This window comes from Sorex araneus, chromosome 2 (assembly GCF_027595985.1).
Source record: "Sorex araneus isolate mSorAra2 chromosome 2, mSorAra2.pri, whole genome shotgun sequence".
NCBI classification, from domain to species: Eukaryota; Metazoa; Chordata; class Mammalia; order Eulipotyphla; family Soricidae; genus Sorex; species Sorex araneus.
Window position 1 is genome coordinate 64,501,518 of NC_073303.1, and position 72,089 is coordinate 64,573,606.

The window sequence follows — 72,089 nt, forward strand, 5'->3', positions numbered from 1 at the left end:
TAGTTTAATAGAGGTTTTTTAAAAATTTTTTAAATTTTTTAAATTTTTTTAAATTTATTTTTAATTCGTGAATCACTGTGAGGGTACAGTTACAGATTTATGCATTTTTGTGCTCATGTTTCCCTCATACAAAGTTTGAGAACCCATCCCTTCACCAGTGCCCATTCTCCACCACCAGTAAACCCAGCATCCCTCTTACCCTCCCCAATCCCATCTCCCCCCACCCCACCCTCCTACTGTGGCAGGGCATTCCCTTCTGTTCTCTCTCTCTAATTAGGTGTTGAATACCACTTATTTCTTATACTACAATCACTGGACAAAATTTGTTTAATTTCCAGCATTATTAAAAGCATAAAGAATGTGGTTACATATGAGGACAATGTACAAATCATATCATCATCATCATCATCATCATCATCATCATCATCATCATCATCATTCCATTGATAGTCGATTTTCTCAAGCTGTCTCAGTAAGGTCTCCATTCGTTCCAGCCCTGAGGTTTTTAGAAGCCTCTTTTTACTTGTCCTTCCCAATGGTGCCTCATTGGAGACTCTTTCAGGGTCAGGGGAATGAGACCCTCATTGTTACTGGTTTTGGCATATGAATACACCATGGGGAGCTTGTCAGGCTCTCCCATGTGGGCAGGAAACTCTCGGTAGCTTGCCAGGTTCTTTGAGAGGGAGAACTAGGCTATAAGATGTACCTTCTGGGAGCTTGGTTTTATAGTCTCTGGATGTTGGCCATTGATAATATTTTATTCTTTTTTAGGGATGCAAAATAGGTTTTATTGAAAGAAATGTAAAGAGATGTGAGGAGAGAGATATACAGATAGATTCAAGGGAGAACACACACGGTTTTCTCTTCAGAGTGAGAAGGTTCTATTTTCAATTTCTAAAAGAAGTTTCATTATAAGGGACTTGTCATATAATATTGGAGGGGAATTGTTTTCACTGATAATCCATAATCATCAATAGCAAAAATATTCTTAGATGAGTACTATGCCGGGCTATTGTAACTATGTATAGACTATACTAACTATGTATAGGTTGATACATTATGTTTGCACTTTTATTGATGTAAGTTTACAGAGAAATTAAATATATTAAGTAAGTTAACACCCGTAAAGTTACTGGGAGTAATATCTCCTATGCGTGAGCAAACCAGAGCTTCGAGAAGTGAAGTATTTGCTTAAGACACAGAGTTGGCTAGTGGCAGAGCCAAACACACGTCGTCTCTGTCCTTGTCTCATGTGCAGTATATTGGTGCTGGTGGAACAGGTATACGACATAGTTTCTGCTCTTAAGGAGTGGCGGTTTCTCTGAGGAAATGAATGACTCCATGAAAACAATTTGAATCCGGGATAGATGGAGGCCGGTGCTGCAACTGGGCAGCCTTGGCAGCTCATAGCATCCTGCTTGTCGGAAGGCAAATGCAAGGCCACATGTGAAGCAGAGAATTTTTGAAATTTTCATTTCATTAAAGAACCGTAATCTATAAGGTTCCAGATAGTTGATTTTTAGACATGTAACGTTCTAGCACATGCCACACCACAGTGTCAACTTCCCTTCACCAGTGTTCCCGAGTCCTCTCCCCCATCCCTTCCCACCCCACCTCCAGTCTAACACCTTGACAGGCACTTTGACGCTTGGTGGTTGCCGTTTAGATCTTATGTTTTCACTGCTGTTGAGTCTATGGTTGGGACATGCATCTCTCCCCCCCTGCACGTTGCCAGTGTAGCTGAAGCCCCTGACCCCTGCTCCCTTAGAACTCCCCTTTCTCATCTTTTTCCTCCCCATCTAAGTTTCTTCCTAGAGCAACAATTTTTGAAGAAAGATACTGCTGTGATAGACGAGCACTGTCTATGGATCTCTGAGAAAACTGGAAACAGTCTAACTCTCCTTTAGCCTAGATCTACCACCAAATACTCTCTTCTATTTCACCAACAGCCATACAGCACAGGGGAAGCCCAGTTATATCTTTGAAACTCTCTTACGTGTGGGATATAGAGAAACATAATAAGAGAATAACAAATAGCCAAAGACAATGGAACCTGAGTTGATCTCTAGAACTAAGTTTACCAAGGCAGGGGGTTCAGGGGATGGATAGGAGGTGACCTAGGGACTCTGGTAGAAGAAAGCAGACATTCTGGCGGTAGGTGTGACATTGTCATCTTGGATGCATGAAACCCTATCATTAACAGTGTTGAAAAAAAAATCACAGTGCCTCAACAAAAATTGAAAGAAAAAAATGTTTTCATTTTTCATTCTAACTAGGTCCTGGGAAGGAGCATTAGCATGAAATGTCTCAGTACACTGATTGGAAAGGCTGTTCCAGGTGACCTCAGACTCGTTAGTGGTTAATATTCAGCTGGGCTGTGACGTACAGCACAAAAGTGGGGACCGAGTTTGATCTAGATGTTAATGTTTTCTTAAAATCTTGTTAAGTAAGAGCTAAATTCATTCATAATGGGATTAATATAAATTAGGCTCTGTAATTAGCTGTCTGAGAGTGTACCTTTGTAAAAGGTTATCTTTAATGTCTCTCTCTCTATCTCTTTTCTATTAATGTCATTATGTGTTTGGGGATAATTATAGCCAAGGGGGGAAATTTCCAATGGTATAAGTACTGTTGCTCAGTCAAACAGAAATGAATGTGCTCCAAATGAGCCACCATGCAGCTAATTAGAAGAGAATTGGGGGTAGACCAGTTTTTGTTGTTTTTGTTTTTTTCAGCGAAGAGACAGCTTAAGGACAATTGTTAGTATCTTGCTCTTTCTGAAGATCATGTATATAGAACAGACACAGAATTTGGCACATAGTATTGAAAAATCGTGCTATTCTGTATCCATGGTAACCAGAGAAGGTAACTCCTTACCCACCGGTTGGCTAGAGCTGTTTTCCTCCAGGAACGGTCATGCTTCAGCAGTGTCCTTCTCTTATCAGGCTTTGGTCATCTGTTCTGTCCTAGTCCTCAGACTGGTCACTTTCCGAAGTCCAAGACTATGTGCTATTCACCTTTCTCCTCCTGAAAACGACAACACCAATGATCAGCTATTAGTCACTGTGTGTGTATTCGTCGAATATGCCTCCACGTTCAGCCTCTCTCTGTTCATTTTTTTGCCTTGACTGCCTGGTTCCAGCTAACCATGTCGAGTCGGCATGCAGCTTCTGCAGACAAGAACAATTTGTTATCCCTACAGCCTCGCTGCAGATCTTCCTGCCTTTCTCCAGCTTTCCTCAGCCTCAGTATCTCATTCCTTATCATTAGTTCAATCCTAATGTTGCTGTCAGCAGGCCTTTATAAAATAAACTGCTATTATATAAAGCTTTGTTAAAAAATTTTCAGGGTTTTAATCTGTCCTCTGGATGAAACACATAAACTTTTCTTCATGCAATGCAAGGCCTCTCCAAGAGAGATGCTTGCCATGTGTTAAATCTCCATCTCTCTTACATCTTCCAGTTTTCTCAAACATCCTATTCCTCTCTGCAACTTCTTCCCCCCCACCCAGCACACATCCACAGAGCTTTTTCATTCAGCAAACTCTTTAGACTTACTCCATTTGCAGCCCCCAGGTTATCTCTTCTGAATCTTCCTGCAGATTTTACCACTGGTTTAGTCTTCTTTGTAATTGCTGCCTTAGCATTCTCCTGCAGGCTTATGCTTCATCTTTATGAAACCGGTGTCTTGTTGCTTTTGAATTGTGGGTTGCATATCTCTGTTCCCTCGAGACCACAGTATCCCTGAGAACAGGCATGAAATAGCAACTCAATCACATCTGTTGCATAGAAAAAATTGGATAAATAGATGAATTTGGTAGCTGGGATTATAAAGTTGTCCTCTGATTTTCAAAAAGAAAAACAATTCTTGAAATCTAGAGATTTGTTCACATGACTAATACTTTAGGTCTCAGTGGAAAAAAATTGCAACGGAAAAAACAAGAAGTCGGAAGGATTCCGTTCCCATTTCCTACAGACACAGGTACCATATGCCCTAATTGCTAATTGTTTTATGAGAGAAACAAGGCTGCACAATCCATAGGAAATTTTTCATGGTGTTAAAGAACGCCGTGAAAGCTGGTGTACGGCTGGCATGATGAATGAAAATAAACTCAGTAATCTAATATAAACTGTCACTTTCTCCCACAGAGAAGAAATATTGTGCAAGCGTTCCATTCCCTGAAAATGCATAGCCTGACGCCGGTGGGGATGGGTGCAGGAACACGACTGGCCTCAAGCATTAATACTGATGCTATCAGAGATCAGGATTCCACAATCACATAAAGGGAATGGTGGGGTCTGGCCGACTCCGTGTGGTTTCTGAAGCTGGGTCTACCTCTGGTTCTCATACTTTCTTGGTAGTGCCTGTCACAGGCTGCATATGCAATGATGTTTGTTCAGTGCACAAGGAACAAATTAAAGGAGCTGTCACTGTGCAGAGTTTAGACAAATAATTTAAAGAGTTGTGGCTATTGTCCTGATCTCTGGATTACTGTATTTAAATGATATAAAATGCTGGGCAGGGACCTTTTCCCTGAAAGATACGTGAAGTGGTCAAGGAAAATGAAAGGGTAACATCAGCCAATGCCATGGGCCCGAGAGGGCAAACTGAGTCTACAAAGACGCTATTGTTTTCGCTCCGGCTAAAGGTATTTTGCAAACGAGCCTTGTGCGATGAGAGCAGCCATCTGCTCTGCCAAGTCTTGCTAACTCTGGCCCAAGACAATGGAACTTTGGACAGAGCCACAGGAATTTCTGAAGTTTCTATCTGGCAGATTCTACCAAGACCCTATCAACTCAAGCAAGGGGGGCTTCTCTTTTATTTTTTTCCACGTAAGTATCCACTGCCCTTTGCGAATTTCCTTTCTTTTGGCAGGGAGTTGGGTGGCATCCAGCTGTACCCAGGGGTTACGTCCAGCTCCAGGCTCTGGCATGCTCTTGGGGGCAGGGTGGTGTCTGAGGGACTCTGCCATGCCGGGATTGATGGCCAGGCATGCACTCAGCTATTGAGATATCTTTCTGTTCTCCTTTTCACGGAAGTCTGTTGTTACTGATTTAATTCATTCAGCAAATACCAGACTCCTACTCTTGCTGGACCGTGTTCTGGAATCTGCTGGGGACGCGCAGCAGGGTTGCTCGTTGAGTTTGATCTCAAGGACTGTGCAGTTAAGTCAGCAAGACCAGTGACGGACAATGAGTCTCTGCTGTGCCTGGGGGAGGAGCACTCTGAGAAGAGCAAGGGGTGTGTGCGTGGGGGGGCGGGGCTGGAGGAAGGAAAGCTCTTTAGACTGGACTGGAAGGAAAGGTGTCTCAGGAGGGGTCCGGTTTCCCCTCATGCCATCCTTGTCTCTTCCATCCACTTGGCTGTCATGGGTCCAGCTCAGGCGACGCTGATGCTGATAGCAGCAGTCCTGGACTGGGATCTCCCGTGTGACTCTGTTTTTCTTATCTCTCTGGGCCTGCTGTGTACCCCGTGCATTTCTACAGAAAAATCAGTTCTTGTGCCAGGCCTTCACAACTTTATGAAACTGCAAAGATGATAAAAGTAGCCACTGTCCCTAGATCAAGGACCCTAGTAAACATCACACATTTGCACACTCACACTCACACACACTCTCTCACACACGCACACGCATAACACACACACTCACTCACATACATGTTGCTGCATCTCTACTTTTTTAAATGCTCCCATTCAGACATGAGATTCTCTAAGTCTTTTCTGGGTGCAGAGCTATGGTAGGTATTTTGGGGGAAAGCAGGAGAGAATTAGAGATAAAAGCTTCCCTCTTTCTTTACTTACAAGACAACATAATTCAGCCACATAGACAGAACACTTCAATTTATAGAGCAGTCTAATCAGAAGCATAAACCAACACATTAATAAAATAAATAGAAACTCCTTAAAAAGTGGTGATTTAAGCCATGACTTGTAGCCTCTCTCATCGTTTCAATATAAATAACCTTGATTACGAGAAAGGAGCACAAAATCTGGAGAGAAGAGTAGGGTTTCATTGTGTCATTGCCACCTTAAATGGGGGAAGACCCTGCATACCAGGAGGGGGAAACACTAGAAAAATTTCTTGTTGATTCAAGGTAACTCTAAACTACTTGCCACATAGCTTCACTGTCTGGGCTTTTCTCTTTTGCATTTTCATCTGGAGGCAAAAAAAAAGAGCCTTTATGATTCACATGTGTGATCTATGGGAACTATGATCTAGAGCAATGTTCCGCCGAGTGGGGCCGAGTCATCCAGCAAGAGCCACTTTCTGTTTTCTCCCTAAAAGAAGTTAGAAGAGGGGGCCCGAGATATAGTGGAGCAAGTAGGGTGTTTGCCTTGCATGCTCCTGACCTGGGTTCGAGTCCCTGCACCTGCCAACAATAATTCCTGAGCACAGAGCCAGGAGTAACCCCTGGGTGTGGCCCAAAAGCAAAAAAGAAAAGAAGACATAGTAGCCAGAGTGAGATGTGGGGACTTTCTTTCTTTCTTTCTTTCTTTCTTTCTTTCTTTCTTTCTTTCTTTCTTTCTTTCTTTCTTTCTTTCTTTCTTTCTTTCTTTCTTTCTTCCTTCCTTCCTTCCTTCCTTCCTTCCTTCCTTCCTTCCTTCCTTCCTTCCTTCCTTCCTTCCTTCCTTCCTTTCTTTCTTTCTTTCTTTCTTTCTTTCTTTCTTTCTTTCTTTCTTTCACTCTTTCTTTCTTTCTTTCTCTCTTTCGCTCTTTCTTTCTCTCTGTCTCTCCTTTTCTCTTTCTTTCTTTCTTTCTTTCTTTCTTTCTTTCTTTCTTTCTTTCTTTCTTTCTTTCTTTCTTTCTTTCTTTCTTTCTTTCTTTCTTTCTTTCTTTCTTTCTTTCTTTCTTTCTTTTTCTTTCTTTCTTCCTTCCTTCCTGAAAAGGAGGTGCTAAGTCAAATAACCTTGGAAACCTCTGGTCTGCAACTTTCAACACATTAGTGAGAAATGGTGCTATGCACCCAGCACAATGGTTGAATCAAACAGTTCTGCCCCAGAAAATCTGCCAATGAGTTTCTGAAATTGGCTATCCTAGAAATCATATTCTTGCTATTCTAGAAATCACAGTTCTCCAAATAAGCCACTATTTTCTTATGACTACTGTGTCTCCATCTCGTGTCTGGGAAGCAGGCCCTGGCTAGCGCTTCGGGCTCAGATGTTCCTGCAGCTGCAGCCAGTGGCTGAAGGGAACAAGCAGGGGCTGACACCTGTCCTCTAGCAGGCCCTGGACTCTCAGAATTCCCCCGATGGCCTTTCCAGCTGGCCTCCACTGGGCGTCTTTTTCGGCTGTCCTCCAAGAAGAGTAGCACTGCTTGCCAGAGGAGTCATGGCTCTGACACATGTGTTTTAGCTCCCCAGGGGAAGCCGACCTAGGCCGAGTCTCAGAAGCATGCAGTGCCACCTGTGCTTCATTCTAATTCTTGTAGGCACCCCACAAGCATGAGATGCTAGAGGAACATTTCAATGTCTCTCTTGGAAAATTGCAACCAGCGGGGAGAGAGATAGTACAGGGAGCAGCACACCTGTGTTGCACACAGCTCACCCAAGTTTGATCCTTAATACCCTGCATGGTTCCCTGAGCTTCACCAGGAGTGATCCCTGAGCACAGAGTGGGAGTAAGCCTTGGCACTGAGGGGGGTGGACCAAGACAGAAGAAAGGAAGAAAGAAAGAAAGAAAGAAGGAAATTAAGAAAGAAAGAAAGAATGAAAGAAAGAAAGAAAGAAAGAAAGAAAGAAAGAAAGAAAGAAAGAGAGAAAGAAAGAGAGAAAGAAATAAAGACAGAGAGAAAGAGAGAGAGAAAGAGAGAGAAAGAAAGAAAGAAAGAAGGAGGGAAGGAAGGAAGGAAGGAAAGAAAGAAAAGAAAAGAAGAAAAGAAAAAAAAGAAAAGAAAAGAAAAGAAAAGAAAAGAAAAGAAAAGAAAAGAAAAGAATTACAACTAACCACAGACCACTAATTCTAGGTAAAATGGCAGATCTAGTGTTGATCTTCCCAACTTTCTTATGGAATGAATATGTGGTATCTAGTATTTTCAGTGAGACAATAGAAATAAAAAGTCAACAGAGATTAAATATCAACTCTACTAAGTACTAAAAAGATAAAGCTTGTTTCAAATGCCTTTAAAAATATTAAGATAAATGAACCATGAGCCATTGATGTTTTTAGCAAAGTTAAAATACTTTTCTTTTTGTGCTGTCATAATTAATGTCTGATAAAAAAATAGTGATTCCAGAACTCTATAATAACTTCACCACTTCAAACACTAACAGTGACACCTAAAGAAAAAAAGACAAAGATGATTCTGATAAGTTTTATCCTGCTGCCTCAGAGTAGCAAACTCACAACTATTTTATCTTAGACTTTCAGGAGAAATGTGAGAAAACTGTGTGTGCACCATGTTACGTCTTAGAATCCTGAAACTGGGACATGGGTCCCAGTTTTGAACTTCCTACTATAAGATAAGAGTTTCCCTCCCTGCCTGAGCAGAGAGCCGGCAACCGAAAACCTCCAGAACCCAGCCACAGTTAAGATCCAGGCCACATTCCACACACTCAGACGAGCTTCACCCATGAAGGAACCCTGAACACAACAGGGACAAATGGAGTCGTTACTGGCGTCTGCTCAAGCAAATCGATGAGCAATGGGATGACAGTGATACAGTGATACTATGAGTTGGCACTGGTTAATGGATTGCAATGGAAATAATGAATTCTTGGATTATAAATAAATATGAACTAAATTTTTGTAATGTATAATTCCATCAGTTCAAAATTTATAATCAATATTCATTTATTTTAATTCTATGTAAATTTTTGATATCCCTTATTCTCACTCCAGTAATGTATTCAGATGAGCTGAAAGCATTGCTATTATATATATCTTTTTAAAGGACAGTGACTATTATATTTCTGATCTTGACTTTTGAGGCACCAATATTTACCACTTATTTGATTCCATTATAATGTTGAACATGAGCACTCCTGTGAATTCACCCACTCCTGTGGTACATGATTCCGCTTCAAGTTCTTGCAGGCCCTAATTTGCTTCACTACAATTATGATAATTGAATCTCAACTTTTCAAATCATGTTTCTATTATAGTAAAAATATGAGTGTGTGCACGCGCACATGTGTGTGTGTGTGTGTGTGTGTGTGTGTGTGTGTGTGGTGAGCATTCACACACCTGCCCAGGTTGAATAGAGGAAAATATCTCCAGTGGGTTTGCAAGTCTGTAGAAAAGGTTGCCTTTGTATTTTGTTCTGCATTCTGAATTTTTAGCCCTTTTGATCTGCATCTTCAGAAACACATTTCTGACACAGCCAGAGAAAAGATACACTCTAAATGAATGGAAGAAAGTGGTTAAGACTTGTGAGATAAATACCTTATGAAAACTGCAAACACTACTGCATGCAGTATGATGGTCTCCAGAGACCCTAGGTTATTCGCTTTGGAAGCAAATAACCAGAGCAATAACCCCTCTGGGACAAAGCACATATCAGAACTAGCTCTCCAAACCAGGACTGTACAGCCAATTAGCAGAACACTTCACCCCTCTCCCACCCTCTTATGAAGAGAAAGTATGTGTGTGCGTAGAGGGGCAGGGGAAGAGTTTTCCCAAGTGCCTCTGATAGTGTTTGCAGAGAAATCAACTTTGAGTGTTTGCAGTTCTTAGCACAGATGGTTTGTGGGAATTTTTTTCCTGAAGCCAATACATTTCCTGAAGCCAGACATTTTCCGTTTCCAAAGTGACAATCCTAACGGCAGTGCTGTCCTCATTCTACAGATTTAAACTAAACTGTAAGTGTGAGAGAGATAGTACAAGGGTTAACATGCTTGTCTTGCTGACCCAGGTTGATCCCTGGCATAGCATGTGCCATGTGCCACCTCCCCACCCGCTCCCCGGCACTGCCTGGAGTGAGCCCCGATGCTGCCCACAAACACAACCATAACCAAAATAAATTTCATTGTAGATGGAATTTATATTCCAGACTATTATATTTTTTTCCGGATCCGTCTACAGTTACAGTTAGCATAGCACAGCCATCTACTCTTTCCTTACAGGTAGTAGTAGGACAAGGGCAAGTGAACCTGGACAGTTCATTTTGCAGGCAGGGCAGTGCACTGGGCATCAGTGGTCCAGGGCCATGCAAGCATCTGGGTTAGACACTGATGCCACTGCCTTCAAGTTCAATTTAAGAACTGTATGTATCAACTTCCACCCATTCATTAGTTAGAATTCATCGCTCTCAGTGGTCCACTTCCTCGGAGCACCTCAATCTTCATGTACCGGGAAAAATACTGGGTTTTTTGGTAACGGCTGTTTAAACCTCAAATGCATTCAACATAAGCCAGCCGGAAAAGCGGAAGAATGTCAATTTTATCTTTTGTGGCCAGATCCCTTTGGTGTTGATGTAGGATGGAAGTGAGAAGAGTTAAGGGGCTGGCATCTGGGTGAATAATGGGAAGTGATGTAAAGGATGATGCCATTGAACTTCAGACTCTTCAATCACACAGACAGTCAGGATGTTTGCACATACATTTCCAGGGAGAACATTGGAAATTAGAACACTCAGTCAAAGAAGCATCTAAAATCCGGTGACTCATTTTCTCTTTCATTTAAATAAAAGTTCTGAACACAAATATGTGGTTTCTGTACATCTAAATATGGCACTGGGAGAAGAAAATAGATTATCAAATTACATAATGAAAAAATAAGTGAGTGATAACTAGCAGCTTGTCAAAGATTTCCATGTCTGAAAAAAAAAAAAACTGTTGATTTAGAATAACCTTTCAGGTCTGGGCTCAGTAGGCAAATTGCTGTATCACTGAAAAGCAACTTGCCTGGAGGCAGTTTATTTCATTTGTTTTGTTTGTTTTTTGAGCCACACTCAACCCTGCTTCAGGCTTACTCCTGGCTATCGGTTCAGGGATCACTCCTGGTGGGGCTCCTTGGGCCAATTCTGGAAACACAGATGGAACCCAAGTTGATTGACTGGTTTCAAGGCAAGAGATTTACTTGCTGTACTCTCTCTCTCTGACCCCTAGTTCACTTAATTTTTGTTTGCTTACTTTCTTCATCTGTAAAATGGGAATACTGACAGCATATTTCTTCTTGGAGGATATTTCTGCTGAAGAGTGGAATAAATGCATGTTTATTTTTGTTGTTATTTTTTTTTTTTTGCTTTTTGGGTCACACCCAGCAATGCTCAGGGGTTACTCCTGGCTTTGCACTCAGGAATTACTCCTGGCAGTGCTTGGGGGACCATATGGGATGCCGGGGATCAAACCTGGGTCGGCCACATGCAAGGCAAATGCCCTACCTGCTGTGCTATCGGTCTGGCCCCCATAAATGCATGTTTGTAATGTCTCTTTTAAAAGTGCCCCAATCATGGAGACAGATCAATAGGTGCTAAGAATTGTGAAGATGCAATAGGTAAGTATTATTCAGAAAACTAAATTTGCAGGATCCTAGTATCTGCAATCCTGTAAGTTTCCAAATTTTGTGATGATTATTTTCATTGTGCAAATGAGGAAGTTAAGGGATAGGGCAGCCAAGTAACTGATCATAGGTCACATAGTCAAAAGTGGCAGAACTGGATTTGAATCCAGAGAGCTTGGCTCAGAAGCCTGATGTCTTTGCCTTCGCGTTAAGGGGCTGATTCAAAACATTCCATTTGTATGTTGAATTTAATGTTCTTGTAACTTTTAGACAGATTTATATAGGCAGGTTTTATTTTTTGAATCAACCATGCTATTGGGTAGTTATATTAAAATCAGTCAAAAGATTAACCATACGTGAAAGCTCCAGGCAATTGTATAAGGTCATGGCGAGAAAATTAATCCTGTAATGCTCCTGAATACTGATCAGGCATATTAAAGTCATGCAGAGGAAATAAAAAATAGGAACACCTTTCGAGTCTTGGATCCAGGAGCCTTATTTATCGAAAACCAATATGATCACACTTACATCTTCCTTGGAAATATTTTTCATCTGTTTTTCTTCTTCACCAGACGCTTTGGCTAAACTACCCTTTAGCCTCTTTGGCTAAACACCATGTTTATCACCTTATGGACAGATAACTGTAATCATCTGTTTATTTTTCTTTCATAACTCTGATCTCATTTAAACTTTTCTTTTAGAAAGCTTCAGAAGCAATTTGCAAAAGCTTTTTAAAAGCAAGTCTTATATTTTATTCTTCCATCATTAAGACTTTCCATTAATTCTTGCATTAAATTGAAGATGCACTGTCTGATTATCAAGGTTGTAAAAGAAATTTTCTTTCTTTGAAGGTAATATTAATATGGTTGATTTTAACATTTAAAGAGTTATATATTGTAAAATTGTGATAAGTAACTATCAGCGTAAAATAATTTAAATTAAATTCTACAGTAAATCTTATAGGATTTAACAAGGTAGTTGGTTTTTTTTTTTTTTTGCTTTTGCTGTTTGGGTCACACCGGCGATGCACAGGGGTTGTTCCTAGCTCTGTGCTCAGGAATTACTCCTGGCAGTGCTCAGGGGACCATATGGGATGCTGGGAATTGAACCCAGGTCAGCCACATGCAAAGAAAATGCCCTACCTGCTATGCTCCAGCCCCTTAACAGGCTAGTTTAAAAATTCATCTGGAAACTAGAAGACACAAGAACAATAGTTATTTTTAATATAATGGGAGATGTCTCCCATGAATTAAGCAAACCTCTAATCATAGATTTTAAAACTGCTTGATGTTTCTGAAAAACTGGCATACATCTATTGAACCAAACATTTTTTTCAGAGCTGCAATACATACATTAAAGTTTGGTCAATGAAAATGGTCATATTTTGCATCTGAATGGAATGTGTTCACTTAGCAAATGATATTGTGCCAGACTGTTCATTGGGAAAAATGAACTATTTTAATTGAAGTAGATACAAAACTACATGTTAGCTGAGTTAATGAATCAGAGGAAAATTTTAAATATTGAGTCAAAGAAATAATACAGGCGATAAGGTACTTGTTTTGCATTCAGGTGACCCCCTGAGCTTAATCCAGTCCCCACTCCCTGCAGCAAATGTCACCAGGAGCTCAGGAGTGATATCTGAGGACAGAGCCGAAACTAAGGCCTGAGCACTACTAGGTATGACTCTCAAATTGAAAAATAATTTAATTTTCTTTGCGGGGGTGTGGGGATGGGGCTGGGCCGTATCCTGCTGTGACTTGGGTTTACTTCTGGCTCTACGCTCAGTGATTATTCCTGGCAGGCTTGGGGGACCTTATGGGGTGCCAGAGATCAAACCTGCCAGAGATCAAACATCTTACCTGCTGTACTATCTCTCCAGCTCCTTAATTATGAGGAGATGCATTTATAAATTGGCAAAGATACAAATTTCCTATAGAAAAAAGTCATACTGTCACAGGTGGCTTATGTGACGTGGGAAAGAGGGAGGACTTCTCCACCTGGTGACCCAGAAAGTGACAGGGAAATCTAGGACTCCTGGGGGTCCACAGGGAGTCCCCAAACAGTCGAGTCCTCCTGTCTCCCCAGCCCAGGAGCCAGCTGTCAAGCTGCCCCTGACGTTGACTTATTCTGCAGGGCCTAGTTGACTTACTCTGCAGGTCCCCTTATTCAGGGGACCATGGTTGCAGGCTGGAGCTCAGCGTTGCTCTTGGTCGGAAAGGAAAGACTCTCCTAAATCGGCCCATTGCCTTGACTTCACAGAAAAGAATTTCAGGGCGAGACCAATAGTGAAGTAAGACAATTTTATTTCGAGGTTATGAGGAAGGGGAGAGAGAGAGGGAGAGAAACACAGAGAGAGAGAGAGAGAGAGAGAGAGAGAGAGAGACAGAGACAGAGACAGAGACAGAGACAGAGACAGAGACAGGGAGAGACCGAGACAGAGAGAGAGAGGGAGGGAGGGAGACAGAGAGACAGAGACAGAGACAGACAGATAGGCAGAGTCAGAGGTAGAGGCACAGACAGGCAGACTCAGAGAGAAGAGCTGAGACTATCCACCTCAGGTGGAGATGTGGGCCAGCCCAGAGTGGGGAGATACATGCTCGCTTGCCTTTGCGAAGTTGGTTCTCTGGGTTTTGTCCCAAGGCACCCACAGGCAAGGCTCTCTATCTAGATAAGAGTCTGTTGGGGTGGTGTTGTTAAGGGAAAGAGCTTCAGACTTTTGGTATCCACCTTCATAACTTATTACAACCCTTCGTTTCTGCCTGAGCTTCTCTCTGAGGGACTCCTGGCTTCTCCCAGGCCAATACTGGAGCCAGTTAGAGTCTTATCAGACTTCACACCTTGTGCCTACACTGAGGGTTTGGCAATTATGCCATTAGCTGCTGGGGGGCTAGTGACAGAGTAGCTTGCTCAAATTCGATCTTGGTTTTATTTGATCCCAATAACTCATTGCCAGAGCCTTCCCTACCACACCTACCTGCCTGCTTCCACACTGTGCAGATTACTCTACCACAATTAAGTTCAAAGTCAAGAAAACATAGGAAGAAAATGTTTTCAACAAATATTCAAAAACTGAATATTATTCAACTTTTAATGCGGCTATGGGTAAAGTGAAGGGTATGCAAATTAGTTCCAGAGTTTTTAGAGAAATTTGGCAGTTCTATTAAAACAATTTATCTACCCTCGAAAAATACTCCCACTCAATCACAAAGTGATTATTGCTTTCTTAACTGGGAAGATTAAAAATTGCTATCCACCTAAGGGTGGCAATGATCAAATTATGGTAGCCATATGAAATAACCATGCAGCACTTAAAACAACTAGAGATCTATATTTGTAGAAGGAAAACTATTTCCAAGAAATTTAATTTCAAATGTCAATGATTTTTAAAATGTTGCTAAACTACATAAACAGCATGATGCCATTTTTTAAATTTTATTTTTTTGGCAAGCATGACATAACTTTGACAAAACAAAACTACCTTTTTTTGGGGGGGGAGGTAGATATTCATAGGTAAATGTATAAGAAAAATTTCTCAGAAATACAAGCCCAATTCTCAGTGTTAGCTTTTCTATAGCAGGTATTGAACAAGGGAGGGAATTATTAAAATGCAAAGTGAACCCAGTTTTATGTATATTCTTAAAGTCAAATATTTTCATGTACTGATTGTGAATGAAATATATTTTGCAAAAGTAAAACTGGAACCCTTGAGCACAGAGCCAAGAGTAGCCTTGAACACTGCCAGGTGTGGGCCTAGAAACAAAACAAAACAAGGAAAATGGGAGTAATTAGCACCAGGTGCTGCATTTCACTGAATATTTAGTTGCTCCTGCTCTTGAGTCCTATGTAAAGGCAGGAGACCCTGACCTTTATCCAGTTAACTTCAGTGGCTATTAACATTGCTCAAAATAATTCCATAGTGCTCTTTATATTTAATAAAATCATCATCATCATTCGTTGATCGTCAAATTTCTCGAACAGTCTCAGTAACGTCTCCATTTGTCCTAGCCCTGAGATTTTAGAAGCCTCTCTTAACTTGTCCTTCCCAAGGATGCTGCACTGGAGGCTCTTTCAGGGTCAGGAGAATGAGACCCAGTTTGTTACTGGTTTTGGCATATTAATACACCATGGGGAACTTGTGAGGCTCTCCCATGTGGGCAGGAAAGTCCTGGTAGTTTGCCAGGTTATCCCAGAGGAGAAGAAGACTATAAGATATCGCTCTCTTCCGGAAGCTTGCTTTTAAGTCTCCGGATGCTGGCCGTGGATGGGATTACATGGTGCTGGGGGCAGTCCCTGGGTGTGACTGCCTAGCTACTGGGAAATGGGAAATCTGGATGGAGCAGACCCAGTCCCAATCCAAGCAGGCTTGAAGGTCTCAGCCCCGGGTCCCACACACCTGGGTTCCTCTGCTGGTACCTTCATGCATGAGGCTCGTCCGAATGTGTAGAGAGGGGCCTTGAGCATGGCTGTGGCTAGGTTCTGGTGGTCTTCGGCCACCGGGAGCTCTGTTTGGGTTGGGGAGGGAAGCTGGAGCCCATCCCCTCCGAGGGGACTGGGGGAAGACAGCTAGGTGCGCAGGCAAGATACTCTCTGTATTCTAATAAAATACACTTCAATATTATGTTTTAAGTCAAAAATATATTTATACTATACAGTTTCACTTTAAAGGGTAGAGGGAACTTATATCTGGCAGTGCTCAGGGTTGATCCTGGCTCGGCACTTGGGATCACTTCTGGAAGTGCTCAGGGGACCATATAGGTGCTGAGGATCAAACCTGGGTCAGCTCTGCAAGGCAAGTGCCTTTCTTGCTGTACTATTGCTCTGGCCTGATAGTCTCATTTAAATAAGAAGTTGATGCAGTCTTCAGCTAGAAAATCAACTGAAGGAACCAGCCAAAGGTAAACCTTTAGTAACCGTGAACTAATTAAAAGAGGAGCAATCTTGAAAGTAGAGAGAAGAAAACTTGGGACAGTGCAAAGATGAAGCAAAAAAGATGTGATGATGTGTTTTTATGTTCTGGAAGAGTGCTCAGAGCTCTTGGTATGCTTCTACCTAGCCTATATTTCTGTTGAGTGTTATGATGAATTTTTTTATTGATTTAAAATTCACTTATCTTGGTAGATAGATCTCAAGGAATATAGCTTTATACCTTGATTAGTACATATAGTTCAACCAAATAATAGCAATAATATATAGGTGGCAATATTTAGTGATAACACAATTTATGTAATATTGAACTGAAATTTAAGCGCCAGTGTTAAATATTTGACCTTTCTTTATTAGCTGGTGTGGGAATAAAATCTGAAATTATATTGAAATGAATCTAGCAGATGTTCATATTGCAAATAGTAGGGTTGTATTCTCAGTCCTCTGATGATTTTGGTTGATACAGCTTTCTTTCTCTCTCATTTGGATCTGTTCTGTCACAGTTGTTAGGAGGACCAGATCTCAATAAACCAGTGATCACTTGGCTACCCTTGCCATTTTTGCTCCCAAGGAGTCTGGCACCATGCCTGACCTGGTGAGAGCCCAGAGCTGCCTTCCTTCCTGCCCTTCCAAGAAGCCAGCCACTCCTTCTATTAGGGTACTCATCTCTTGCCCATGATACTAGGGGTTACCTGGATGGGCTCACTGTCTTCTCAGCTGGCAGGCTGGGACCCATACTGGACTGAAGTTTTCTTTCTTCTTAACTTCCTGCCAAATCTTCTTTACTTCCTGTCACAGGAATGACCCTATTCTAAGTATCCCATAAACATTGGCGTCTCTGACCTGCCCAGGACTGGGAGAGGAATGAGGAAAGTCTGTCATGTTTGGAGGAATTACGAGCTTGCCAGCCAAGAGCACAAGACTTTCAAGCATCCCTCTCAAGTGCAGAGTGCCAGCCAAGGCGAACCTTGACTTGGATGACCACGAGGCTGGGCTTCTCCCTGAGCTTCTTGCAGTTATCCGATAGCCAGAGATGAGTAGAGTTGCATTTTATCTCAGTTCTTGTTTTCTGTTTCCTTACCACCCGAGTGATGGCTTAAAGTTCGTTCCAGTATACAAATGATTCCAAATTTATTGAAGCAAAGGGCAAAACCAGACTTTTAGGTTCCAGCCAGAAAGTTGATAGTGACTGGAATTGCAGGAAGAAGGGCCATCAGTTAGCACCTTGGCCAATGCCAGGTCAACCAGAAGCAAGAATGGACGTTCAAGTGTGTTATTTTAAGACATCTGACGGCTTGGGAATAGGTTCAGTGGTAGAGCACCTGTCTTGCAGGCATGAGGCCACAAGGCTGATCCCTGGCTCTGCCTCATATGTCAAGTGTGATTCTGGCGGCACCAAGGCTTCTGGTCTCCGACCCCTCAGTGCAGCAAGCCATTTCCCATGAGCATCGCCACTGAGTGTTCGAGCACCACAGCCAAGTAGCTGAGCCTGCAGAGAATGTCAGCACCTGCAGTCGTGGTGTCAACAAGCCCAGGAAGGGGGAGAGTGACAATAAAGAAATCGATAAACACAAACAAAGCAAAGCCCTCTGGATTACTTTTCTCCACAACAGGATCCAAGCCAAATCTGGTGAACTTTCTGAGACTTAAATATTGGCATCCATATGGATGACTATTTCTCACGCCTCAAGTATTTGGGGGAGAGGGGTGGTATTGGGACCCCAGTGATCCAAATATTACTTTAAATCATGAGGACAAAAAGTATGTTTTTGTTATATGGACTGAAGCGTTTTGGGGCCAGAGCATATCTTGCTAGGGCCCTGGAAGTGCCGGGTATACCTGGATAGACAAGCATGGCTGGGGCCCACAGGCTCACCGCCTTCAGTGCTCAGCGAGCCATGTAACGCTGAAATCCAACCTTCATTACTGTAGGATAACATTGATTTGTCCTCTCCGCCTTGCCACAGGGAGCTTAGGTTTATTAGGTTACTCCCACCACAGTGCTCCCATCCCTCTGTGTTTACTTGTAACTTCTTTCTTTGTGCTCTGTTGACTTGTAAATATTGTTTTTTTCTTCTCTTAAGTCCTTTGCATAGTTAATTCAGAGCAATATGTCCTATTTGTATGGACACAGGAAGACAGTTAATACTATACTTTTGTAACTTGAGAATTAATTGACTCTGAATGATATTATTTTCTGGACATCTGTTATCTCGACTTAAGCCTCAGTTGCTCTAACTTCCTAGCACCCCAAAATCAGGGTCCCGACGAGGGACTGGATGGACCCAGGGCAAACTGTGAGCTACATTGGCATCGAAATGGGCCTCATCAAAGTGCCATAATACTTAACTATAAGTTAAGAGCATGGTCATGGACAAATTCTGTCATGACCCATAGAGTACCAACTGGTTTAGGACCCTGCTAGTGCTAAGAAAGATTAATCAGCCTTGAGCACTGTAGTCTAAGATCTATAGCGAGATGTCCCCAGGAGAGTCACCCTACAAGCTCAATGTATCTCATACTGCGTCCATACAAAATAACTAATATTAAGAAGTAGAATTAAGATGTTAATTGAGTTATTGGACTAAGGGAAGAGAAAAACCCCTAGCTGGTATTTCTGCCCTTGAGCCTGTTCCAGGATTAGGGATTAGGAAGGGCTTTTGATATTTTGATATGTTGACATGCTACCTGACCTGGGTATATGATTGCTACCGTTCAAGTTGGGGAGAAGCGAGAGAGAGAGAGAGAGAGAGAGAGAGAGAGAGAGAGAGAGAGAGAGAGAGAGAGAGAGAGAGAGAGAGAGAGAGAAGAGAGAGAGAGAGAAAGAGAAGAGAGAGAGAGAGAGAGAGAGAGAGAGAGAGAGAGAGAGAGAGAGAGGGAGGGAGGGAGGGAGCAGCAAGATGGCGTGCAGAAAGATTAGCAAGGGGGACAGAGGGAGAAGAATGTAGGGGAAAAATGCAGGAGCAGGCGAGAGATGGGTCTGTGAGAGGGAGGGAGGAAAATGAACTGGAGACACAGGAAGATGGGAATGAGGGGCAGGGTGAGACTGGAATGGGCGCTCAGTGAGACTGGAACAGGCATGTGGGGGGAACGGAATAAATGGCAACTGATCACCAACCAGCCTGTCGCCTCGCTTCCTCCTTCCTCTGCCCTTGACATCGGCCATCCCAACTGGGAAAGCAGCCTGAATTCACCAAAGGCAGGCTGCAAGAGAGAGCCACACAGGGCCCCCTAGCTGCCTGCAAATTACACAATTACTGGGCTGTAGTATCTCCCACCTCCCTGAAAATCAGCGTTAGCTTACAGTCTGATTGAGTCCCAACACAAGTGTGTCTGTGAGTAATTACCTGAGACCAGAGTCAGAAACCAACACAACTTTTACTGTAGAGAAAGAAGCATGGAGGAATTCTAGGATTGAGAGCCTGGTTTGGGAACATTCATGATGTCTTTCACAGTAGAAGACACATTGCCTCTTACAAAGTTTTGGAAATAAGAGCTGCAGATAATTCAATGATCTTGAATTGTTCTAAGGAGATTACTTTCACCACGTCTTTACATTTGCTTCCAGCTCTAAAAGAAACACATTCATGGGCCATAGGGAGTCTCCCAGGTTTGCTGTGTCCCTAAGGTGGCTCCATGTATTTATAGACCCTTAATGCTCAACTGTAATTAAGTTTGCTTTCCGAGTTCTCTATCAGTGAGGCTGGTCCAGGAAACAAAGCAATTTAAAGACTTAAGTATAAGCAAAAGAGACATTTCAGTGCTCCAAATTATGAATTCCAGTTCACAAAACATTGTGAAATATGAAAGAAATTCAAGTAAACAAATATATTTACATTTTAAAAATAATTGCATATTTTTGTTCTTAACAATCAATGATAACATCTGTGCCAAAGTCAAAATAAATTTAAGTGATTCATAAAAAAGAAATAAAACATTAAATGTGAGGCCCCAGGCTGAAGCGACAGCACAGCAGGTAGGATGTTTGCCTTGCACACGGCTGTCCTGGGTTCAATTCCTCCGACCTTCTTGGAGAGCCCAGCAAGTTACCAAGAGTATCCTGCCTGCACGGCAGAGCCTGGCAAGCTACCCATGGCCTATTCAATATGCCAAAAACAATAACAACAAGTCTCACAATGGAGATGTTACTGGTGCCTGCTCAAGCAAATCGATGAACAAAGTTTTTGACATTAAGATAATGCAGAGGTCAAAAAGAGGTTGGATTGATTAGTAGTGGAAGATGAAAAGAATGGAAGATTGAATCTACTTATTTGTTATTAACTTAAAATGTTTATTTGACTTATGAATGAATTATTTTTTATTCACGTTTAATTCTGAACTTGAGTTCATCTTAGCACACACTTCATCCTAAATACCAGTGACACAAACATGACTTTAAATAGTGGAGATAATAAGTATGTTTTCTTTCTACATGATCAGAGTGATATGTTTTATAGATTGGACTTTTAATAGTGTATTTTGTCCTCAAAGAAATTATGTGTGGATTTGAATTGGATACTTCCAAAAGTAACTATGCTAGAGAAAAATATCATCTTAATTTTAGAAAGATATGCATGTAAAATTCAACCATTATAAAAGCAAGGCATGAATACTTTAGGCAAATTTGATCTAAACACATTTCTCTTATTTTTTAAAATTTTCAATTCACAGTTTATGCAAAAATCATTTAAATTTGGTTGATACTGTTAATATTCGGATCCTAAGTGCAAATACGAACAAAATATCTTATAATCTTCTGTACACTATATCCTTAGATTTTCTATATCATCTAGTGTATATAGCTTAGTGACAATTACAAATTGTTAATATTTGGGTGATTTTATCTTGGGAGTTTTAGAAAATCAAAATCCACTGTACTTTTAATAACTTTGTTTTAAAAATAAACTGGATTTATGAGTGAATAGAGGAGAGTGTAATTTCAGGTTACAATAAAAAATAAGCATCCTTCTTAATTCTTAATTTATTTATGTATTTTTTGTCAAAAATATTAATTTATATCTCTAGCTGTCTTTGCGTGGACAATAAGAGCAAGTACAACCATAATGGCTTGCAATTCCTGTATGGGGATATTTATTTATAAGTTGGAAAGGTCAGTATCTGTGCTCAGATTTCTTAGGTTTTAGTTTTCATAATTCTTTTCATTAAAATTACAATTCTGTATGCTTTAATCAGTTCTCGTCCTCTAAGATATTAAACAAGTATTAAGGTTAAATTAGTGTGAACATTTTTTTTTTAATGGGAAGTCTTGTAGAAATGAGCAGAACTAGTCAGAGACTTCCAACAGCAATGCAGGAGAGGAAATAGAGGAGAAGGTGGAAGAATGGGTAGAGGGAGCCTTAGAGCACAGCAGAGTTGCAAGAATGGAGGGGTTTGGCCAATGTGAGGTCTGGAACAAGCATTGCCCATGGGAAGAACAGCTTGCTGGGCAAAGTAGCCTGAGTCTGATATTCCTGTCAGACACTGTTGTTGGTGGAGTGCATCTAGGAAAATGTTGACTCAGTCTGAGTGTGTAACAGATTCTGTTGGCCACTGGAGGTGTCCGCCAACTATAGTCTCAGCAGCAGTTTGTCTCTCTTAAATGAAGTGCTGAGTGACACATCTTTGTGGCTTTTCAGTGGGAAGGCAATAGGTTAGACATTTAGAACAAGTAAATTAGAACCTTTGCCTCAAGTTATTTTTTTCTCTATTCCCGAATAATGGCAATAATAACAGTCCCTTGAGGTGTGAGGGGTGTGTGTGTGTGTGTGTGTGTGTGTGTGTGTGTGTGTGTGTGTACTGAAGGAGGTAGCTGGAGAATGGAAATTTATTTATGTTTTATTTTTACCATGAGATGTTATCCATTGGCATCAAATTTAGTGTGGGAAAGATCTCATTGAGAGGCCTCTGGATCTTAATTATTACTTCCTAATTTTCCAATCCAAATATTTAGTTGAGCAAATTTTTTTTCTTTTTGGGTCACACCTGGCGATGCACAGGGGTTACTCCTGGCTCTGCACTCAGGAATTACCCCTGGCCGTGCTCAGGGGACCATATGGGATGCTGGGATTTGAACCCGGGTCGGCCGCGTGCAAGGCAAACGCCCTACCCGCTGTGCTATCTCTCCAGCCCTAGTTGAGCAAATTCTTCAAGGTAGAAGAAGCTTCAGTATTTATTCACACATTTACTTCCTTTAGGTTTTGGTGTGCTAATCACTATTGTATTATATGTTTGCTTTTTTAAGAATATTAAAAATCAGTTAGCTCTCTTCAGACAAACTAGTTCTAAATCTAGCTTGTTATTTTTTAAGACCTTAGATGCTTAAGTCCTATGAGGGGACTCGTGATCTAATTGATGGAAATGACTGATACAAGTCATTGGAAATGACTGATACAAGTCATTGAAAATGGAAGCACCCACAATGCTTGTAGTGCATAAGAAAAATAAATCTGATTTATACATCAGGCCATTTTCTCTTCTAGATTATTATTTGGCAGGTCAAAATTCCCCTCAACATTATATTTAGTTCCTTTTATTTTCTTTTATAGAATCATCCTAATCCCAAAGTAGATATGTTTAGTTCACTTAGGCTGCTATACAGAATAACATGTTAGTTGTTTTATAAAATGTTTTATAAAAATATATCTTTATTACTCAAAGTCTTAAAGCTAGGAAATCCAAGATCAAAGTACCATTAATCCAGTATCTGGTGAGAATCAACTTCCTGTTCATATACAGCTATCTAATTACTGTGTCTTCACATGCAGAAGGGACAAGAAAACTTTTGGGGGCCTCTTTTCTGTGGCTCAAATTCCACTTATAAGGACTTCATCCTCAACACCTCTTCATCTCCCTAAGACCTACTTTAAAATAAAATCACAGGTGGTCATTAGAATGTAGCATTAGGTGTTTTTTTTTTTTTTTAGTTTTTAAATTAAGGCACTGTGATTTTCAAAGTTATTCATAGTTGAATTTCAGGTGTCCAATATTTCAACATTAATCCCTTCAAAAGTGTCAACTTTTCTCCAACACTGTCTCCAATTTCCTCCCAATCCCCAGCCTGACTCTATGACAGGCACATTTTTAAGTTTGGGTGTTGTAGTTTGGATCCCCTGCTTTCAATTCAGTTAGCTCTGTGTTTCAGCTATAGAGATATACCATACCTCTACCCTGCCAATGTGTCTGGATTCCCTGCCCCTGCCCCTATTACCATCTGCTTCTTTCTTTTTAGCCCCACCCCCTTATTTCATCCTCATATCTTTCTCAGCTCTATAATCAAGGGGCCAGGATAATCTAGATATCTCCTCTGATACTTTGCATTTCTTTGTCATGTTATTCTAAGTACTACAGATCAATGAGATCATTTGTATTTGTCTTTCTTCTTCTAACTTTGCTTAAATGATATTCTTCAGTTCCATCCAAGTTGCAGCAAATTGCATTGCCTTATCCTTCTTTGCAGCTGCATAGTATTCCATTGTGTCTAAATGTCCCACTTTCTTAATCCACTTGTCTCTTGCTGAACTTCTGGGCTTATTCCATATTCTAGTCATCATGTTAAGTGCTGCAACAATTAATGGTGTGCATGTGTCATTTTGAATTAATGCTTTTGTGTCTTCAGCATAGATACAAAGGACTGGGATTTCTGGGTCATATGGCAGCTCTATTCTTATTTTTCTGAGAAATATCTATACTTTTTATGAAGAGGGTACAAACACAGTCTACAGTCACTTATGAAGCAAAGGGTCATGTGAATAAAAAAATGGTTACAACGCACTTCACTCAACCCTGTTATTGATTCTAGTTCCTTCAAAATGTGCTACTTTTTTGAAATTTGTGTAACTGGGGATAAAAATAAATATATTTATTTCATATTTTATTTTGAAGTATTATGAAATACATGCTCTGACAATGACCAGGTGTGATCCCAGGATAGTAAGCCAGGAGTAAGACTGAACACTACTCGGTATGGCCCAAACACACACACACGCACAAACACACACAAAAAACAATTTTCAGTACAGAGGCAGAACTACATCTATAAGAATATAGAAGTTAAGAAAGCTGCGGAGGGGCTGGAGTGATAGCACAGCGGGTAGGGTGTTTGCCTTGCTGACCCAAGTTTGATTCCCAGAATCCCATATGGTCCCCAGAGCACCACCAGGGAGTAGTTCCTGAGTGCAGAGCCAGGAGTAACCCCTGTGCATGGCTGGGTGTGACCCAAAAGCAAAAAAAAAAGCTGTGGAGTGAGGATAAAGTATTCTGTCTATAGAGTTGGTGGAAAAATAGTTTTGACAATCATTTTATATCTCCTACCCTCATCCTAATCCTAGTCTAATATGTGGTTCACATACAGATATAGCAAATATTTGCTAAACCTGAGTGTGATAATTGGGAGAAAGGAAGCATGAAGAACAGATTTTAGACCAACAATTTTAGATCAATAATCTTAAAGAAACTACAGGAGCATGAAACTCCATGTTAGCCCTGGAAATGAATGCTGTATTCTCTGAGAGAAAACAACGTAAAGATGAGTAAGAAATAAAGATGAAAGAATGAGATAAACCACAGGAGTGATTTATGTGTGTTCGGGGGTTGCACAAACCTGGCTATTGTGTTCAGGGGCCCGTCCTGGCTCAATGGTAAGAACCACCGTACTCAAGTGAACTTAGGAGGTGTCAGGAGTCAAACCACTATCACAGCCCCATGCAAGGCAAGTGCCTTATTTTCTACTCTCTCCAGCCCATCCACCATCTTTATAAACGAAATGAAAGTTCTATGCACAGAATAGGATTCCAAAGCATCCTAGGATTTGAGGAAACAATTTAGTCGATTTCTCCAACGTATATTCATTCAACTTCATTTCTGAAACAAACATCTTCTGCCATATCTCATAAATTATATCAAAACAGTGGCCTCCTATGAAGCTCTTTCACCTTTTCAAGGTGTGGTGTATTGTGGGATCCAGCCCAGGTGGGCTGCCTGCAAAGCAAGTACCTTTCCCACTGTACAATATCTCTGGCCTGTGAAAATTACTTCTTAAATCATCTAAAAAAGAACCTCGTGCAAAATCATAGTCATTTTTCTGTTCTATTAGTACTATGTTAAAATATTGTTTGTCAGCAAAATATATTTCAGTGTCAACAACTCTGAGAATCTCTAAGGATCTCAACTGCTGTACAAATGAGAGTTTCGTTTTTGAAATTCTAAGGGACTAAAATTTTTTTCTTTTCTTTTTTTTTTTTTGCTTTTTGGGTCACACCTGGTGATGCACAGGGGTTACTCCTGGCTCTGCACTCAGGAATTATCCCTGGTGTTGGGGGTAATATTATAAACTATTATACTACTGCCATTTTTTGCAACTTACATCACTTTGGTAAAATATTTTTCTGGCTTTTTTCCTATCTCTCATTACTGCTTATTTCTTTCTTTGTTTTTTTTAAACTTTTTTTTTAATTTTAAATCTTAATCTTACATTGTTGTGGTAAAGGGCAGGATCAATAGCACAGTGGGTAGGGCGTTTGCCTTGCATGCGGCTGACCCGGGTTCCATTCCTTCGTCCCTCTCAGAGAGCCTGGCATGTTACTGAGAGTATCTCGCCCACATGGCAGAGCCTGGCAAGCTACCCATGGCATATTCGATATGTCAAAAACAGTAACAAGTCTCACAATGGAGACGTTACTGGTGCTTGCTCGAGCAAATCGATGAGCAATGGGATGACAGTGATACAGTGATGAAATACATCAATTTTTTCTAAAATAGTCCACAAAGATATTTTCTAATTCAGAGATACTGAATTAGAGTGGAGAGAGCAAGAGAAGGCTATTAGTGTTTTATTCCTAGGATTAATATCAAGGTATCATCTATTGTGGATTATCAACTAATAATAGGAAGTCTTAGAGGAAATTTTTCTACTTAAAATGTAAGTGCAATAAACATCATGAGTGTGAAATTTAAAACAATAATTCATTAAAATTTGCCTTACAATGAAGGCTTTCATGAGAGAATTTTTATGAATAATAAGAAAAATCACTAAGATTTATAGTCTTCATTCTAAAGATCAGCATCGTTTTCCCCAAGAAGAAGAAAAACATCTTTTTTTATGAGGAAAGAGAAGATAAATAACAAAGCCATAAGTTCCAAATAATCAATTTTTAAAAGATCTTTTTGCCATTTCTACCTCTTTCCAAAAATATTTGTAGGATCTTTCCTGTATTTCAACACTCACACTTACTGGCATTATAATTCTACAAAGATATAAAAGTTACTACAAAAGTTCTACTAAAAATATAAAAGATGTAAAAGTTACATATTCTTTTTATAAAAGATGCGCAGAATATGAAGATGTACAAAACATGAGACCTGAAGGTTAATAAGAAGCTGTAACCAGAAAACATCAGTATTTAGTGCTTTAAACCAAATTAATTTGGGGAAGATTATTTAGAAGAGCCATTTATTAAAATTCTAGCTTTAAAAAATTAATCCACTTGTAAAGTAAATGGAAGCTTGTGAAATGATTCTTAAACACACAACCTCAATTATATATCTCTCTAGAAGATTTGAAAAACCTAATGAGTTGACTAATTTGAACATATTGCTGGTACAGTAGTCTTCAATATGTTGATGAGTAAAAATTTAGAAATGCATTTAATTATATTTGATCTTACATTTTTTCCCATAAATCTGAAATGACTTGGTGATTTTTTATTCATAGTAGGTGACTCCTTATTCAGAATCTTAACAAATTTCTTTGTAGGCTTCATATGTCGTGTTAATTAGATACACTTTACTAATATCACTCAAAAAAAAACCCCTATCATCAATCAATCAGAATTTATAACTGAGCACATTTGGTGAGAGGACTTTTTGATTACCTGCCCATCAACCATTGATAAGGATGGTTAAGATATTAGGTAGTAATCCAGAGCAGCTAGAGCTTTCTGGGCTAAACATTTATCTTCTCAAACAACGTCTCAAGAATATCTGATCACTGTGTTGCACAATTCTTATGTGCTCTCTAGTTGTGTATGTCTAAAAATACATTTAATTTCTTTTGAAGCAGTTCATACTTTGCTTACATACTCTCTCTCCTTTCTCTTCCTTTACCTATTTTTGAGTGAAGTGATGATGAACCAGGTTAACTTCTGCTGCTGGACAACTTTCCTCTTCTTGACCCCCAGGTGAGCGCACAGCACCCAGTGCTAGTGGGTGCAGGAGATGAAGCATATAGCAGAATTCATTCCTTCAAAGTCACCATCAGTTTTCCAGACTGCTTGAACTACTGCCCACTCGGTTACCCTGGTTACAGCCCACACACTCCATTTCCTCATACCCTTAGATGTTCATCAATAAAGCAAAGTTCATTATTACCAAGAGAACTCCTTTTCTTTTGCCTGGAAAGGAACAGATTATTCTTGCATTGAACTTGCTGCCTACACATACCCCAAAATCTCCTTTTGTGCCTATCCATCTTTCTCTATACTGCTCTCTCTCTCTTTTATCTCTCTCTCTCATTTTTATCTGTTGAGCAATAAAGCAAAGTCAGGCGTCAATACAATCCCCTTGCCTTTGGAAAGATGGAGCAAGGAATCAGGATTTCCTGTGAGGTTCTTATTGCTGCTCTCATTTTTTTTTTTTTTTTTTTTTTGTGGGGAGAGAGAGTTTGGGGCCGTATCTGGTGGTGCTCAGGGACTACTCTTGGCTTTGAGTAGAGATGACATGCTTGGGGGACCATGTGGTGTCAGGTACAAATAAGGGTTGGCTGCATGCAAGACAAACTCCTTATCGTTGTACAATTTCTCTGGAGCCAATTGCTTTACTCATTTTACATCACCCCAGCCCCAGTCTGTGTGCTCCTAAAGTCAGGCGTGTCTCATTTCTAGTAATTTTTATCAGAGTACCATTGCATTAAAAAACGCCCTCCCAATGTAATTTTAATGTTTATTTTTATTCCCTGATCCTTTCTTTTGTTAATTTTTCTCTTACCGTGACCAAACTGTGGGCGGGGGGGGGGGGGGGGGGGGGGGGATGGGGGTCAGGGGGAGGGCCGGTGGGGGGGAGTTTCATGTGTGTTTGGTTGTGGTGCTAGAACCACAGCTGCAGTGCAGGGTTTGCTCCCCTTGCTTGTCATCCACACACAGACCTGGCTGCCCTGAGCTTGCAAATCACTTGCCAGAAGTCTTAGGCAGCGTTTCTTTCAGGCACAAACAGGATCTCATTCCGCTCACGCGGTGGTACCAAGGACCTTAGTGATGGCCTCATCCTTGCAAAGCAAGTGCTTTAGGCACCAAAACACCCCCTGGCCTCCATGTATATTTTAAGAGGTCACGGATGTAACAATGTAAGGTCATACTGAGTCAAATTTCTTCTGGCTAAGAGAAATTTGGGTTCCTAAGTGCACCTTTGGATTCAGTTTCTTAGTGTGCAGGTTTTCGTTATTTCAGGAATTAAAAAGGGCAAATGCAGGAGACAGCACGATGGGCAGGGCTCTTGCCTTGCACACGGTCAAGCAGGATTCGATCTCTACGACCAGAGGTTCGGGATCTTTCTCAGAAATCCTCTGCCTTAGCTCAATTAATGCCAAGGGAAGATAACAAACAGGCTTCCCGTGGAGAAAGAGAGGGTCAGGATCCGCAAACTATCAGCCTCATACCAGTCTGCTTTTGCTCTTTCTAACCCTGGTGTTCTAAAGTTTGGCAGGAAGGAGATGGGAGCACAAAGTGGCAAGAAAGGCTTTGATTATCCGATTACATAAAGAAGCAGACTGCTTGCATTCACCTCCCAGTAAGACTGTGGTCTCTTTGTCCAGGCTCCTGGCTTGGAAGTGGACGGCGCTTTCCGCCCACTCCCGGCCCAGATAATCTCTTACCCAAACGGGAGGTGGACTCCCGGTGTTCCCACTCAGAGAAGGCAAAAAGGTTCAGAAAGCCGCTGGATGGAGGGAGAGAGCTTGTTTCTGAAGCTCTGTGTCAGGAAGCACCTCGTGTGCTTGGAGAAGCAAGCGTGAGTCGAGACACAGAAACCCGAGTGGGAAAGGAAGGGCCAGCAGCCCAGCGCGCTCTTGATTTGGGGCATTCCCGACAGTTTCCTCAAACAGCTATGACACCGCCCGTGCAGGCCCCTCCAGCCAGAAGGGACTGCCGGGTATGGGGGCATGGGGGTGGAGTTTCCCAGCAATGGAACAATGCATATCTGGCCAACCTGAACCCGCCTGGGAAAGTTCCTGGGCCCAGCAAGTGGGCTGGATCAATCAATTCTCACAATGCCCCAGAAATTAGCAAACAAAGGTGTTTTGGCAAGTGTCTAGGGTGACAGTGGTCAGGCAATAGTTAAATAGTAGTTTCCTCTAGCAGTTGACGGTTACACATACTATTCATTCTTTTAGGATTAACAAAAGGCAATTTCTGGGGCATAGGTAAAATTTTTCTGAAGCAATAAGGCATGTACTGCTTATGTAATCAAACCCTATATATATATATAACAGTGTATATATATGTGTGTATATATATATATATATATATATATATATATATATATATATACACTGTTAGCACTTGAAGGTCAAGGTCGCTATCAAGAGATCACTCTATGGCCCCAGTATAGCACTGCACTGTAGCAATGTGGTCCCGTTGTTCATCGATTTGCTCGGGCGGGTACCAGTAACGTCTCCATTGTGAGACTTGTTAGTGTTTTTGGCATATTGAATATGCCATGGGGAGCTTGCCAGGCTCTGCCATGCGGGCGGGATACTCTCTGTAGTTTTCCGGGCTCTCTGAGAGAAACAGAGGAATTGAATCTAGGTCGGCCACATGTAAGGCAAATGCCCTACCCGCTATGCATTCTCTCCAGCCCAGCACACATGGTATTTATATGGCTTACGTATACTGAAACCAAATTCCTACTGCTTTTGCATTATTGTGTCCATGTCTCTGTCCATCTTGCCACTTGGAAACCCACAGTCCCGGCTTAACAACACCCTGCACTGCTCCCACGAAGCACTGTGCATTGAGGAACATTTGGTCTTTGTCCTAAAAGAGACAAGCCAAATAAACAACGAGCTCTTGGAAATAGGGATGCGGAGGTGGGCAGAGGAGACCTGGAAACATATTTTTAGAAAATAGATACCCAACCAGAACATTTTCAGGTTTCCATTTATCCCCCCTTGCTAACACCCACCTCCGTTTTGGAAAGAACTTGACGATCAATCAGAGGCCATTTGTATTCAAAGGAGAAGAGATCTTGCCAAGGTTAGCCGGTGACTTGTCTTCTCTATTTTGAGCGAGATTGTGGCTGTAGGGTGGCTTTGTTTGTCCTTCTTTTGACTGTTGTGGCCTAATTTTGTGACATCCCAGTAACCCATGACTCGGGCCCCATGGGGTTTGTTTTCATTTGGTCTGGTCCAGGCTTGCCTGAACCCGAAGGAAGGAAGGATAGCATATTCCTCCACTCTGGCTTTGCTTTGTGGAATAGCTATTTGCTACTTCAGAAGACTCCTTGGATTCCCACAGTGACAACCAAGAAGCACATTCTTCCGTCTCTTCTGTTTGAGGAAGAAAACATCAACACATACAGAATAGTTTAAAATTAGCACAGTGGATAGGGTGCTTGCCTTGCACATGGCCGACCTGGGTTCCATCCTCAGCATCCCCTATGGTATCCTGAGCCTGCCAGGAATGATCCTTGACTGAGAGCCAAGAGTGATCCCTGAGCACCACCAGGTGTGGTCTCAAAGCAAAAGAAAACCCAAATAAAATAAAACAAGTACTTGATGTGGTCAGTTTATCCGAACTTTAAATAAGATTAAGAATCCATTGTTGGCTCTGCTCAGGAGACTCTATGGGGTGCTAGGAATAGAACTAGAGTTGACTACGTGTAAAGAAAGCATCTTAACCCCTATACTGCCTTGCTCCCATGACCTTTCGTATTTCTTAAAAATTTTTCTGCTATTGTTGTGGAGGCCATGCATGACTGTGCTTTGAGACCGCCAGGACCACACCTAGCAATGCTGAGTGAGAGAGCTGAGCGTGCAGTGCTGGGGTGTGCTCAGGGGCTCACCCATGCACGTCTTAAGCTTTACCTCTTTTTATCTGTTGATATTTATTGCTTTTATATATGTAACAAAGAAACAGGAGCACATTGATAAAAGGAGCTTATTAATAGACTGTTTCCAATTTAGAACTTGCATTTTAAGACCCAACTTCCTGATTTATGTTTCAAAATGTTCTCATATTATTCAACTAACAATGATTTTTTTCAAGAGTCATAACTTTTATTGACTCAATCTCTTAAAAATATAGATTTTATCACAGTGTAAAGAAAATTGAGCTCATAACAAACAGCCCCAAATTCTAGTTCCTATTCTTTCTCATCTGAATAGGAAGTCATATAATTATGTCGGTGATGGCCTTCACTAAGATTTAGTGTGGTGAGTTTGTGTGGGAAAATTGCCTACTTCTTACTGAACTCAAAAGTGTAATGATGGATAGACAAATGAGAAAACTATTTTTAATCAGTACACCAAATGGGAGAGCCTGGAATGCTCCCTGTGGCGTATTCACATGTGAAAACCAGTAACAATGATGGGTCTCATTCCCCTGACCTTGAAAGAGCCTCCAATGTGGCACCGTTGAGAAGGACGAGTAAAGAGAGGCTTCTAAACTCTCAGGGCTAGGATGAATGGAGATGTTTCTGAGACTGCTCAAGAAAATTGACGATCAATGGGATGATGATGATGATTATGATGATGATGATGATGATTCACAAGTACAAGAAATTCAGATGAGTACATTCACTGTGTTCTTGTCCTTAAAGTAAAAGTTTAAATTACAGAGAACCTATTCTATATCAGTTTAATGTGTGAATGTAACTCAAGCATGAAAGCTTATAACTATCTCACAGTGATTCAATAAAATTTTAAAAAATAAATAAATTAATAATTAAATTTTTAAAATGTATTCAACCATTATATCTAAAAATAATTCAAGAGTGAAGAATTTTTGCTGGCAGGCACACAACGCTAGAGAGTGCTCCGGACCCCAGACCGAGCCGATAATACCTGAGTGCCCCAGATGGAGCAGGTGCAATCTCCCCACCTTTTCTAGATGGAATCTTGGTGACCATGAGCTTCTACAAACATGGCTCTGGTATGTGGGGACCAGGACTATATCTTCAAAGACCTTTCCTGATATATATATAAAAAAAACCCAAATGCTCAGGAATGGCTCCTTCACTCCTGAATGGCCATGATCCCAGAGGCACACAAACCAATCTCGGAATGCAGCGGCTGCTGGCAGAAATGCTCCTGGACTGTGAACTAAGCTATGGCCCACTGCAGCCCTGGGAGGGGAAGGGTTTTTCTCCCTCGACCTTTTCCCCTTTGTGGCAGCATGGCAACGTCCACCTTTTAGAGCCAATTGTACAGAAAGGTAGGAGCTTGCAGTGATGGGGCACGTGGGAAGTCTCACCATGGGGGGAGGTGGAGCCGGCCCCGCCCCCCCCCACGGGACCCCAAGTGGCCACCCAGGTATGGCTCCTCCGCTCCTGAACAGCCATGATCCCAGAGGCACACAAACCAATCTCAGAATGCAGTGGCTTCTGGCAGAAATACCTCTGGACTTAATTACTAAAATACCAGAATTGCAAAACCACATGGCCGCTGTCTTGGCCATGTGACATCATATGCTCTTCATTATCAGCAATAGAAAACAAATCTCGTTTGTTTTCAGGAGTGAAGGATCTAATGATGCTTTTTTGGCAGGTCCGATTGTTGAGGGAAAATTCCAAATAATAAGAGTGGGTTTTTCTGTAGAAAATTAAATATAATCAAAGTAAAGAGAGAGTAAAGTGAAAATCATTTGCCACACAGGCAGCATGGGAGGTGGGAGGCAGGTATACTGGGGTCTTGGTAGTGGAACATGTGTACTGGTGAAGGGATGGGTATTTGATTATGGCATGACTGAGACTTAAACCTGGAAGCTTTGTAACTGTTCTCACAGTGATTCAATTAAAAAAATAAATAAATGAGAATAACTCAAGAAGACAGATTCAAAGGGATCTGCTCTTGGTTAAACAAGTATCAAATGTCAGAAATGGGACTTGAACCCAAAGGAAATGCCCTTTCCACTTCAATGTGAATGTTTCACTACTTGAATTAAACATATACAGAGAGAGAGAGAGAGAGAGAGAGAGAGAGAGATCGAGATCTTTATATTCCAGGAGACCCTCTGCATGTTGCCCATTGTGAGACCTTATGTAAATAATTGCCAATATTTTATTTAATTGAATTCACATGTTTTCCTTTAGAGACAAAGAAAATTTATAAAATAAAGCTAATGAAAAACCTCCAGATTGAACAATATCTGTTTCTGTTTCTCTCAGAAAAGAATTGATGATTAAAATCTAAACAGTTCTGTTTCAGAATTTGGAAGTGGACAAAAGAGAAAAAATGATGAGAAAGTGCTTCTGAAAGCAGCCCGCTTTATGTTGGGTCCAGCTGGGTCTTAGCAGAGCCATCCTGTCCAGGAGGGACAGTGTGGAAGTGTGGGCTCAATTCAATGCTCTGAGTAGTAAGTTCTTGATAATTCCGGAAAGCTCTCCTGAGTGTGTGGAGGGTTGAAGAGATTCAGGACTTGGGCATCCTTGTCCAAAATGCATGGATTATCAGCCATTTTTCCCCCCTCTACTTGAAAGGGCATGTAGTGAGAACTATGGTCTCCAATCTAATTTGATTTTTCATTTCCTCACTTAAGTTACACCAAGGCAGGATAACTTGTCATTTCCAACTTACCCTTTCTTTTGGGTCTATCTCTCTGACTTTTTCTGTCCAGAATTTCTTACATAGTTGATCCTAAAGAATTAGCACTGTTTGAATTGATGCTTTAACAAGCCAGGATTATAGTAAAAGTGAGTCAACTGGTCTTCAGGCCAAAGACTACTCTACTCATGAACGTGATTAATCATTGAAGGAGGATTTTAATTCTAAGAATGTGCCTGGAAGCACAAAAACTGACAAACAGATGGATTGATTGGAGAATAAAAATATATAACCTATAGTTCAGTTAGTGCCTGCTCTTGAGAATAGATTGGACAAATATCTTTTTCTGCTTCACAGAGTGTATAAGGAAAGGTTAAAAGTTGATGTGTGTTTAAATGTTAACTGGGATGCACAGACGGTATAATTATATGTTCTTAATTCTATGATTCAAAGTTGATCTGTGGTTGCTTCCTGTCCTAGTTACCACATTCTCAAGCTTCCTCTCAATCTTCAAGGTTACAGTTTGTTCTTTCCTATTCTATCCCTGTCACAGTTAGCTGTGAGAGAAAATAAGACACAGATTATTAAGGTGATCCAATAGGTCGTTTTAAATCACAATTAAATGGGTTAAAACCAGAGATAGAAATAGCGATGGGTGAGGAATAGGGTATATTAGTGGCATGTCTAAGGGCAAGCGGTGTTCGTTGGCATTGCTGAGCTGAGTGCAGAGAGTCTGGTTTCTGAGTTTGCTATATCCTGCATATATGAAATACAAGGTAAGCTGTGAGATAAAGATCTGTCAAATAAAAGAACTTAGCGAAGAAGACATCTGGTGTTTGGTGTACTATTATTACATGTTGGTTCCAGGGACCTCAGAGGTAGCTGGTTCTGATGTAAAATTTTAATCTGTTGGTGCCTTGGTTATTTTGTTCTTCCTTCTAACCTTGCCCTCTATCCTCAGACAAATATTTAGTTATAATCATTCCATGCTTCACATCTAACTCCTCTACTTCCACTCCCTGGATATCCATCCAAAGTCTTTGTTTCTCTGTACTTAGTGAGTTCTTGGCTCCTCCCAATCCTGTTTCTTAGACTCTCAGTCTCTTCCTGTACCACAGCTCCACCCAGAATCTTAGTGACTGCACTATGATGCCATGTCAGTTTATAAATGTGTACATTCTTCCTTAGCTGGGTTATTCCCAGGAATAATGGAAAAGAGAAAAGACATCTATGTAGTTCATTGAATTACATTTGAAGATCTAATTGACTTTCTTAAACAATTCATGAATTGGCAGCTTCCGACCTACCTAGTAAAAAGAGACTTGAAAGGAGTAATACAGAAGTAAAGGTTTACATTCGTGGAAAGAGGGAGGAGCAAGGTGATTAGCAAAAGAAAATATTAATCTTGGTAAAGTCACCTTCCCTAGGGAAGGATTCTTATCGTGCAGGTTATCTCACTGGTAAAAGTAGGGAAATTCTAGATTAGAGAAGTTGAGATTTCACTTAGATCAGGAAATAAAGGGCTCTATTACTTTGAACACTAGACAACTTTTTTAGTGGTAACATAGTGAGAGCATTCCATCTTTGTCTTTGTCCTTCTGACTTACTTCACCTAACATGATATCCTCCAGTTCCATCCAAGTGGCAGCAAATCGTTATCCACTCATCCTTCCTTGAACACCTGGCTTGGTCCCAGAGCCTAGCGCTGTAACTAGTAATGGTGTGTATATGAGCTTTTGGATGTTTTAGTGTCTCGGGGTAGATACCAACAAGTGGGTCATAAGGAGAATTATTCTCATTTTTCTGAGAAATTAGAATTTTAGATTAGAATTAAATTAGAATTAAATTAAATTAGAATTCTAATTAGAAATTAGAACTTAATAAAAAATTAAGTATTTTTCTTACATTTTTTGTGGTATTTTGGTGGAATCTACTGTTCTCTTTTGATACTGAGACCCCCCACATCCTTCTGACGATTACTTTATCAAGGTTAGTGCCTGAGCTCTGCTGTCAGCAGAGAAGACACCTCCCTCTTTGCCAGATCAGACATTTAACACTAGCTCTCACTTTAATTCTCACTGTGTCCTCTAAGCTGCTAGTTTCCGGAAGCTCACGGCGAACTGCACAGGTATTATCTGTAGGTGTGAACATGTAATCTTCATCAAACATCCACTCGCTAGACTGGATCTGCTCTCCTACTTGGAACTGTCCTTCCGTGGCCCTCACGGACACATCCGAAACGCTAGAGGGTCACATGACCCGTAATGGAATTCCCGAAGATGCAGTGACTCTTCAAAGTTTGGAGGCTCACGAATCAATCTGGACTAGCTGGTGGGAATATTAAGCCTTTTCTGCAGGAAAACAATTGCACACAACAAAATATACATAAAAAATCAATATTTAATTTTAAGTACTCAGGGGGCTTTTGAGCTGAAGATCTGGCAAACTGCCGGAATTGGCATAGGTCGGTCAGGCACAGGGAAAATTAAAGCCTTCACTGCAGCAGGGACCCACTGCCCTCTCAATTGTCATTGCAACCAGATAGGAAAGGGGTGGAAATCCTTAGCTTGTGATGGGGGCTGCTAGCTCTGGGAGACAATTATTTGGGAGGACAGGACCCCTTATATACATATGACTTTTAAAATATGTATAAAAGAGTTTTCACAAAAAAAATCACGGTCTCTAAAGTGGTTTCATGAATAGCTAGCAATGTTATGATTATTATACAAGAAAAGGGGTATTTTCTATCTGTCAGCAGGGAACGATTGCCTCCTTCTGCTTAATGACTTCAGTTTTGAAAAGAAGCGTGGGCAAAGTAAAAAAAAAAACACCAGCCTAAGCTTTTAAACATGTATCAATAATCACAAATGAATGGTGAAGGAAAAAGGAGAGAATTTAAATTGATTTAAATTCAGGTACTTTTAAATGTCAGTTATGCAACTGATTTTGAAGACTGGCCAAAAAAAAAAAAGCAATTTAAAAAAATGTTTAGATTTCATTGCTGTTAAAATATCTAGATTTCATTGCTGCTCCTAAGAGGTTAGAACTAAAATTTTCCAAATCACTTTCACACAGAAGTTAATCAGGCTTGGCGGAAAAAATCCTAAGTGAATGCTGTGAGTTTCGTGAATTTTAATGAATTTTGCAAAATTTGTGAAGCATTTTTAATATTATGTGCATTAGTAATAGAAAATTAAATCCACAGAGGCTACCTAATATGCATAAGTCAATATTACATATTCAGATATTTTTATTTTTCAAACTATTGTCTTTAAAGTAATTGGATACTAATCAGACTCCAGGAAGGGATTATCTATACTCATAAAGCAAAAAGTCAATCTTATAAAGCAAAAAGTCAACAATAGCTATGTTCACTGAAGAGTTCATTTCCTAAACTATTTCAGATAATGCAGATTTACTGCTTACCATTTAATTAAAAAAAACAGTTAAATATTGAAGTAAAAAAAGGTAATTAGTATGAAATATGAACTAATGTCACTGTATCATTGTCACTGTCATCCTGTTGCTCATTGATTTGCTTGAACGGGCACCAGTAATGTCTCCACTGTCAGACTTGTTGTTACTGTGTTTTGGCATATTGAATACGCCACGGGTAGCTTGCCAGGCTTTGCCGTGAGGACGGAATACTCTTGGTAGCTTGCCAGTCTCTCCGAGAGCGATGGAAGAATCAAACCTGAACCTGGGTCAGCCGCATGCAAGGCAAATTCCCAACCAGCTGTGCTATTGATGAATTAATATAGAATATATATTTTCTGTGATAACTAAGGTAAAATCTTTTTCTTTTTGACCATTTCTATCTTATATAGACAAAGTCATTACATGAGATAATTCTTAAATGATTTCTTTCAAATCTTTAAAAATATATTTCACTACTCCGGAGCTCAATTACAGTTATGTTTTTCTTTTAGTGATGTAGAAATAAATGATTGTATGCTGTTTTCTCATATGTTCTGCCTTTCTTGCTTAATAATTTTCATCCAATTTTGAGAGGAAATAATTGACTTCCCCTTTTGCTTATGTCACCATAAATAAGGGAAACTTCTGGAGAAAGCTACTAAAAGATATGGTTGACTCTATGGCTTCCTGCCAATTCCCCTGTTCCTAGTGTCTCCATACATCTGAGTACAGGAGAGTGTCATATTTACAAATCAGACACTCCAGAAGGTTCTTCTTCCACCATGGTGCCCATGGAAGCATGCAGAGAAACAGATCTACCATCAGTCCTTGGAAAACTATTGAACAAAGCTAGAAGCAGAGCCTCTGACAGCCTATTAATGACAACCACTGTTCTTTGATATAACATAAAGGGAAAGCTTTGTTGGTTTAATTACTAAAATTCAGGAAGTGCTAGCATTAGATAATCTAAGCTATCCTAATTAATACAGAGAACAACAGTTGCCTTAATAATTTTAATAAATAGATAACAGTAATTGATCCAAAGTCTCCAGAATGCCAAGTGCATTCCACAGCTCTCTGAGTTACCTCCAGCTTGGCAGTCTCTTAATTTGTAGCATGATTACCTTTACTTTTGGTTAGAAAATAATGACCAGAAAAGATACACACTATTGCTGAAATTTCTCAGCATGTGGATAGCAGAGGAGGTCAAAGTCTGTTGTATCCGATATAAAGTTTGTATGTATTTTCTGTTGGGAGAGGATTCATGCAAGTGAACTCAGTAGTGGTGAATCAATTCTTTTCGGATGGACTAGGGCCTTGAACAAAGTTGGCTTTGCAGACTCCAGTGTTTCTGCTAGCTGAAGATTCTTGGCAGGAAGAACCTGCCTTATCGTGCTGTCTCAGAGCTTCTGCTACCTTCAGCGTGAGAGCCTAACAGTACTGAACTGGGAAATGACTCTCTGCAGCACTTGACGGGAAAGCACAGACTGGCTTTCCAAATATGCCGGCCTTGGCTCTGCAGAAGCCACGAATACACCATCTGTCAGTGCTTCGGGAGGTTCCATTTCGAACATTCTTTCATTTCTCTCTTAGAAGGTACTTTAACTCCAACTTCCGGGTTTTCATGCCACTCTGGTCTTAGTGCCTGATCTGATATCTGACTTTTGTTGCCCCTTCACTGCTGAAATTCTACCTTTGCATTTTAAAACTCCAATTAAAAATATATGAACTCAACATTTTTCATACTTTGTCCTCTAATATGATTAGCTCCTTCCTGTAAGGTTGGCAACTTGACCACCTCTCTAGTAAATTTCAAATTTAATATCACTATGAGTAGCAGATTGCCACAGGAGTAATTGCAAAACAAGGAGGACTTGATTTCTTATTATTCTTAGTCTTGAACATGACTGATTTGTTTGTCAAATTCCTCAGCAAGCTGGCAGTAACTTGCTCCTGATGCGATAGCAATATATTTTATCATAGTACAAACAAGTGTAAAGCCTTTCCTTTATGTTGAATTCTGAATTTTTTAATTCAGTGTTCTTCTGAGTTCCTGATACCTTTCTCCATTAAAATTGTACTGTATTAAAAATGTACTGTAGTTTCCTACACAGTTCTTGTAGAAGGTTAAGAAATTATAGCTTTCTATAATTTAATGCAGTTCTCACCAGGATACTCATGACATTTTTTAAATAAATAGACAAAATACTCCTGAAATTTATATGGAACAATAAACCCCCACAAATAGCTAAAGCAATCCTTGAGAAAAAAGAAGATGGGTGGCATCACCTTCCCCAACTTCAAACTCTACTACAAAGCAGTAGTTATTAAAGCAGCATGGTATTGGGATAAAAACAGACCTGCAGACCAATGGAACAGAGTTGAATATCCTGTCACAGACCCCCAAATATATGGCCACTTAATCTTTGACAAAGGAGCAAGAAATGCAAAGTGGAACAAGGAAAGCCTCTTCAACAAGTGGTGCTGGAAAAACTGGATAGCTACCTGCAAAAAAAAAAAAAAATGAACTCTGACCTCTGTCTAATGCCAGGCACAAAAGTCAGATCAAAGTGGATTAAAGACCTCAATATCAGACACGAATCTATAAGATTCATAGAAGAAAATGTAGGAAGAACTCTCCATGACATTGAAGCTAAAAGCATCTTTAAGGATGAAGCAGCACCTACCATGCAAGTGGAAGCAAACATAAACAAATGGAACTACATCAAACTAAGAAGCTTCTGCACTTCAAAAGAAACAGTGACCAAAATACAGAAAGAGCCCACAGAATGGGAAAGAGTATTTACCCAATACCCATCTGATAAGGGATTAATATCCAGGATATACAAGATACTTGTAGAATTGTATAAGATAAAAACCTTCAACCCAATCGAAAAATGGGGATAAGAAATGAACAGAAGTTTTCTCAAAAGAGAAATACAAATTGCCCAAAGGCACATGAAAAAATGCTCCACATCCCTAGTCATCAGGGAGATGCAAATCAAAACAACAATGACATATCATCTCACACCACAGAGACTGGAACACATTCAAAAGAACAAAAGCAACCAGTGTTGGCATGGATGTGGGGAAAAAGGGATGCTCCTTCACTGTTGGTAGGAATGCCAACTGGTCCAGCCTTTCTGGAAAATAATATGGACAGTCCTTCAAAAATTAGAAATTGAGCTTCCATCTGACCCCGCAATAGCATTTCTGGGAATGTATCCTGAGGATGCAAAAGAGCACAGGAGAAATGATATCGCACACACATACTCAATGCAGCACTGTTCACAATAGCCAAATATGGAAACAACCCTAATTCCCTAAAACAGATGACTGGTTAAAGAAACTTTGGTAATCTACACAATGGAATACTATGCAGCTGTTAGAAGAGATGAATTCATGAAATTTGCTTATAAAAGGATAAATATGGAGAGTATCATACTAAGTGAAATGAGTCAGAAAGAGAGGGAAAGACATAGAGGAACTGCACTCATTTGTGGAGTGTACGGTAGCATCACATGAGGCTGACACCCAAGGACAGTAGTTACAAGGGCCAGGGGGATTGCCCCATAGCTGGAAGACTGCTTCATGAGTGGAGGGGAGAAGGCAGATGGAATAGAGAATGGATCACTAAGAAAATGATGGCTGGATGAACCAGTTAGGATGGAATATGCATGCTGAAAATAGATAATGGACCCAACATGATGACCTCTCAGTGTCTGTGTTGCAAGCTATAATACCCAAAAGTAGAGAGAGAGTATGGGGAATATTGTCTGCCATAGAGGCTGGGGGAGGGTGGGAAAGGGGGGTATACCTGGGATATTGGTGGTAGGGAATGTGCACTGGTGGAGGGATGGGTGTTTGATCATTGTGAAATAGTAACCCAAACATGAAAGCTTGTAACTATCTCACGGTGATTCAATAAAATTAAAAAAAAAGAAATTATAGCTTCAATGTCATGGAGGATTCTGCCTATGTTTTCCTGCATGCACCTTATGATTCAGATCTGATATTAAGGTCTTTAATCCATTTTGATCTGACTTTTGTGCCTTACATTAGACACTGAGTTCTTTTTTTTTAATGTAGCTGTCTGGTTTTCCCAATACCACTTGTTGAAGAGATTTTCTTGCTTCACTGCACATATCTTGCTTCTTTATCAACAATTAAGTGATCACAAATTTGAAGGTCTGTGTCAGGATATTCAACTCTAATCAGTTGATCTGTGGGTCTGTCTCTATTACAAAACCATCTGTTTTACTTACTACTGCTTCATAGTACAGTTTGAAGTTAGGAAAGGTGATGCCTCCCATCTTCCTTTCCCCAAAGATTACTTTAGTTATTCATGGGGATTTAATAATTCCAGATGAATTTTAGGAGTGTTTTGTCTATTTATTTGAAAAAATGTCTTGGATAACTATATAGGGACCACATTGAATCTTTACAATGTTTTGGGGGGTATTGCCATTTTAACAATATTAATCCTCCTGATTGATGAGCAGGTTATGCATCTCCATTTCCTCATATCCTCTTTTATTTTTTGAAGTAGTGTTTTGTAGTTTTCTTTGTACATCCCTCACCTCTTTACTTAGCTGACTCTGAGGTACTTGATTTTCTGAGGCACAATTGTGAACAGGATTGTTTTTTAAAAATATCTGTTTCTTCTCTTTCACTATTTATATATATATATACATACAAATACACACACATATATATGTATATATATATATATATATATATATATATATGAAGCCATGGGCTTTTGGGTATTGATTTTGTAGCCTGACACTTTACTGTACAAATATACTATTTCTAAGATCTTCTTTGTAGAGTTTTTAGGATTTTTTAAGTATGTAATGTGTCATCTTCAAATAGTGGTAGCTTGACTTCCTCCATTCCTATCTGGATGCCCTTAATAAAAGATCAAACACCGTTGACCAAGAAAGTGGAAGAAAATGGGACTACATTAAACTAAGAAGCATCTGCACTTCAGAGAAACAGAGATCAAGATACAGAGACATCTCTGGAATGGAAAAATTCTAATACCCATCAGAGAAGAGGCTCATATCTAAGATATACAAGGCACTGGTATAATTTTACAAGAAAAAAAAGTCCAGGCACATGAAGAAATTGGGAGAAGAAATGAAGAGAGACTTCCTCAGAGAATAAGTACAAATGGTCAAAAGGCACATGAAGAAATCTATATTGCTAATCATCTCACAACACTGGGGCACATCAAAAAGAACAAGAACAACCAAGTACTGCTGCAGATGGTGGGAGAAAAGGACCCTCATTCATTATTGGTGGAAATGCCAATAGGTCTAGCTCTTTTGGAAACAATATAGACATTCCTAAAAAAGCTAGAAATTGAGCTTTCTTCGGACCAAGAAATGCCACTTCTGGAAATATACCTTGGGGGCCCAAAAACACACAGCTGAAACACAATCTTCACTCCTATGTTCATTGCAGCACTATTCACAATAGCCAGAATCTGAAACAACCTGAGTTCCTGAAAGTAGACAACTGGATAACCTATGGTACATCTTACACAGTGAAATGCTATCCAGCTATTAAGAAAAATGAAATCATGAAATTTGCTTATAAATGGGTGGACATAGTGAAATGCTGAGTGAAATGAGTCAGAAGTAAAGGGACAGACATAGAATGATTGCACTCATTTGTGGGAGAGTAAAAAACACCCCATAGTATAAGGCTAATACACAAGAATAGTAGAAACAGGGGACAGGATAATTGGTCTACCGTTGGAAGCCTGCCTGAAGCGCCGGGGGAGAGGGAAGTTGGGATAGAGAAGGGACCATTATGACAATGATAGTTGGAAGGATCGCTCTGGATGAGAGTTGAGTCCTGAAAGTGAGTAAAGGACCAGTCATGATGGCCTCTCAGTATCTTTACTGCAAACCATAATGCCCAAAATGAGAGAGAGAGAGAGAGAGAGAGAGAAAGAGAGAGAGAGAGAGAGACAGAGACAGAGAGACAGAGACAAACAGATACAGACATAGATCAGAGACACAGAGAGAAGAAAAGTGCCTGCCATAGAGGCAGGCTGGGGTGGGGGTAGGGGGTTGGGAGGGATACTAGGGACATTAGGGGTGGGAAATGTACACTGGTGGAGGGATGGGTGTTGGAGCATTGTTTGACTGAAACCTGACCATGAGGAGTTTTATTACTATGTATCTCATGATAATTCAATTTAAAAAAACTAATTATGAACTTAACTATTAAAATATATATTTTATTTTTTAATTGAATCACAGTGAGATACACATTTACAAGGTTGTTCATGATTGGGTTTCAGTCACATAATATCCCAACACCCGTCCCTTCACCAGTGTACATTTCCCACCACTAATGTTCCCAGATACCCTCTTACCCCTCCTCCCTGCCTGCCTCTATGGCAGGAACTTTTCCTCTCTCTCTATCTCCATCTCCATCTCTATCTCTATCTCTATCTCTATCTCTATCTCTATCTCTATCTCTATCTCTATCTCTATCTCTATCTCTATCTCTATCTATCTCTCACCCTCTCTCTTTCCTTCTGGACATTATGGTTTACAATACAGATACTGAAAGGTTATATCCCTTTTTCTACTTTCGACACACTTCTTGTCTAGATCTTTTAAACAAAATCAAAATTTTAAAACGCTAACTTTTCTAAGTTGCTCTCCAAGAGTGGCATTTTTAACTTATTTGGTGTTTTTATTTTATAGAACTAACTGTTCCTAGTGGGAGAGTCTGAGAATTGTTGACAAAAGGGATAAATGTTCCAGTCTGTGTCTTCTGTCTGTATCACCCTTCTATTTTCAAAAACCAGACATGGGATCATTATAAGGAAACATCCTATTAGCCTTTGAGTTAGAAGGTATTTATACAGCCTTCATATTTTTTTTACATTTTTTGGCATTACTGGAGCGACTGACGTTTCTTCACAAGTGAAAATGGTAATATGTGACACAGCACATCATAAATATAAGAAGATTGTGTTAGAGTTTTCCCCAGACGCTTGAAACCTACTCAAGATGAATAGGTAACTTTTATTTCAGTATAGTTTCTAGAATTTATGCATTTCACATTTAAGCCTAATGCTTTTCTTTTATATTTTCATTTTTGAGGTCTTTAATCCATTTTATTTACTTTTATATGTAGGTTTAGAGAGTTCAATTTCTTCTTTTGCAAATTGATATCTAGTTTTTCTAGTGCCATTAGATGAATTAGACTCTTGTATGTTATGTCACTCTTTGGCATAATCACTTTCGAATCTGTGAGTTATTTCTGGATTTTCAATTGTACTTCACTGATAAATTTTTGTGTCTATTTTTATTCCAGGACCATATAGTTTTAATTAATGTTGCTTTGTGGTATATATTGAAGTAAAGTAACACGATATTTCTGTTTTCTTTTACTTTCTCATTTGCCCAGCTATTCCAGGTCTTTCACGAGTCTATATAAACTTTAGTATATTTATCTATTTCTTTAAAAAAATATAATTGGAATTTTTATTGTTAACTGCATTAAATTTGTTTACTCTTTTTTTGTAAAATGGGCATTTTTTTTTTACATTTTTTTTTAAATTTTATTTATTTTTAATTAGAGAATCACCGTGAGGGTACAGTTACAGATTTATACACTTTTGTGCTTATACTTCCCTCATACAAAGTTCGGGAACCCATCCCTTCACCAGTGCCCATTCTCCACCACCCGTAAACCCAGCATCCCTCCCACCCTCCCCAATCCCATCTCCCCCCCACCCCACCCTGCCACTGTGGCAAGGCATTCCCTTCTGTTCTCTCTCTCTAATTAGCTGTTGTGGTTTGCAATAAAGGTGTTCAGTGGCCGCTGTGTTCAGTCTCTAGCCCTCATTCAGCCCGCAACTCCCTTCCCCCACATGGCCTTCGACTATAATGTAGTTGGTGATCGCTTCTCTGAGTTGACCTTTCCCCGGAACGTGAGGCCAGCCTCGAAGCCATGGAGTCAACCTCCTGGTACTTATTTCTACAGTTCTTGGGTGATAGTCTCCCACTCTGTTATTCTATATACCATAGATGAGTGCAATCTTTCTATGTCTGTCTCTCTCTTTCTGACTCATTTCACTCAGCATGAAACTTTTCATGCCCATCCACTTAACTACAAAATTCTTGACCTCCTTTTTTCTAACAGCTGCATAGTATTCCATTGTATAGATGTACCAAAGTTTCCTCAACCAGTCATCCGTTCTGGGGCATTCGGGTTTTTTCCAGATTCTGGCTATTGTAAACAGTGCTGCGATGAACATACATGTGCAGATGTTGTTTCGATTGTACTTTTTTGCCTCTCTGGGATATATTCCCAGCAGTGGTATTGCTGGGTCAAATGGGAATTCAATATCTAATTTTTTGAGAATCGTCCAAATTGTTTTCCAGAAGGGCTGAACCAGTCGGCATTCCCACCAGCAGTGAAGAAGGGTCCCTTTCTCCCCACATCCTCTCCAACAGCGGTTGCTTTTGTTCTTTTGGATGTGTGCTAGTCTCTGTGGTGTGAGGTGGTATCTCATGGTTGTTTTGATCTGCATCTCTCTGATGATTAGTGATGCAGAGCACTTTTTCATGTGCCTTTTGGCCATTCGTATTTCTTCCTTGGTAAAGTTTCTGTTCATTTCTTCGCCCCATTTTTTGATGGGGTTGGATGTTTTCTTCTTGTAGAGTTCAACCAGTGCTTTATATACCATTGATATCAACCCCTTATCTGATGGGTATTGTGTAAATATCCTTTCCCATTCTGTGGATAGTCTTTGGATTCTGGTCACTGTATCTCTTGCGGTGCAGAAGCTTTTTAGTTTAATGTAGTCCCATTTGTTGATCTCTGTTTTTACTAGATTGCTTAGTTCCGTGTCACCTTTGAAGATACCTTTATCTTCAATATCGTGGAGGGTTTCGCCGACCTTGTCTTCAATGCACCTTATGGTTTGTGGTCTAATGTTGAGGTCTTTAATCCATTTTGATCTGACTTTTGTGCATGGTGTCAGGTCAAGGTCTAAACCCATGTAAAATGGGCATTTTGACTGTATTAATTACCTCCATCAGGGTACGTGAAAAATTTTTCTTCTTTTAATGCCATGTTCTATTTCTTTTAGTAATGTTTCAGAGATTCATTATAAAGTGTTTTTGTTAATTTTAGTTCTATGTATTTTATTCTTTTAGATGCAGTTAAAAGTGAGCTGTTTTTATTAAGTTTTTTGGGGGGGTTATTTATTTATTATTATTATTTTAATAAGAATTTTATTTTATTGAATCACCATGTGGAAAATTACAATGTTTTCAGGCTTAAGTCTTAGTCATACAATGCTGAAACAACTATCCCTTCACCAGTGCCCATATCCCACCACCAAAAAAAAAAAACACAGTACACCTCCCATCCCGCCCAACCCGCACCCCCCCCCTTGTAACTGATAAATTTCACTTTACTTTCTATTTACTTTGGTTACATTCAATATTTCAACACAAACCTCACCATTATTGTTAGGAGCACACCACTAGAGTCAGACCTGTTGTGAAGAGAAATGAGGTCGCGAGGCCGCGGTAGCAACCACGCGGTTTTGGATTTCTGTACTTTAACAACTAAGTCCAGGGAGATTTCTTCCGGATGTTGGATCATTGCAAGCTTGTAAACCCCATCTGTGTTCGTCATTATATGGCGGTCCCCACACCCTTCATCCCCGGGAAGAGACAGGCGAGAGAGAGAAATACCTTTCCCCTCCTGGGCGGGCATGGGGTCGCGGCTTAGTTCTCAGGCTGGAGACATTCTGCAAGTAGCAGCTCATGTCGAAACCCCTCCGCAGCTGCACAAGTGTGAATCCAGACCCAGCTAAACCACTTTATTAATTTCTTTTTGTCATTATTTGCATCTAGGAGCACAGCAGATTCTTGTACCTAATGTTCTTGCTAACTTGTGGTATATAGAATAACATATACCTTCTGTCTAGGAAACAGAAGGCATCAAAGATGGGCAAAAATTGGCTCTAGAATACAGAAACAAAAATGCCAAGGAAGGAGATAAGTGGAAGGTGAAGCAAGAAGAAGAGATCTGGAAGTGACACAGGGGAAAGGGTCAGGGTCTTGGGCTTGTCGGTTGTGTAGAGGGGAGATCTCTGTAGCACCATAGCACTGTCTTCCCATTGTTCATCAATTTTCTCGAGCGGGCGCCAGTAATGTCTCCATTGTGAGACTTCTAGTTACTGTTTTTGGCATTTTGAGAGGACGAAGGAATCGAACCCAGATTCCTTGCCCGTGTGCGAGGCAAATGCCCTACCTGCTGATATCTGTCACTCCAGATATCTATCTCTCTGCAAATCAATAGATCCAACAATGCTGAAAGCATCAGACCCAAACTAAAGTAACTAAATTTAAAAATGTACCTGTTCAGGCTGGAGAAAATAACACAGCAGGTAAGGCACTGGCCTCATAAGGTTCTAGCTGGGTTCCAGAAGGTTCTCCAAATCCTGCTAGGAGTGATCCTTGAGCACAAAGCCTGGAGTAATCACTGAGCACAGTCAGGCATGCCTCCCAAACAGAAGAAAACAACAACAACAAAAAAAAGAAAGCCGAAATTTAAAAAAAAATCTAAACTAAACGTGTATCTGTGAAGAGATCAGCATTCAAGGTAGGAGAAAACCTGGTGGAGGGATTAGGTCACGGAACGCTGTACATCTGAAACCCGATTATAAACAACTTTAGAAATCAATCAAATGACATTAACATTCAGTGAATTTTAATGTCTTTAATGGAATTGTTAGGGCTTTCTATAGACAGATGACCTTACCATCAGTAAACACTGAGTTTCATTTCTTCCAGTCTGGAATATTTGATTGTTTCATTTGTGTTGTATCATTGATCTGATTAAGACTCTAACTCTTAACTAAGCAGCAATAGTGAGAGCGATTAACATTGTCTTGCTCTGGACTTAAAAATTTTAATTGTTTTAATCATTGAGTTTGATATTAGCTGTGGGTTCAGTGTAGGTTCTTTTCTACGAGATGTATTTCTTATTTTATCCTCATGAAGAGAGTTTTACAGAAATGCATTCTTGTCATCTATTGATAGTATATATTTTTATCTTTCATTTATAGACCGTATTGATTTGCTTATGTTGAATCATCCTGTATCCTTAGAACACTTGAATTAGTCATGACATAAGATCCTTTTGATGAATTGTTGAATTCCATTTGTGAGTATTTTTAGAGAAACTTCACATCTGGGTTTATTCACTGGTCTGTAGCTTTCTCCTTTTTGCGGTGGCCTTCTCTGGGTTAGGTATCAATGTCATGCTGGCCCTTGATTATTATTATTATTATTGTGTCATAATAGATACTCTTAAATATTTAAAAATATTTGATAAAATTCTCTGGTAAGCAATATTTTCCAGGACTTTGCTTTCGGAAGACTTTTTGTTACTGTTATAATTGCTATACTGTGATTGGGCAATTCAAATTTTTCTGTTTCTTCTTCTTTCAGGCTTGTTAGGTTGTATTTATCCCAACATGTTTTAGTTTCTTATAGGTTATCAAGTATATTAGCATATAGTTGTTCATAGTAGCATGATTTTTAAAAAAAATTTCATGGTATCTGCTATAATTTCTCCACATTCATTTGATTAAAGTTTAGATTGTCCTTTTTTTTTCTTTAGTAATGTAGCTAAATGTTCATTGAGTTTGCTTTTCTTTTACAATAACTTTAGTTTTGTGAATTTTTATGTTATATATATGTTTAATTTCCATATGATATTTATTTTCTTCCTTCTACTAACCATTCTTTTAATTTATAGTTTATTTTCCAATTTCTTTAGTTGCAATAGTTTATAATCTTGTTTCTTTCTAAAGACTTGTATTGGTATGAACTTCTTACTCGTTACTTAAATTTTTTATTTTTATTTTTTTCTCTTGGCATTTTAAAAATGTCCTTATTTACTCAATATTTGCTGAGAGGTATGAGTAGTTTCCACATCTTTCAGGTATGTCCTATTTTCTGTTTTTGACAAAGAGGCTTCTGAGCAGTGTTGTGGAGACCAGGGAGGGTAGCAATACTAGGAGGCCTGGGCCCAGTGGCTGCAATGCTTGGGCTGAGGTACACAAGGTGCCCATGTCGGGTGCTTGGGTCCTGTGATGCTGGGAGTCAATAGGGTGATACCAGGCAGTGCACAGGGCACCATGTGCTGAACTTGGGGCCCCAGGAATATAAGAAATACACTCCAACCCTTTGAGCTACCTCCCTCGACTCCGATGATCAGTTTACAGTTGATTTTTACTTTGATAGCAATGTAGTCATAAAAAGTACTTGGTATGATTTTAATCTTCAAAAAGCTGCTGTTAACTCTTTTGTGTCCCTGCGTACAGTCTATAGTTAAAAATGTTTCCTATGCTCTTGAAATAAAATGAAAATTGAGTTATCAAAACGTTTTATAAAAGTCTATTAAACCCATCTGCTCTGATTTGTAATTTAATTCCAACTTACATTTGGTTTTATTTCATTATTTGCTGGCAAATCCGTCAATAGTTATATTTGAGATATTAAAACCCCTATTACTGTATTATCATTATTGTAATATAATATTATTAACATGACCTATTAGGTAAAGTTATTGCATATTAGATGACTAGTGCATATTATGTATACTGTATGTATAATAGTAGGTATATATAATCTAGTTGTATTAAGTCCTTGATCATTGTGTAATGTGTACCCCCATCTTTTCTTACATTTTTCAAACTGATGTCTATGTTGGCCTGGAGCGATAGCACAAGGGTTGGGCATTTGCCTTGCACGCGGCTGACCTGGGTTCAATTCCTCCATCCCTCTCAGAGAGCTCGGCAAGCTACCGAGAGTATCTCACCCGCACGGCAGAGCCTGGTAAGCTAACCGTGACATATTCGATATGCCAAAAACAGTAACAAGTCTCACAATGGAGATGTTACTGGTGCCCGCTTGAGCAAATCGATGAGCAACGGGATGACAGTGGTACAGTGATACAGTGGTGTCTATGTTATCTGGCATAAGTATATCTGTCCTTTTTAAAGTTTTCACTTCCTTATAGGATTTTTTCCTCACGTTATACTTTGAGTTTATTTCAGTTAGTTCCATAAATCAGGGAAGTAGAAGTTCTCAGAAATTATTTCTTCAATGAAGGTTTCTATCTCTATCTTGTCGCCTTTCTGGGATCCATATGATGTGTTGTTTCATTTTATATAGCCTCAGAGAGCTCATACACTGCTATTACATGTTGTCTAATTCTCTCTTTAATTAATTTTTCTGTTTGGGTGTTTTCCACAGTTATACTTCAACTGAAGCGATAGCATGGCAAGTAGGGTGTTTGCTTTGCACATGGCCGACCCGGGTTTGATTCCTTCATCCCTCTTGGAGAGCCCGGCAAGCTACCGAGAGTATCTTGCCCACATGGCAGAGCCTGGCAAGCTACCTGAGGTGTATTTGATATGCAAAAAACAGTAACAAGTCTCACAATGGAGACGTTACTGGTGCCCGCTTGAGCAAATTGATGAGCAATGGGACGACAGTGCTACAGTGCTACATACTTCAACTAATTAACTAATTGACTATTTTTGTTTACTATTAAATTTATTATATTCTTTTTATAGTTTTTTGCTACTGTTATTTTTTTTGCGGGGGGCTGGAGTGACAGCACAGTGGGTAGGGCGTTTGCCTTGCTCGAGGCCATCCTGGGTTCAATTCCTTCATCCCTCTTGGAGAGCTCGCCAAACTATTGAGAGTTTCCCCTCTTCCCCCCTGCCCCCACCCCACCCCATGGCAGAGCCTGGCAAGCTACCCGTGGTGTATTCGATATGCCAAAAGCAGTAACAAGTCTCACAATGGAAACGTTACTGGTGCCTGCTTGAGCAAATAGATAAGCAACAGGATGACAGTGACAGTGACTTTTTGAGGGGGCACACCTGGCAGGGCTCAGGACTTAATACTGGGCTAGGAAATCACTTTTGACAGGGGCATACATGGTTCCAGGGTTGATCCAAGGTCACTTACATCCCATATTATCTATCTAGCCCTCTATTATAGTCCTTAGTTCACCTATCATATTTTAAATCTATTGTTATGTTTGAACCATTTTAATGTTTTTCTATTCTTATCATAAATATTTATAATATAAATATTTATTCTTATTTTTAATTAACATTGCTATAATCATTGTTTTGAATTCTTATTCAGCAAGGTAACGAAGTATATTACATTTGAGCTTTTGCTTGGGATTTTGTTTTGCTCTATTATTTGTGGCAAATTTCCCTATTTTCTTAGTCCGTTTAATACTGGATATTAACTACTGTGTTAAGTTGAGCAACTGTCTTTCCTTAGCTTGCTAAGCTTATATCAGAATTGTAGACTGCAGTATATAATCTTTGTTATTTATGCAGAATACTGTGGTTCTTGTGTTTCATGTACTGATACATATGGACCCATTAAAGATATTGGAGATAGAATTTTAATTGAATTTGGAAGCCCAGACATCGAGGAGCAGAGAGAATACTGTTGGCTTATACCACAAACTTAAACTTTCTATGGGCGTCTGGCCTTCAAATTGAGGGGTGCAAGATCAGCAAAACATCTTCTCCTGGTTCTGCAGCCCTGACTTGACTAGCTGCTTCTGGTTATAAGTCATCATTCAGCCTTGGGCTAGCCCTGGTCTTTAAGTTGTGCTGCCCAAATCATCTCCGCAGCTTTCTCCATAGAGGCTGAACTAATTTTCAGTCTCACCAACTGTGTATGCGGGTCACGTAGTTCTCCTGCATTTCTGCTAGCACTTGCTATTTCTGGTCGAAATTTCTAGGTCATTCTCATAGGTATGAGGATTCTGGGTCATTCTCACAGGTATGAGGTGATGTCTCATCCTTTGGTTTTCCCTGTTAATAAGTGATAATGAGCATTTAAAAATGTGACTGTGGCCATCTGGTGAAGGATCTGTTCCGTTTTTCTTGCCTTTTTTGTGTGTGTTTTTGGGTCACATCCTGGTGGTGATCGAAGGACCATATGGGATACCAGGGATCAAACCCAAGTTGACTTCATGCAAGGCAAATCTCTTACTTGCTGTACTATTGCTCTGGCCCTATCTTCTCCATTTTTAATGGATATGTGTGTCTTCTTGACAAATTTTGTAAATTCCATTTGTAGTTTGGATATTAGCCCTCTTTGAGATCTGTGGTATGTGAATATTTTCTCTCATCTGGTGGGTTTCTTTTCATTTTAGTAATAGTTTCTTTCATTGAGCAAAAGGATTTTTGTTTGATGGAACCCATTTGTTGAGTTTGCTTTTGCTTCCTTTGTCAAAGGTGTTGAATTACTGAACATATAACAACTGTAGCCAATATAATGCAATCTTTTGTGTATGCTTTTTCCTTCTGTCTATGGCTTTAGGTCTTACATTCAAGCCTTTAATGCAGTTTGAGTTAACTTTTGTTTGAAGTGTAAGATAGTTTCATCCATTTTGCCAACGTCATTTGTTGGAGAGTTTTGTTGTTTTTCATCTTATGCTCTTGGCTTCTTTGTTATAAATTAACTGTCCATATAGGTAGGTCTTAATTTGGGCCATTTAATTTCTTTCCACTGATCTATATCTATTTTTATTCCAATGCCACACTCTTTGGATTACTTTAGCTTTATATTATAGTTTAAGTTTGGGAAGCACACTAGAGTTCTTTTTTTTTTTAAGAATCCTTTGATTAATTGGATTTTTTGTAATTCTGTATGGATTTTAGTAAAAGTAGTTTTATTTCTCAAAGAATGCCTTTGCATTTTTAATAGAATAATTGCACTGAATCTGTACAATGCTTTTGGTAGGATGCTCATCTTAACCATGTTAGGTTTTTTAATTCATGAATAAGTACTGACTTCTCATGTTCTGTACATTTCAATTCTTTTAACAATGTCATAAGATTTCAACACAAGTCTTTCACCTCCTTTTTTAAAAAAATATGTATTGATTTATTTTCATTGAATCACTGTGTCACTGTGAGCTACAGTTACAAAGTTTTCATCATTAAGTTTGTTATAAACTGTTGGGAGGAAAAGCTCTTTACAAAGAACCAGAAATCCAAATATTGATTGGAACAATGTATTGGTTGAAATTGGTGCTAAGGAAGGTGCTTCCCTCCATCATGAGCTCAATCCCAAAGGTATCTTAGAGGATGTGAGAGGATGTGTTTGTTTATAAGTTATCTAAAGTAGGGGCTGAATTTAATATTGACTTTAATATTTAAGCAGCAAATTTAATATTGACAGAAATGTAGGGTGTCCCTCACCATCCTCAATTATTGACTATATATTTGATGGAGAGAAGATTTTTATGTCCGAGGATCAAGTAGAGGCTCAAGTTGTAAAAACTATTTTTGATCAAGTTCACGATCACAATCACCATCACGAAATCCCGTTGATCGTCGATTTCTCGAGCAGGCTCAGTAACCTCTCCATTCGTCCTATCCCTGAGATTTTAGAAGCCTCTTTTCACTCGGCCTTCTCAATGATGCCGTATTGGAGGCTCTCTCAGGGTCAGGGGAATGAGATCCAGCTTGTTACTGGCTTTGGCATATGGATACACCATGGGAAGCTTGTGAGGCTGTCCCATGTGGGCAGGAAACTCTCAGAAGCTTGCCAGCCTCTCCCAGAGGGAGAAGTAGGTTATAAGATATAGCTTCTGGGAGCTTGCTTTTAAGTCTCTGGATGTTAGCCGTTGATGGGATTACACACACCTGGGTTCCTCTGCCGGTACCTTCATGCGTGAGGCTTGTCCGAACGTGTGGAGAGGGGCCTTGAGCATGGTTGCAGCTAGGTTCTGGTGGTCTTCGGCCACCAGAAGCTCTGCTCGGGGTGGGGAGGGAACCTGGAGCCCATCCCCTCCGAGGGGCCCCGGAGAAGACAGCCAGGTGTGCAGGCAAGAGAGGCCTGGGCAGGCACTTCATGTCCTATGGCAAGAGAATTTGGCAAGAGACTCTCTAACTTTTGACCAAGTTAAGGATGAGAAATCAGTTGCTATTTTGATTCTGGATTCTCCTTTGCAATGCCCAGTGGACTCAGGGAGCAATTAGTAGAGACTCTGGTGGTCATAGGTGGCAGCTATGTCTGTGTTGCCAGGACTTCTCCACAGGTTGCCTTCAGAGATAAGATACTGGGTAGAAAACCATGTACTAAACACAAAACAACTTGGCCGATAGACGTTTCTAGTTCACACTACACCTGCAAAGCCTAATACGGGTCTTGGCTGGGAGGGGTTATTTTTCGAGCACTGCAGGACATACTTGGGACCCCTTCAGTCATTCAGTCTCAAAAACCGCTGTATATGTGATTGATATTCACCTTTGGAAATGATACCTGATACTGGGAAATCTCAGCCACCACCCATGAAAAGAGCAATTGAGCAGTTTCCTTTCATTTATACTGAGAAATAAAACTTGGACTAAGATTTAAAAAAATATGCCTAGACTAAAACGTATTTAGGAGATAATGTTTAGCAAATTGGTCATTTTGACTGTATGCATTTACATAACTCTCATTATTTTCTTTTGGGGAACACTATGTTAGAGGTTGTTATTTTCTTGAAAACTTTTAAAACTGTCAATAAAAGTAGCATCAGGGATTGGGCTTTGTTAAGGACTGTTTCTTTCCTTTCTAGACTATTGAAAACCTCCTTTTGATATCCATTCTACCTTTGAAACTTGAGTTAATCTCTATCTCTCTCTTTTATTTTTTTTACTTTTTGGGTTACACCTGGCGATGCACAAGGGTTGCTCCTGGCTTTGCACTCAAAAATTACTGCTAGCAGTGCTCAGGAGATCATATGGAATGCTGGGAAGTGAACCCGAGTTGGCTGCGTGTAAAGCAAACACCCTACCTGCTGTGCTACCACTCCAACCCTTGAAATGAGTCTGGCATCTACCTAGTTATATGATGAATCAGCAAATGTGTTCAGAGCTGAGCCGGGTTTCACCAGTCTGATTTACACCAGATTTTCTTCCAGGAAGCCCTTTTTACAAGCTTATATTTCTCTTCATATCTCATCAACCATGTCATCACTAACTTGAAACTACATACTGTCTGTGGAGTTAATTCTTAAGGGTGGGCAAGCCCTGATAACTCAAGAATAAGCCCTTTCTAACATGAAAACAAGATAAAGTTTGGGACATTGCTGTCTTTTTGCCCCTGGTAGAACAGAAAAAAATAATTATGGTCCACACTTACTTTTTCTTTTATTTAAGCACCACAATTTACAAAGTTATTTGTAACACAGTTTCTTTTAAGACCCCGAGACATTCCATGTTCCAATACCAATCCCACCACCAGTGTGACCTTCTACCCACAAATGTCCTCAGTTTTCCATCCATCCTTCATCCTCCAACTCTTAACAGGTAGTATCAAACTTACTTCATATTGCCTGTTATAACAAAATGGCAAAATCTATTTTATCAGAAAATAGATAATAAAGATTAATCTATTGGGCTTTTATTTATATTTTAGTAGATCATTGTTCTATTTCACAATCACTATCACTGTCATCCCATTGTCATGTCATCCCGTTGCTCATTTATTTGTTCAAGCGGGCACCAGTAATGTCTCCATTGTGAGACTTGCTACTGTTTTTGGCATATCGAATATGCCATGGGTAGCTTGACAGGCTCTGCCATGAAGGTGAGATACTCTCGGTAGCTTGTTGGGCTTTCCGAGAGGGGCGGAGGAACCGAACCTGGGTCAGCTGCGTGCAAGGCAAATGCCCTACCTGCTGTGCTATTGCTCCACTCCTGGTGATCCAAGTTCCGCGCATTCTTCTCTTCCTACTCGCAGCAGCATCTCTCCTCCAGTCTGGTCCAATTTCCTAGGTTTATACCATGCAGAAATCCATGTGTTTTACAGCGATTCAAATCATTATTAATTGAGAATACTAAGAAGATTCATTCTAATAAGTGATAAGAAGAGTGTTGCTAAAGTCATTGTCAGAGAATGTACCGAGCTGATTGGTCCCTCTTGAACCTTTTGTGCTAATTGTTTTCACTCATTAAGCTTGGGAAGCATCTACACACTTTTCCCATCCAATCTTTGGTGCTCCCTTGGGCTGTCAGGACTGTGAAATATGTAGGAAGTACTGCTTTAGGAGTTGTCGAGCTCAGGAGAAGGACAGGTGTGGGGGCATCCCTGCCTCTCAGGAAGGGAGAGGAATCTGCCCAGTTCCCCATTCTAAGGGGGCCTTAGTCTTCATCCTAAAGATCCATGTACCTGGGACAATCTGGCAGTTTGGTTTCTTCTCAAGGTCAGTTGTGGGACTGGGCCGAGTATACTGGGGAGTTTGGCTGTTACACTTGTGCTGTAAGTCAAATTTTGTTAGAACACAGCCATGATCTTTCTTTTATGAGCTGCCCTTACAGCTTTCATGACACACGTGGCAGAATTAAGTACTTGTGACATACCTCAAAGGGTCCTCAAAGTCTAAAGTATTTCTCATCTTACCATCACAGAGAAAGCTTGCCAGTTGCTGAGCTCAAATGTCCTTTGTGCTTGGCCTACACACAACTCATTATTTTTGTAGTTAGAAACATGCATGGAATTCTTCCCCAAGTGCCTACAAAAATCTAGTCTTACTTAATTCCCTAGCGGTATCAGATAAAGGACATCAACTTGAGTTGATGAATTTGACATACGCTTACTGGGTCTCAATCAGCCATTCTCAGATGAGGCACATTTGGTTGAGAAAAGGCCTGACCCTGAAGCCTAAATTCCATTTTTTTCCAGGCTTGTTCTAGTATGAGTGGAGTCACTTGTCTGTGGAAAAAGTTGTTGTAAACTATGGTGAATCACCTTGATTAAAGTCCCATGGTCTTCATCAAAGGCCTAATGGCCACACAGATTGCTATAATTAAAAATCAAACACACACAAATACACATACACACAATACAGTCTTTTACCCCTTAGAAACTTCTACAAACCACCAAGGTCAACATTTCCTGCCATCAGGTTTGGTTAAAAGCCCCCGATCACATGTTCTGGCCTGTGAAATCCCAGGACGGCTGCTATTTGGTTTCTATAAGCTATGGGTCAGTTACACAAAATTGAGATACTTGCAGAGGAATGCAATTGCACCCTATACTTGGCCTTAGCTCAGAACAAATTAAGAGATAAATAAGGACTAAAACCTGCGGACGTAAAGTCTACCTCTTAATTTCTGGTAAGGCTTATATTGGTGAACATGACTTATGTATTTAGGCTGGTCTATGTCTGCTCAAACCCAGAATTAAAGAGTTCAGCCTGCCTAGTCATAAGAGCCCTAAACCAGGAAACGGGTCTCTTAATCCTAGTGTCTGAAAGAAGGGAGCGACAGGTCTGTTCCATGTAGACAAGCAGAAGAAAACAGAGGACACAAGTTGCCCTGGGCAGCTGCCTTGGTGCCCATTCACAACTCATGCCTCTGCAGAATCTCTTCCCACTCGAGAAAGGACAAAGCACAGCAATGGGTCAGGTGTGTCTTTGTATGAGAAAACATACAATATAAAAGTGAGAATGTAGAGCACATATTCTCTCACACATATAAAATTTTAAAAAAAAACTTGGCTTAGTATGTTGCTTAGTACAAATTTCTGTCATGATTAATTTTAGATGACTACAGATATATTTTCTCCAGCTCACAGATCAGATACATGTTAAAGCAAATCACTGCTATCATCCTTGCCATCATCATCATTCTTTTTTTTTTTTTGCTTTTTGGGTCACACCCAGCGATGCTCAGGGGTTACTCCTGGCTTTGCACTCAGGCAGGAATTACTCCTGGCGGTGCTTGGGGGACCATATGGGATGCCGGGGATCGAATCCAGGTCGGCCGCGTGCAAGGCAAACGCCCTAACCACTGTGCTATCGCTCCGGCCCCCATCATCATTCTTAACATCATCGTCTCCTGTGAAGAGATACAGATTCTAGGGTGGGGGGGGCTCACAGGCAGAGCTCAGACAACTAGGAGAGCAATTCAATGCAAGAGCATGAGGATATAGTGCTATTTGGGTCCTGCAGTGTTGGGGACCACAGAGGCACCCCTGAAATGCTCGGAGTCTCCAAGGCTGCACGCAGCTAGACTCAGGGCCCTGTGTCATCTGCCTGACCCCAGGATTCAGATTCTTATCAAAATTTACTATTATTTCAAGAGAGCTGAGGACGCCCCAATTCAGTGTCAACTCAGGAGGCTCCCAGGGCCCCTGACACCACCAGGCTGAGCGTGACCCTACTTCCCACTCCTATAAAAGCCAAGGGTAGATCCTGCTGGAAAAAAAAATTCTATACTGGATTTGGAAACTGAGAGTTTGATCAAGTCCTTGTCAAGGGCAAAGTAAGTTGCATTTCCTTTCCTGTTTGCAGTCGTTGTGCTGTGTAGGACTTCACAACCTGAAGTCACTGTTCTCAGCGCTGCCTGCTCATTTGATCTCCTGGGGACTTGTGAAACAACCAGTGTCAGGCACCATCTCACCAAGGAATCTGAATTAATTAATTTATCTGGTGTCAGTCTCCACACTGGTGTGTGTCTGTGTTTTTTTTTAAAGCTCCCCAGCTATTTCTCTATGTTGACAGCTTTCACGGCTTCGTGGCTGGATCTGATTCTCTACAGAGAAAAAAAAGCTGATTATGAGAGAGAGAGAGAGACAGAGAGAGAGAGAGGGAGGGAGGGAGGGAGGGGGCATAGGAAGGGTGGGAGAGAAAGGGAAGAGGGAGAGAGAGGAAGGGAGAGAGAGAGGGAAGAGGGAGAGAGGGAAGGACAGAGGGAGAGAAAGAGGGACGGAGAGAAAGAGAGAGGGAGAGAGAGGGAGGGAGAGAAGGAAGAAGAGAGGGAGGGAGAGAGAGGGAGAGAGAGACAGAGATAGGGAGAGAGAGGGAGGAAGAGAAAGGGAGAGGGAGAGAGAGAGGGAGAGGGAGGGAGAAGGAGGGAGAAAGAGAGGGAGAGAGTCAGAGAGAGAGGGAGAGAGAGAGGCAGAGAGAAAGAGGGAGAGAGAGGGAGAGAGAAGAAGGGAGAGAGAGGGAGGGAGGGAGAGAGGGAGGGAGAGAGAGGGAGGAAGAGAAAGGGAGAGGGAGAGAGACAGGGAGAGGGAGGGAGAAGGAGGGAGAGAGAGAGGGGGAGTCAGAGAAAGAGGCAGAGAGAGGGAAAGAGAGGGAGAGAGGGAGAGAGAGGAAGGAAGAGAGAGGGAGGGAGAGGGAGAGAGAGGAAGGGAGAGAGAGGGAGGGAGGGAGAGAGGGAGGGAGAGAGGGAGAGAGAGAAGGTTCTATAACAGATGCTTGCAGTATTTTTTTAGGATTGATTACCAAGTGAATAGAAGTGATATGAAATCTTTATGTCAAAGGTATGTTAACTAAAAATAGATGCATGTAAAGACACATCCTAAGGCATACGTACCCAACTGTTTCCTCCTCACTCGCTCTCCCCAGCAGCTCAGTCAGCGGGCAGCTTTCTGGAAAGCGCAGCTGCTGCAGAAATGCTCTATTAGTCCTGAGGGCTGGCTGCGGCTTTGGTGGTTACATGTAAGCTGCTTAAAAAAATAAACTGACATCATTTTTTTCATGTGTGCAAACAGTCATAAATTGTTTGCCCTTTCATTTCTGCCACCAATAAATTTATTCCTGTCTGGAAAGACAGTAGGCTGCCAACCTGATTCTTAGTGCTTATTAGAGTCTTCCTAGTATTCTCTATTAATAATGATTTGAATCGCTGTTAAACACATGGATTTCTGCACGGTGTAGACCTAGGAAATTGGACCAGACTGGAGGAGAGATGCTGCTGCGAGTAGGAAGAGAAGACTGCTCGGAGCCTGGATCGCCGGCAGGGGTACCAGTCTCATGGCAGTATGGGGTCTACCTGTGGCCCCATGGGGGGCTTAGCTTCACATAATGCTTTGCAGAAAGAAAAACGTTTTATCGTTTTATACTAGATATTCTGGAGAATCTTTTTATTAATATTCCCTTTACAATTCCCTTGTAGCTTACTTCTAATTTTGATTTACTATTCAATTTTGAGTGAAACGTCCGTCCAAGTGCCCAATATGAGAAAATAGTTTACCCTCTGTGCCATGGTAATGGCGAAGAGTAATATGTGTTAGCTGGCCCTCCTGCCAGCTGGAGAGTGCTAAGTGGAGATATCATTTTAAAATGAAATGCATGAGTTCATTTTACAACCTGTGTCCTGGTTCAGGTATTTTAAAGGAATTTATGTCTGTTTGGTTTAGGCCATGTTTAAGTATCATGTACCAAATTTCCTCTATTGTTTAATAGGAATCTTTTTTTAAATGTCTATACTTGATTTTACTTGATTTTTACTTGATTTTAGTGTGCTTTTCTGAAATAAGATGCTACATGTGTATATATTTTAAGGTGCGTGCATATTTATATCAATGAATTACGATGTATGAGCTTATTCATTTAGATGCTTGCCACCATAAGTTGTCCCATGAAATTTGGGCTCTACTGGAGATCGTTCAGTTTGGATTCTTGTCAGGGGTGGAGCTGCATCAAAATATTGGAGATAGAAAATGTGAGAGCATTTCTGTACAGAAGAAATTGTTGAACCAGGGATATGAATCAAGTGGTAGGGCACAATCCCTGCATGAGTGAAGCTCTGCATCGATTCCTGATCTACAGTAGATGCTCAATTTACGATTACTAAAAGTCAAATATAAGCGAATTACTGCTATGTCATCAGTTAAGCAAACTACTGTTTAGTCTGTAGAGTGTAAGTGAGTACTTTCTAAAAATAAACCAGAAGATTTTCATCAAAGATGGAACTTTTGGGTTTCGTTTTTAAATGTTCTTGAGCTGTATAGAGGGGAATAAATGCTGTGTAATGAGGAAGACTAGGTTGCTTTTAAAATTATCAATCTATAATTTATGAGTCTTGCGGAAAAATATGGATTTTTTTAAAACTTTGTACAAGATCAGCAAGAACTACTCTATTTTTAGTTTGATTTTAGTCCTGACTTTGGAAAGAAAGATTCTTAATGATTCATAGATAAGACATTGAATAATCATAATTCATAAAGTGAGAAAGTTTTTCTTTCTCAATGATCTTTCCTTCAGACTGTATCAGAAAAAGATACTTCAGTTCTAGGCTAACAAAATATTATCATCTTAATTATCTCCATTAACCTTGGGAAGGCTGTTATCAGACTGCAATTTTAACAGGTAACAGTATTTATTGGGAAATCATACTATGTTCCTTTCTTCATATTTTTAACCTTAACTACTATGTGAGTAGGCAATGAAATGCCTACTTAAGTAGTAGTCTTGCCTTGCTAAAAGTTCTTTGAATTAAAAAGAGCCATTTAAAGTAAAAATTCACTAAATAATAGCACAACTGATACCCACACAGTGACAATCACATAGCTCCAAATAAGGAAAGACCAGACTAGATGACCTCCTACTCTACCTTCCAACTCCAGCGACTCTAAGTGGCAAAGCAACGGCTGACTCACTCTTAGAGCTTCCAGGCGCTGATCTGCAGGGCGATGACTAAAAGACCCATCGTAAAATACTCCTGCCTTAACTCCTACTCAGCCTGCCTGTCCCCTGTGGGCTGCAAAGAACAGGACAGGAACTAGAACAGATTAGGAGACAGAATAGGAATAAGAATACTTATTTTCCAGATCCTCTGATGAAGGTATACATTTTCTCAAAAAAATTAAAAAGACCTAAGAAAAAATAATTGCAGGGTACCTAGAGTGTCAATACATAAATACCTCCTGCCATATTAATCTGGCAACCAAAGTTTTAGTTGATAAAACTTACTCAAGAGTTTGTCATTTCTTGTTTTGTTTTGTTTTAGTTCCTCCCTAGCAAATTCAGGTTACTCTATAATAGTCTTTACGACATGTTTTTCTCTTCATGGAATATTTATGTCTTTCTCAGACACATATCTATTATCTATATACTTATTCACCTCTCTTTTTCTTTCATTGCCCTAGGCTAGTTTTACTCAAGACTTTTCTGATCTTCTTTCATTCCTAAGGCACTTTGTCCTATTAGATAGCCACCTTCTCCTGTGGCCTCTATTTATGTAATTTTCATCTGTGACATCCTGGCAAAAAATGCACCTAGATGATATAAAATAATTTCTTCACTGAGAGTCATAACATACTGGCTTACAAATGATAATAAAAATTTAATTAACGCATTTAGCCCAATGAAATTTATTCTCAGATATCTTCAATTGTATAAAATTTATGAAGATAAAAGTTGCCTAGAACTTGACCTTTTGTTTCTCTGTATGCTGCATCCTATTCATTAAATGAAGAGTAGTACGATTCCCATTTAATTCTATTTAAAAGAATATTCATTTCTTGGGGCTGGAGCAATAGTACAGCAGGTAGGGCATCTGCCTTGCATGTGGCTGACCAGGGTTCGATCTCATATAGTTCCCTGAGCACCACGAGGAGAAAGTTTTGAGTGCAGAGCCAGGAGTAACTCCTGAGCATTGCTGAGTGTGACTCCCAAAAGAAAAAATAGATAAAAAAAGAAAGGTATCCATTATTGGACTATCAGTTTACATGTTTATTACAGTATATTGTTTATTAAATAAGAACCAATAGAGAGACCGCTGGAGGTGGGAAATGCCTCATTTTGTCACAGAAGGTTCACACCATGCTTTTCTAAGTAGGTGATGCCCAGAAAGATGGAATGATCTTCCCTAAGGTTCTATTTATTGTTCAAAGCAAGACTTAGGTGCCCCCTGTATTCTTCAACTGCCTAAGTAATCTTTTCTTTTACTCTCTCTTTCATATCAATATGAACAACTTTCCCTATTGATTTTTTTTTTTTTTTGCGGAGGGGGAGTTCACTTTGGGCCCATATTAAGCAGTTCTCAGGGCTTATTCTTGTCTCTGTGCTTAGGGATCAGATCATTCCTGCTACTTTCGAGTGGGATCACATACAGTACTGGACCGAAGTGGAGTTGGGTTGCTTGCAAGGCAATACTACTTTTCAGCCCCTGAATTCCTTCCTTCCTTCCTTCCTTCCTTCCTTCCTTCCTTCCTTCCTTCCTTCCTTCCTTCCTTCCTTCCTTCCTTCCTTCCTTCCTTCCTTCCTTCCTTCCTTCCTTCCTTCCTTCCTTCCTTCCTTCCTTCTTTCCTTCCTTCCTTCCTTCCTTCCTTCCTTCCTTCCTTCCTTCCTTCCTTCCTTCCTTCCTCCCTCCCTCCCTCCCTCCCTCCCTCCCTCCCTCCCTTCCTCCCTCCCTTCCTCCCTTCCTTCCTCCCTTCCTTCCTCCCTTCCTTCCTTCCTTCCTTCCTTCCTTCCTTCCTTCCTTCCTTCCTTCCTTCCTTCCTTCCTTCCTTCCTTCCTTCCTTCCTTCCTTCCTTCCATTTTTGGGTCACACCCAACTGTGGTCAGAGCTTCTCTTGGCTCTGCTCTCAGAGATCACTCCTGGAACTATTTTGATGCTGGGGAGTGAACCCTGGTCAGCAGCATGCAAGGCCAACATTCTATTCACTATACTGTCTCTTTAGTCCTTTCCCAAATATTTTTCAAGAGGAAATAGTACCTTCAAAACTTTTATTTACAATGCATTGTAACTTTTTTTTTCTTTTTGGGTCACACCTGGCAATACACAGGGGTTACTCCTGGCTCTGCACTCAGGAATCATGCCTGGCAGTGCTCAGAGGACCATATGGGATGCTGAGAATTGAAGCTGGGTTGGCACGTGCAAGGCAAAAGCTCCCTACCCGAGGTACTATTGCTCCAGTCCCTACAATGCGTTGTAACTTAATGTAAAATTAGATTATGTTATTCATTCAAAAATCATTTTAATGTAAACATCACAAAATGAAATAACACTAAATGGTGCCTCAATAGTGACTAATTTAAATTTTTCTAGTTTTTTTTTAATTAGTCTCGACCCATTTTCTTGACATACTTGTGTATTTGTACATCATGTGCAAAGATCAATCTCTTTTCTAAATACGAACAGTTAAGAGACCATGTAACTTATTTTCTTTGCATCTAAATCTTGGAGAACAATTTGTGCAAACTTATTTTCCTCTTTCTCAGAGTTTTGTGCCTCAGAATAATAGGGTTCAAGACACAGTAAGGCTGTACTTCAGGGGATTGTGACATGAGCTATCTTCCAGCTAGCAGAGTCCCAGATGGAAACAGTACTGAGAACTATTGACTTCCAATTCTTTCATTCCCCTTAGCTGAAATATCTTTGTCTAAACACTTGGCCTTAAGATAATTTTCAACTAAGAGGTTTATCCATTCTCGATTTTTCAATTTTTTATTTAAGACTCAGTTGCATTTCCTCTTTTGAATCCCATTTTTTTGCTAGATAAGAATTCTATTCCCTTAAATTTCCTGTAGCTCAGATCAAAGCAGACATTAAAGCTTTGCAAATTGTTTATCCCACAGTGATTCAACAAAAACAATTTTTTTAATGGTTTATCGCACGGTGATTCAATATAAAAAAAAATTTAAAAGCACTTCAAGAGTTCAGTTTCTTTCATTTCTTCCGCTTGGTGGTTGGGCTTTAGAAAATTGCAACTCAAGCTGTAATTACTGGGGGATATATCTGATTTCTCCTCAAAGCAATGTCTTTTTCTTCATATTTATTCCTTTGATAGACAATATTGCAGTGTCTGTTACAAAATAAAATATTTATGACAAACAAACAGGGCTTTAGTTTGATGGGTGGCCTCATATATATTATATATACATAAAATATATATATAAAGAGAGAGAGAAAGAGAGACATATAAGAAACATATATGGACATCACTAACCAAAAAATCTATTTCTGGAAAGGTTGACTAAATTTACCCTTGCATATTATATAAAGATAATATAAATTATATGAAATTTTTTGTACATATGCAGATATATGTACATATATGTATAGATATATATAATTTCTAGACATTAGTAAAATATCTCTAAGTTGTAGTCCTGGGCTATAATACAAATTAGCATTTTGGAGCTAATATAAGTTACCATTAAATAAATAGTCAATTATCTAAACAAAACATTTACGTAGTATTTTGATATAAGACTGGAGGTGATAAATGCTTACAACTAAAAACAATATAAACATAACATTACCCTCTCATTTGCTGATAGATAATTCTTTTAGTACATAGAAAAATTCTGCACAAGAGAAAAATGATATTAAAATTCAGAATTTTTGGTGTGAAAAATTTGTTCAAGACTGACTTCTATGCTCAAGAGAAAAATCAGAATCACTTCCCTTCAGAAAGCACACATTAAAAAGCTAGGCACAGAAATGTTAAGAAAAGATGACATATCTCTACTGAGCAGTATAAATCTTTCTGACTAAAATACAAAATATTAATTCACAGTTTTGCAGAGTCAAGGGTCCCTTCTTGTTTTGCTAAATTTGATGTAGTACACACACACACACACACACACACACACACACACGCAGTTGAAGACCATAAAAGCAGCACATTCTTTTCTGGGTCGTAAAATTATCTGATGCAGCTTGTGGACTCTGCACTTAGTTATTTTTTCCTGGACATATTTCTCACAGAATCTATTAGATTTTCAAAAAGATCTGAGCTATAACCCAGGTTTGGACCACTAAAGGGGGCAGTAGTATAGGGAAAGAGGCATTTCTAGTGTCTAGCAACTGTGGGGGAGACTCTGGGTCTGCCTTCTCCCCTGCCTCGACTCTTATATACAGAGAGTATATAAGACCCCAGAAATGTCAAACTAACCTGTAGCGTATAAGTGCAGATTGCTATTATCCTGGAGGCTGGGAAGCGAGTAAAGCAGGGCAGGTAGAATAGTATCAATTTTTTTTGTTGTTGTTTGTTTCTCTTAAAACCTTGAGTTTAGGGGCTGGAGCAATAGCACAGCGGGTAGGGCGTTTGCCTTGCACTGGGCCGACCCGGGTTCGATTCCCAGCATCCCATATGGTCCCCTGAGCATCGCCTGGAGTAATTCCTGAGTGCAGAGCCAGGAGCAACCCCTGTGCATTGCCAGGTGTGACCCAAAAGGCAAAAAAAAAAAAAAAAAAAAAAAAAAAAACCAACCTTGAGTTTAACAATGAATTAATTCTCATTTAAGAAGAGTATTCAATTCTGGCATTCTTGCCTAGGGATGGATGACAGAGAGAAGCTTTGTAGACCTTGACTTCCTTTTAGTTCTCTCTGTGGCAGGTTATTGCCATCTTTCAATGCAACAATCTTTATTTGTTATCAGTTCTCTAATTGTTCTTCCCCTCAAGACTGAGGTTCTGCTCAGTTATTCTGCTTCTGGGCAACTTGGCAAAAAGATTCATTTATTTATTTATTTAGGTTTTGGTCCAAACCTGGCGGTGCTCAGAGATCACTCCTGGTGGGGGTCAGGGGGCTATCATAAACAACTCTACCTGAAATTCACAGCTATATAAGAGAAACAAATTACCTTGCAACAGTGAGTAAAAAGTAAAAAAATAAAAGTCTTGGACTGGAGAGAGTCCAGCAGGTAGGGCATTTGCTTCGCATGCATCCAACCCAGGTTGGATTTCCAGCCCAAGATATTTGGTTCATCCCAACATACCTGTTTTATTTGTTAAAACAAAAGCTTGACATATTCATTATAAATCAATTGCATAGTAAGTTAATTATGTAATTTATTTTACATTGAACTAAAAGCACACCTTAATTGTAAATTGATAATTTTGTAAGGCACAAGTTAATTATAAATTGATACTCCCACCAAATTACACCTTAGTTTGAAAAATTACTTGTCTTAAGTTTTGTTTTGCATTTCTCTAATGGAATCAAGTGCCCATGAGTGTAAGGCATGGCAACAAAAGCTGGGATAATCCACCAACCTCAGTGCTCTCTGACTTATTCTTTATTATGAATAATTACCAAAATTAAGCCAAGTTAAAAACCAATTTATCAAAGAACATTACTGTTGAATTTTTTTCTGCTAAGAGTATGCATCATCCAAAATCACTATAAAAATATTTTTTATGTGCCCACATCTATTTTGCCTAAACATATTTTTCAAAAAAAAAAGTGCTCTTTGGTCAAGTTGGGGAGGAAGGAAGCAAATTTCACAAAAACATCCAGTCCAAATATTTTGTCTTAATGTTTTAATCACATTCTATTGCGGTAGAGGGGGTCAGTATTAGTACAGTGCCAGGGTGCTTGCACAGGGCACCCCAAGCCCCACCTCGAGTGATCTCCGAGCACAGAGCCAGGAATAAGCTCTGAGCTCTGCTGAGAAAAAATAAAAACAAAAATACTGTGATAGAGACTTCTATATACATAATATTCATTTCTTCATAAAACTATTTATATTCTCAACCACATGTATAGACAAAGCATTTGTTGTCAAAAATTCCAATCATATGGTGTTGATTTTCTCTGACTATAGATATATATAGAGAGATAACAGATACATAGTCTCATTCCCCTGACCCTGAAAGATCCTCCAATGCGGCACCGTTGGGAAGGATGAGTAAAGGGAGGCTGCTAAAATTTCAGGGCTAGGATGAATGGAGACGTTACTGAGACCTCTTGAGAAAATCAATGATCAACAGGATGATGATGATGATGATGATGACAGATATATAAGGGGTGAAAACAATCTATATTCATTCCCTCCTGCTAGAGACTCCCTTTACATAGCCACAGCGCTAAGACTGCCAGAATGCTAGTGTGTGCTACTCAAGTAGATCCAGTAGGCCCTTGTTGTATATCATTGGTTTGTCCTTTCCCCCTTGCCACTAGGAGCTTAGGTATATCAGTCACGCCCATCAAAGTGCTCCCGAGTCACTCTCACTCCTTTGTTTATCTGTAACCACTTCTATCAGTTTATCTGCTCTTCCTCTAATCAAACTCTTAATTTGTAAGGTCAGACCTTGCTAGGACAGTGTAAGTTAATATTGTCTTTCTCCTCTCTTATGTCTTTTGAATAGTTTACCTTAAAACAATATCCTTTTTGTATGAACAAAGAAAGACATTTATTAATATGCTTTGGTAACATGGGATTTAATTGGCTTCAAATATTATTCATTCCCGGGCATCTGCTTTCTTGACTTAAGCCTCAGCTGGCCTTACTTCCTAGCACCCTCAAAAGCAGGGTCCCAACGGGGGACGAGATGGACCCAGGGCAAGCGGTGAGTTATGTGCTACCCTGGCATCGAGATGGGCCTGGCCAAAGCTCCTAATGCTTAACTATATGTTAAGATCTTGGTCATGGGCTCTCATGTCATGATCCAAAAGCAAAGACGAGACTAGGCCCTGCTAGGGCTAGCAAAGACTAATCTGGCCTGAGCGCTGTAGTCTGAGATCGAGGTGACCCCCGGAGAGCAATTCTATAAGCTTAATGCGTCTCTTGCTATGTCCATACAAAATGATTTATAATATGAATACTTATATGTTAGTCGGACAAAGAGAGGAGAAACACACCCATGGAATTCCGCTCTTGGGCTGATGTCCTGCTGAGAGAGATTCTGTCCTAGTGAAAGCATCCCCTAAGGGATAGAACTTTACCCCCTATTGACTGTAACCACACCTATTATGTAAGCCCTGGCCCACCGCACCCGGGGAGGATGTGGGAGATTTAAGGTAGCTGTATGAGGGGGCTGAGGGGGAGTTCGAGTGGAGGCAGAGAGAGAAAGAATGAAGTAGCATGGGGGAGAAAGAAGCAAGAGGAGAATCAGAGGAGAATGGAGATGAGATTGGAATAAACTGCGAGTGAGACCAACCATCTTGGCTCCGTTCCTTCCTTCACCTGCCTCGTCATCGCCATTCAACCTCCCCGGTGCGGCGCCGCCTTTGCACCTTTCTTTTTATTTTTGTGTTTTATACAGGCCCTGGCATTGTCTGTAAACTCTTCCTTGGCCTGTGCTAGGCAATTCTTGCAGGAGTGTCTCACTTTGTCTTTGTACAGTCTTCCACAGAGCATAGCCTTGGAGGTCTTTGCAAACTGTTTAGAATAAAATGAACATTTTAATATTTTTTGTATCTCAAATGACACACTATGTAGTATTCTTGTGTGTGTGTTTCCATATGCATAAAATAAAAAACAGAATCAGATTTTTCCCCCTCTCTGATACTCTCATTCTTTCCGCAGCTTTAATGTTTTATCTCTTGTTCAGTCCAAAGCTTCAAACAACAGATTGATTCACTGTTTACACATATGTATTCCTTTCATACACTGGCTATCCGGTGTTTGGTTTATGATATTTAAAAACTCGCAAGGGTGGGGAGCACTGGCAAGGCCATTCTTTTGAGTCTAATGACCTTTCCTATTAAAATAGCATTGGATTTAAACATGTTTTTCCTGCTCTTTTCTTCCTGAGTTTATCTGAAAGAACTTTTAAAAGTTGGTTCAGAAAAAAACAGTATAAATACATAGTTAAACTCCTTAGCAGGAAGAGATTCAAGGGAGAAAATTAAAATTTTATATTTGAGAATATTTTCCCCACAACTGTATAGTAGTTGATATATTTAAAGTCTTGTATTTAGGATGGTAAGGTTTAAATTAAACACCATGCCTACGACTTGTTATATAACTGTTTTAAGTAGGAAGAATATTTTTTAATATTCTATAACCTTGACATCTACCTAGTGTCTTCCACCAAAGTTTGGGAAGAGATCTGCAATATTTTCACATGTATAGCAATTGCAACTATTATTTTATTGTCATTGTTCTCCAATGTCTCTAATTTAGCTGATAATTCAGTGTTATTATCCCCTCATACCAACTACTTCAATAGGTTCTACTTCAGAAAAAAGAAAGGGGATATCTGAATACAAGAAAGACTTAAGAGACTTGATTAAAGCACGAGTACAGTCTCTCTCAAGAATCCTATTACAAAAATAATATTATTCAAACACTAGGTTGTCTCCTTGTATTATTGTAACTTCACAAGTATATTCCTACACGTTAGGTACATTTATGGTGGCACAATTGCCATATAATAAGGTGTGCATATCTCAAATGTACAGTTTGACAATTCAGCTCAGGTAGTTATCAATGATTATTGTTGTATCACTGTGTTGATAGGTATACAATTTTAAAAAAATTTATTAATTCAGTGTGAGGTACAGTAACAGAAATTTCATGTTTGAACTGTGATACTATGGTCATCAAACACCCATCCCTTCACCAGTGCACGTTTTCCACCACCCAAATCCCCAGTATCCCCTCCCCCCATTCCACACCTCCCCCTGCCTGTGTGGCAGACAATTTGCAAAATATTTCGAGACCAGTCCTTCATACCTGTCGAAAGGGCAATGCTAGACAATGTGTTTTGCTGCTTGTGGATACAATATAATGTTGTGCTGCTGCAAGAGCAGCCGCGCACTTTTAGAATTTCTAAGATTTTAATAATTAGGATCTGAAGAAATCGTTGCTGCAAATTGCTCGGTCCAAGATTCATTTGTGTGTCTCTGGATCGTGGCCACGTGGAAGCTTAGGTAGACGGTCGGCAGATGTGGCATCATCTCAGCGTCCCATGGGGGGGGGAGGAGAAGTGCCCACTCCTCCCCTGTCCCGGAAGACTTGGCATTTGCCATCACCGCGACTCCTACCTGGTGCTTCTTACTGGCTTCTAGAAAAGGGCAACCACTGGAGCTCTGAAAGGGCAGGCAGAGGGACAACACCTACCCCTGTCTGGAGCGGCCCAGTAGAGAAAGCAAAGTTCCGGGCCATCTCTGCCACAAGTTGCTTGGGTCCAAGATTTGTTTGTGTGTTTCTGGATCGTGACCACGTGGGAGCTTAAGTATACGGTGGGCTGCTGATGTGGCGTCATCTCGGCATCCCATGGGGCGGGGCAAAGGACGGACACTCCTCCCCTGTCCCGCCAGACTTGGGATTTACCATCACCATGATGCGAGATAAACAATTTTTTAAAAATCAAAAGCATTTTTTAAAAAAAGTAGTGTAGTGAAATACAAGTTAGGTGATTAACTCCCAGTTCGGTTCATTTTATTTGTTCAAAATTAAGACTCAAGATAGTTCATTTTGGATGACACGTGGACTAAAATAAACTTTATAGTCTAGTAATATTTTTAGTCATTTTTTAGCCATTAAAATCTTTACTTGGTTTTATCTGTTATTTTGTTATTAAACTGGACGTACTACAGTCTGTATTTTGCAAAACACTTTTTTCCCTAATATTGTTCAAGGATTTTTGAGCAATTATTTTTTTATTGCATGATATCATTTGAATAATTAAGTTGCATTTGAAAATGATTTGCCCCTTGAGGCTGGAGTGATAGCACAGCAGGTAGGGCGTTTGCCTTCTACTCAGTCAACCCATGTTCAATTCCCAGCATCCCGTATGATTCCCCCGAGCACCGCCAGGAATGATTCCTGAGTGCAGAACCAGGAGTAACCCCTGAGCATCGCTGGGTGTGACCCAAAAAGAAAAGAAAAAGATTTGACCTTAAGATTCATTCACTTTTTATGTTATTTGGGCCCTTATTAAACAGTAAGAATGAGTTTGCATTCCTGAAACTGCCTGGACTGTCAGCCGCAGCTGTCTAGTAGGTTTCTCTGAGTTGCTTCAATGTGAGATCTTTGTCCGGTGACAGC

The 72,089-nt window shown here is 40.1% G+C and overlaps 1 long non-coding RNA gene across 1 annotated transcript; it reads right to left on the reverse strand.

Annotated features, from left to right (window-relative positions):
* Nucleotides 1–2,216: 2,216 nt before the first annotated feature.
* LOC129402332 (uncharacterized) lies at nt 2,217–56,402 on the reverse strand. Its single transcript, XR_008628632.1, has 3 exons — nt 56,304–56,402; nt 3,558–3,743; nt 2,217–3,027 (listed from the first exon to the last, which is right to left on the reverse strand). It is a non-coding gene; the product is annotated as an uncharacterized LOC129402332 (long non-coding RNA).
* Between the last annotated feature and the right edge of the window lie 15,687 nt (nt 56,403–72,089).